The sequence below is a fragment of the Tursiops truncatus genome, chromosome 14, assembly GCF_011762595.2.
Source record: "Tursiops truncatus isolate mTurTru1 chromosome 14, mTurTru1.mat.Y, whole genome shotgun sequence".
NCBI lineage: Eukaryota > Metazoa > Chordata > Mammalia > Artiodactyla > Delphinidae > Tursiops > Tursiops truncatus.
Window position 1 is genome coordinate 61,575,226 of NC_047047.1, and position 72,089 is coordinate 61,647,314.

Sequence of the window (72,089 nt, forward strand, 5' to 3'; positions counted from 1 at the left end):
GTTTGTCTTCTTGCTCATGTCAATTTGCTGCATGGTGGGCAAAGTTCTCTGAGTTTGGTACCATATGGGAAAATAAACATTAGAGATGCCACAAGGTTCTCAGTGACTTTAAGGTAAGTTTGGTGGGATTTTAGAGCAGTTGGCTTTGAATTTGTTTTAAATCAAATTATTCTTTTAAAATATACTTCAATAATATAAAAGAGACCTTTTCTGGCATTATGATCCAGCATTGCTATAGGGAGAATTACAGGATTTGTAACAGAATATACAAACATCTGTTCTTTCTCAGAGCCTGCTCTGGAGATTCTTGAGGGTAACAGTGACTTCAATCAACATTATTATCAGAAATATACTCTCCAAGTTCTCTTAAATAAACCAGGCAGAATCAGAATACTCTACATATCATGAATGTAATTTCAAAACAGCAAGATCAGGAATAGCAGACCTTAAAATCTACCACTAACTATTATCTGGGGTAGAGGGAGATTACTGATTAGACATTCTTCACTACATGCCCACCCGTTAACTAAAACCCTGTATTTTTTTTTTTAACCAACACTAGTCCATAGCTGCAAGTTAAATATTGTAACTGAGGCAGTGAGACTGTAACTAGAGACTCTCAGCTCCTCTACCCTACTTCAGCATTAACTTAGCTTGCTGCTGATGGACCAAGTTGTTGATGCATATCAAGATTGAAGATTAGTTGTTCTATAGGATATACCCTTGTGCCTTATTCTCCAGGAATAGCTAACCAAAGATTTATGGCTCAGATAATATTCCAACCTCAAGCAAGACTTGACAGCTACTTGGAAACACGTGATTGAGACAACCATCCCTGAAAATAGAAAGATTACCTACTCCCCAGCACGTAGCTCCTTCCTCTTTTCCCTATATAATCTCTGAGCAAAACCTGGGGAGTTGGGACTTGATTCTTAGAGACATGAGGCCACCTTCTCCCCAGGATTGCCAGTTTCCTCAATAAAGCTATCTTTCCTTTACCCAACATGTGTGGTAACAATGTTAATGTATTACACCTCACTGAGTATAAAGAATATTCACATGATATTTCGAAGTCTATTTAAAAAGTGTACACTCTGAACCTCTATTAAGCAACGTTGTAGCCAAATATTAAGAAAGCAGTCTGTAGATTGGACATTTTCCTTCGGTTCAGATTCACGTTTTCAAAGGTTAACAGCTAACAGCTTAGTTAAATTTACCATCCCAAGAAAGTCCTTACTAAGTCTGATTAATTACTTGGAACTCAGAATACTTACTTACAAGAATACAAATCTCTGTAGAACAGAAATTGAATATTGAGAGTTTCTTTCCAAAATGAGACTTTCAGAAAAACTTATGACTAAAAATGGAGGATATATGTGGAAATCATTAAGCACTTTGAACTCAGTATTATGAAATTTTCAAGATTTGTTCTTGTAAACACCTAGCACAATCTATTTTTATATATGAATTTAAGAGTAAATAGTTCACTTATTTCTTATACTCTTAAAGTTAAGATTCATAATCATCAAGCTCAATTTCTCTCTTGGTTCAAAAATGTCTCTTATCTCTTCGAAAGAGGGGCACTTGACCTCTTCTTGGCCACCACTAGATCTTTCTACTTCGGGATATTTCTGATTTAAAATTCTTCCTCACATTGCTCCGAAACCCACCCTCTCTACTCCTGCCCATCGGAGTAATACAGCACTGGTGTTTCTTCTCTTCCATATGACAACAATTTAAGGGAAGTCTCCAATTGTTCATAAAGTCATTTCATATATCCTATAAATTATAGAGCCTTCCCGTCTTCATCACATACTAGTTGATCAGTGTGCTTCTTTACACATTCTGTCATATTTTAGTCTGAAGTAATTTTAGGATGAACAAAACCAACATCAGTTTTTTCTTTGAACTATTACCCAGGCAAGCCTTCATTACTTATCATTTGAGAAGTGTTTATATGAATGTGAACATTTATATCTGTTAAGTTTCATTGTCATCACCTACCTTACCCATGCTCCCTGCTGAGCTGACTCTGGATCAGGTGATCCCAAACTCTGATCACAACTGATTGGACTGAGTGTGGTTCCACACCTGCCTATTCAAGAGCAGTCATTTTATTGACTATCCAGGAACATACCTCTTTGGCGACCTATATCAGAAAGATGAGAAGAGCTGATTAGGTCATTCATCTCAAGAATTAAAACAAAAACAGTATATCTGAGTGTGATATGTATATCAGTAGTAGCATAAAAATTACTTTATGTGGCATATGCATGAATTAAACAAAGGATGTTGAACATGTTTGATTGTCTATAATGAGTAAAAAATAACACATCAAAACCACTATTTTATGGACAGTGATTGTTTAGAGCAGGTTAAGAAAAAAGATCAATTTGAAGTTGGTTAAAAGAAAAAAATACTAAGTAAATAAAAGAGCCCTAATGAAAACTAATGACCAGAACATATTTTGAGAACAATTCCTCTGATATCAGTTTTTATTACAAAATACATCTAGCCTTCCTAAGAATGTACACATTCAAGTTTTATAACCATGTATTCCATAGATCCTTTTAGTCACCGATAAATTCGGGAATGAGATTCATAGATAGAAAGAAAGGAAACTACCAATTATTGGTGCCTATTTTCTATCAAATAAAATCCCACTTCTTACAGATCAGCTAAGGCAAAACCTCCCCAATCTACCAGGATAGATTTCCTAATTCTGTGTCTGTGCTCCCATAGATGTTTTCATTTTTGCTTTCTGGAGTTTTAGAATCATGTCTATTTTGTTGACTTTCCAGTATATGAGTATATGTACATAGCATCTGAGGTATAGTGCTATTATTTTTTAATCAAACAAAACACTGTAGTTGAAACTCTTGTTACCACTACACCAAGTTATTTTTTCATACAAAAGTGACAGGTAAAAGTAAAGATAGAAATATCAAAAGACCTGGAAAGGTGGCCTTTCTATGATGAGGAAATAGGGAACAAAGTAAAGAGATAAGGCTTAGGACAAGGCAGACATGGATTTGAGGTCCAGCTCTTCTACTTAGCAGCTAAATGAATTGAAGCAAATCATTTGTCATTCCTGAGACTGAACTTCCTTGTCTATAAAATGGGAACCTACATGTAAAGTGCCAGGGACAAAGTAAGTCCATCCAATAACTACCATCAATAAGACTGCATGATTCTTAATTCAGAAAAAAATTGATGCAAATGTTACCAAACACAGGTTTGGCTGCTTGCTGCTCGAAAGCCAGTACTCAAGAGACAAGTGTTGGTTAAAAAAGGAAAGGTTGCTTTATTCAGGAGTTTGGCAACCTGGGGAAAAGGTGGACTCATGTTCAAAAACAAATTCTGAAGATTCTGCTCAACCATAAAGTTTTTAAAGGGAGAGTCATTTGGGGGGTGAGTCAGAGTCTTCGTTTTCTTCCACTATGTGCAGACTTTCTTTTGATTGGTTGGTGGTGAGGTAACAGGGCAGTGTTCCAGGAACCTTGTGCTCATCCTGAAGTTACCATCCTCCACCTGGGTGGAGGCCTTAGTTCCTACAGAAGAACTTAAAGGTATCACTTATATTCCTTGAGGAGGAACCAGGACTCTGTCCCACATCTGCACTATTGTTTCTTGACTGCTACTCCTTTGTTTCTGCATTCCCTCCCTTCCCTGATAAGCAACTATTTGAATCTGCCCTTTGGAACTCTGGGAAAGTCAGGGAGGCTGAATGAAGTGAATGAAGCCTATTTTCTACAAACAAGAAACAAGGGACATGGAAGGAATTTGTACTTCGGAGGTCCCCACAGGGTCCTGCTCCATTTCACAAGGTCTTGAGAATAAACTTTCATGTGACTCATAAAAACTTTTTACCAGCATTCCTTCTTAAGTAAACAATCAAACAGACAAAAACACTGTATCAGTAAAATTCACTTTATGCTAAAGCTTATGAATGATCCAAAAGTTATAAATAATTAAAGAGAACACACTTGAATTCTCTATTTTATAGTTTTCTTTTGGATTCTTATTAGTTTGTTGATATTGGGGTTTTTACTTCTATTTTTACATAGAAAAAATATGTATCTTTTAAATCTTAAACTCTTTTTTAAAACAGTCGATACCCTGGTAAAAATTTATTCCAATTAAAATGAGATTCATTAATTAAAAGTATTTTAATTCTAGGGCTTCCCTGGTGGCGCAGTGGTTGAGAGTCCGCCTGCCAATGCAGGGGACATGGGTTCGTGCCCCGGTCCGGGAAGATCCCACATGCCGCGGAGCGGCTGGGCCCGTGAGCCATGGCCGCTGAGCCTGGGCGTCCGGAGCCTGCGCTCCTTAACGGAAGAGGCCACAGCAGTGAGAGGCTCGTGTACCGGAAAAAAAAAAAAATTTAATTCTAATTGATAGAGATTCATAGTTACAAAGTCTTTATATGAGACTAAAAGGTACAAGATACCTAAGGTAATCTTTTCAAGTATAATATAAAATTGGACTAGTTTTACATCTCTCCAATTAAATCTGAATCTCCTCAGAGCATTTACTCGGCAATATCTGAGTAGAAGTTAGTTGGCTTTTTATTTAAAAATTTTTCACCACTAGTATTTACATATATGCAATTTCAGAAATTTAAAGTCAATGAAATGATTTATACTCAAATGCATTTGGAGAGGGAAAATACACAGTCATGGAATTTTATTCTGTGTTTCTTACAGGCTGATGCACAAGAAAGATTTGATAAAAGAATGACAGAGAGTAAAATATGATATTTTAAAAAATATATAGTCAAAACTGGAATTTTTTAGTCTTCCTTCTAATTAGATATTGTCACTATGGTAGACAAGTTTAGAGTGTGTCTTCTCCAGAGTAGAAGTGTGAAATGAATGTGCAATTTCAGAGGAGTGTAATATAATTAGAAAATCCTTGGTGAATTGTTGACATCAGGAAAGGCATTAAAAACTCAGTCATGGATCTTTTAAAAAATCAAATTCCATTAAATGGAAACCCTGAGAAGATCACTGAACTCAGTCACGAAGGTAAAATAAGAAGATTGAAGTGGCCAGTACTTTGCAGCCCCATGTGCTCAGCTCTCTATGATTTGTTTTTGAAACAGTGACCCTGGTGGCAGGAATTGAAAGCAAGTTACTCCATATATTGTTCCCTACTATGTGTCATTTAACAAGTAATGGTAGCTCCACAACCAGAAACCATGCTTGAAGATGGATGAACTCAGGCAATGCAAGTGGCTTCCACTGTTACTGAATACAAAAAAAATCCAACCACTTTTCTCCATGGCACTTATCACATCTAACATACTATATACTTTACATATTTAATTTGTTAATAAAATATCTTTCCTCACCAAAGTTAAAGTTCCTTAATGACACAAATACCTAGAAGATAACCTAGGACAAAGTGCGTGCTCAATGTTTACTGAATAAATAAATAAAGGAGAGAATGAATGAATGAAAGTAATGATTTATCTTTGAATCATACCTCTTAACACAGGAAAGGCAGAGTACTAATTTTAATTAAAGTTGCCAGGATTAATCAGACATGGACTCTTTCTTCAAAATGCTTATGATCTAGTAGAAGAAATTAATCATCTTTATAAGTAACTTTAACATATTATAGAGAATGCTGAGCACTTAAATGTCAATGAGGTCAATAAGACAGAAAAAATAGACTGCATTCAGCTCACAAAACGAGAGAAGCTTCATGGAAGAGATGACATTTGAAGTTGTTTTAAAATATAGAGAAGAGAGAGTTCCCAAAATAGCAGAGTACAAAGACCTTGAGCTCACCTCCTCCCATGGGCACACAAAAAGTACAACTATTTGCAGAAAAACTATTGATGAAAAAAACTGGAACCTACTGAAACCAGGCAGGACCCTGTGGGGCTCCTGGGCATGGAAGACTTTCCATGCCCCCCATTTTTTGTTTGTAGGGAACAGACTCCAGCCTTCATGACCTTCCCTGAGTTCCAAATGGCAGATTCGAACTGTTACTAATCAGGGAAGGGAGGGGATGCAGAGACAAGGGAGAAGCAGCCAAGATACAATAGTGCAACCTTGGGGAAGGGTCTGGTTCTGCTTCAAGGGATACACATAACAATATCTTTGAGCTCTTTACAGAACTAAAACCCCCAACAAATGGAAGGTGTTAGCATTCTTCATTCCAGAGAAGACCACCTGAAGCCAGAGTAAAGGAATCAGAGAAGCTCATCAAGAGATTACCTGAGACCAGATTAAAGGAGGGCAGGCCCTGCACACACCCTAATCTTATCAGCAACTCCACCCTTGAACCATTGCTATAAAACTCCTTACTAAATTCTCCCAGGTTAGAACATATAGTTTTTGAGGGGCATGAGCCCACTGTGTCCCCCTTTGTCTGGCAAAGCAATAAAGCTCCTCTTTTCTACTTCACCTAAAACTCTGTTTCTGAGATTTGATCTGGCACTGGTACACAGAGGGCGAGTTTTTCGGCATCGTTACCAGAAAAGATCTTCTACAACTAAAGATATAAAGAAGGAACCACAACAAGATGGGTAGGAGGGGTGGAGTTGCAGTATATTCAAGACCCATACCCCTGGGTGGGTGACCCCTGGGTGACAGAATAATTACAACTGTAGAGGTTCTCCCCAGCTTGGGGGTCCTGTGCTGGAAGATGAGCCCCAGAACACCTGGCTTTGAAGACCAGCAGGGCTTACTTTCAGGAGACCCAGAGGGCTATGGGAAGTAGAGACTCCACTCTTAAAGAGCACAAACAAAATCTCACACTCCCTGGGACCCACAGCAGAAGCAGCAATTTGAAAAGAGTCTGGGTCAGACCTACCTCCTGATCTTGGAGAGTCTCTTGGAGAGGCAGGAGGAAACTAGAACTCACCCTGGGGACGTCAATACTGGCAACAGCCATTTTTGGGAGCTCATTCTACAACATGGACACTGGTGATGGCAAACACCATTTTGGAATCCTCCCTCTAGCTTTTAGTCTCTGGACCTAGCCCTGCACTTACCCACCAGCCTATAGGCACCAATGCTGGGAATCCTCAGGCCAAGCAATTAACTGGGCTGGGACACAGCCTTACCCACCAGCAGACAGGCTGCCTTAAAGACCCACTGAGCCCACAGTAGCCCTTGGACATGGCTCAGTCCACCAGAGGGCACAGATCACAGCCTCACACACCAGTGTGCAAGCACTAGACCCAAGAACCCCAGGGGCCTGCAGTCAGAGACACTGGGAACCAGCTGCACCCACCATTGGGCAGGCACCAGACCCAGCATCCTCTAGACACCTGCCCTACACACCAGCTAGCCTCCTCTAGCCTCAGGACCAGCTTCACACACTAGTAGGTGGACACCAACTCCAAGACAACTGCAGCCCCACAGCCTGCTGTTGATGACCCATGTCAGCCATCCACAGACCAGAACCAGCCCTGGGACTGGCTGGGCAAGAGCACCACCCACCAGCAGGACAATACAAGCTTCAGAACACCCTGGACCCTGCAGCCAGCTATGTCAGAAACCAGCCCCACCCACCAACAGTATAATACCAGCTCTGAGTCTCCTGGGCCCTGTAGCCAGAGCTCAGGACACAGCTCTGCCCACCAGTGTGCTGGCATTAGCTCCAGTAAATGGCTTCACTCACTTGTGGGCTAGCACAAGACCTGATATCTCCTGGAACCTGACTCCACTCACCAGTGAGCCAGGACTAGCCCCAAGGCCCCCTGGGGTTCAGCAGCCAGCTGCCTCATGACCTGACCCCATGAATCAGTGGCTGGCAGCTTCCAAACAAGGCAGGGCCTGGCAACTGAGAAGGCCAGGGGCCAGCCACACATACCAGACCACTCACAGTAGTCAGCCTGCCACAACAGAAGGACCCACACAGTACACAGAGGAGGCACCCCTAGAGCATATAGCTCTTTTGGCCAGGAGGGAGTGTGATGCTGAGATATATACACATCTCCTACAAAAGGCCACTTCTTCAAGGCTGGAAAACATAACCAACCTACCAAATAAATACACAGAAATAAAAACAGCAAATTAGACAAAATGAGGTTACAGAGGATCATGCTCAAAACAAAGAAACGAGATAAAACTACAGAAGAAGAACTAAATGAGGCAGAGATAGGCATTCTACCCAAGAAAGTGTTCAAGGTGATAATCATAAAGATGATCAAAGAACTCAGGAGAAGAATGTGTGTCAGACCAAGAAGTTAGAAGTTTTCAACAAAAGTTTGGAAAGTATAAAAAACAACCAAACACAGATTAAGAATACAATAATGGAAATTTAAAAATACACTGGAAGGAATCAACAGTAGACTAAATGATACAAAGGAACAGATCAGCTAAGGGCAAGATAGTGGTAGGGGATTAAGAGGTACAAACAACTATGTATGTAGTAAATAAGCTATAAGGATATATTGTACAGCACAGGGAATATAACCAGCATTTTATTATAACTATAAATGGAGTGAGTATAAGCTATAAAAATTTTGAATCACTATGTTGTATACCTGAAACTAACACACTATTGTAAAACAACTATACCTCAATTAAAAACAAAAACAAAAGAGAGAGAGAGAGGATTTAGATATGTTCATATGAATGGGCGGGGAGAGTAGTCAAGAAGAAGACAGTGTAAACAAAGGCTAAAATCTTTGTGGCCTCTAAGCCCAAGTAACATTAAACTCTTCTGTTTGGCTGCAATATAAGCCAAATAAAAGAGAACACAGAGAAAGAAGATTGGAAAGAAGAGTCAAATTACGAGCATTCCCATCAAAGATGAAGTATTTTAATATGATTTATTGTTATTTGAATGTAGTTGCTGTGATCCTTGCTAAACCTTGGACTTCGTCCCCCATGCTTTGTCCTAATAACCTTTGAAGTTTCACTTTCTTCTGGGAAAGTCTTTGGCAATCAGTAAAAAGTAGAATGTTTCCTTGGGGTCTTTGGGGCAGTTAGGGATTCTTCCTCTTCCCACCTCTTCTCTATTTTCTTAGATCACTTATCTGCCTGATGAATCAAGGTGCCAAACTGTGTCCTTCACAGCTAGAGGCTTAAAATCTTACCTGCTATTGGGGCATTTTGAGACAGGTGAAAAGTAGTTATATCAGGGAAATAGCTTCAGTAGGGATCTGTTAACCAGGAGAAATTAGATCCAAACTAAGAAATTTATGACTAACTCTGTCTACTTTGAATCATTCTTTTGAAAATTTTAATCTGAATTTTTTTAGTCTCCTTTACTTTTCTCTTAAAGCTAAACTTTTTATTTGTATATTGAAAATATATTATTTGTTTCAATTACTTATTAAAAATAATTTATTTACTTCAAATGTTTCTGCTTTTAAAATAATGTTTATATTTTTGCTCCTGACCTTTTTTATTTCTTAATTAGAGCTATATTTGGATCCAACTTGAAATGTTTTCACTCTCCCTCGTGGGTCCTCATTTCTTGTATTTTTGTATCTCATTTGATTATTTTTAAATCTTGTTAGCACTAAGCCTTTTTTCTTGCTTTGAATCCTTCCATAAACCCTTAATGTATTTAAATGTCTTACTATGGAACTTTACATTTTAGTTTCTCCCTCTCCCCACTTATTTTTACATGCATAACTTTACACCTTTCAACCCTATATGTTTTCCACTTCTATGATAATCTTTTTTCGCTATTTTCTTCTTCTCCTTTTACCTTCTAACAATCTACTGAAAAAAGTTTTTTGAGAATTCCCTGGCGATCCAGTGGTTAGGACTTCACACTTTCACTGTTGAGGGCCTGGATTCAATACCTGGTCAGGGAACTAAGATCCCACAAGCCATGCAGGGTGGCCAAAAAAAAAAAAAAAAATTCATACAGGTCAACAAGAAGTTCATATGTGGAATCTATAAAGTAATGCAAATGAACTTATTTACAAAACAGAAACAGACTCACAGACATAAAATACAAACTTATGGTTACCAAAGGGCAAAGGAGTGGGGAAGGATAAATTAGGAGTATGGGATTAACAGATATACACCACTGCATATAAAATAGATAAAAAACAAGGATTTACTGTATAGTATAGGGAACTATATTCAATATCTTGTAATAACATATAATAGAAAAGAATCTAAAAAAGAATATATATATATATATACACAAATGAATCATTTTGCTGTACACCTGAAACTAACACAATATTGTAAATACTATAGTGCAATAAAAAAAGTTTAAATGTAAGATCGAAACATGAATAAAAGCCAAACTATGCATAAATATGGTAAGAAGCTTTCTCAGTTTTCCAGCACCACATCCCCACCTCTATCCTTCACCCTTCTGCCCATATTGTAACAACACATTTAGCTGAGAGGGACAGTACTCCAAAAAATCAACCTGGAAAAACATCAGGGCACTCATGAGTTAATTCTCCCAAATGTTATAAGCAACCACCCCCACCTGCCACACACACACACACACACACACACACTCATACAGCACCATTAATTTTCTTGGGTTACATTACATGATTATACCATCCTACCCTATCCTTACATGAGAAAACCATGTCCCTGATACAGGCTCTCTGATACAGATAGGCACTGCATACTTAGAAAATCATGGACAAATAATGCCATAAACTGGGAGAGAATGTAATGAGAATGGTCATATCAGAGAAAAGACCTTTGATTGCTTTGCTCAGATGATGAATCCAAGAGTGTTGCAGCTCCTAACAGATATCCAAGGAAGGAGGAAAAGGAGGGATTTCTCATCCAGATATCTTGCACTAATTTTAAACTAGCCTGGTTTTAGTATATTCTCTCTGTTCTTACCATTAGGATCAAGGAAAATCCCCTGTAAAATAAAATAAATAGATTAAATTTGATCAGATATGTCCCTTTTTATGAGATTCCTTTATCATCTCTGGTGCTACTGTATAATTCAGACCAGCCCAGAGGTTAAAACATGAGCAGAGATGACCAACTCAGTGAGCCTATTAAGACTTAACTTCTAAGGCCATTTTTGAGTACCTGAGACAGTACAGAAAGTTATTCTGGTAAGTCATTCCTTAAAGGTGATATATAATAAATTTAGATGGATGTCATTTTGATGTTTTTGATTTTATGTCATTTTGACTTACTGGATCTCCTATTTAGTCTCTTTTCCCTGGTTGGGAGACTTTAGTGGAGTTTCTCTAGATGATTACACTTTTGCCTCAACTTCAAAATGTGATATCTCCCTTTCAATTTTCTGGCTAAGAATTTGATCAACTTGCCACCATCACTCACTATTCTATTCTTACTCCTCTTTGGGCTTCTTTACCAGTAAGTCTCACTCTGGCAGCGGAGAAAAACTGGCCCCCAAAGAATCTACATAACACAGAAAACCTGGATAGAAATGTCCTAACTTAGCTCAGAAATGCCACTATGTGGGGACAAGCCCTTGTTACAGTTGGAAAGCCGTTTAGTGGGACCTAAATGGCAGCTCTAGAGATCTGGTAGACCTAAAAGGTTTTGACCCACAATGGCAAAGACTTCTCTCCTGGAATATAGCACAATGCATACTTAAAAGTAAGGCTACTTATATTCTGAGATACTGGAGGAGATTTATTACTTTTTTTTTAACCATTGCCAAGTCTCGAAGGAAACTCATTTTGAATAGCTTTAGGACAATTGAGAGGGATTTCACATAGCTCCCTAGGCCTCAAAACTTAAGACCAAATGACTGGAAGTGGTATCAGGAAATTACATAGACCAGACCTTAAGTTTTATAAAAGATAAAATAAGGCATCTTTTTCCCAAAATGTCTATGATATGAGTTCAAAGATTAATTTAAAAGGTAGCTTTTAGGAAAGAGAAATAGAGGAAGGAAGGAAGGAAGGAAAGAAGGAAGGAAGGGAGGGAGGAAGGAAAGAGAAAGGAAGGAAGGAAAGGAAGGGCAGACTAAAACTTTTCTGAGTGTATTTTAATATAGAAGGTTTTTAATTTCTTCTTTACATTTTTTCCTCACTTTAATTTTCTTCATTATGGTTTCCATAAGAAGCATATGAAATTATCAGGTACTAATATGGTACTCAATACATACTTTTACTTTGCTTTTATTTTGTTATTTTTATATCTGTTTTATCCCATTTTAATTCCACTTATTTTCACACTTCTTTGCCCTAATTTCCTTCCAATCCCCATTCCCCTCTTTCAGAAAGTACACATTTTCATCCTTGCTTGTACAGAAATAAGATGAGCACCTCTCGCTAAATGATGTTATCAAAAAAACCAAATGGGGCTTCCCTGGTGGCGCAGTGGTTGAGAGTCCGCCTGCCGATGCAGGGGACATGGGTTCGGGCCCCGGTCTGGGAAGATTCCACATGCTGCGGAGCGGCTGGGCCCGTGAGCCATGGCCGCTGAGCCTGCACATCCGGAGCCTGTGCTCCGCAATGGGAGAGGCCACAACAGTGAGAGGCCTGCGTACCGCAAAAAAAAAAAAAAAAAAAAAAAAAATGGTTTGTAACATCCATTTCATATGTAATGCACCCTGAAATTCTCTCCTTAGCACATGGAGAAGGGGAAGTGGTTTGACCTCACTGTCACTGACGAATGGGATACCAGTGTCGGGCTTTACCAAGATTTACCAACTTCTGATTATTTTTTCTGCCCTGAATACGCCCCAGTGTGTCTCACAGGCACTGCTGCCCTGCTGCCCTGCTGTGAAGACTCATTTAGTTCCATTCCCCAGGTCTCTCTGAAGATCACTCTGAAGCCCAATATGGGCTTGTGCCAGGCAGGAGATTATTTCATGAAAATCAGCCAAGATTTCTTTCATTTCCTTTCATCACTTGACTCCCTGTTAAGCCTCTAGTGGGGAATTTTTGACGTTACCATCCGGGAGCTATAGTTCAAGGAGGACAGTTGCACTCTAATTGGAGGCTTCATCTCAGCTTTAGATTGGAAATTTAGCACAAAGAGTGTCTAAAAGTCAGAAGCAGAAAACTGGGAAACGAGGAACCTCTGTCATTTACATACTCTCTCTCAATATATGACAGTGTCTGGAGATGTCATCTACAGGCACTCTTAATTAAAAAATTAGATGGTAGATATACAGAAGTATGAAGGCTTTCCTCCAAGCTTGTTTACATTATTCAACCTTTTCATATGTCCACCAAAGACAAACATTTTTTAAAAATTAAACAAAAGAGAAGGGCAGCAAAAGCCCAGAGATTGGAGAGTTCTGTTTTGCTTAATTTAATATCATATTAAAACTATATGAACAGTTTCATATAAAGTCTGAAACCTGATGGGACAATGATGATTTCATCTCACTATATTAAAGACAGTATATATAAATTTAGAACACATTAATTTTCAATTTGTGATAATTTATATATTGCTACGATTATTTTCCTTTCATTGTTGAAAACAAATTGGACTCCAAGGAAAATATATCATATAAGAAGAATGTATAACCAATTTATAAAACAAACCACTTTCAATAATTTTTTAGATATACTTTCAAACAAGTATGTTAATTCCAAATCCTTTAAGATGTATTGATTAAAGTGGAACCCCTAACCAGCAAACTTTTTCCTAGTATGGTTTACATCAATTGTACTAGGGAATTAACAGAGTATTTCTAATAAAATACCCTCCAATTGAATTGAATAAAATTCACTGATTTATACTATTTTTTCCATCCAACTAGGCTTCTCAGGTTTACTTGAAATTCACGGGGCTTTGTAACACTGTTACTTGATGTCTTCCAAAAATTTTGGAAAATTACTATTTCTGCAAGTATTTCTTCTGCCTTTTGGCTACTTTCCTCTATTCTTCAATTCCAAGTAAATATATATTAAAGCTTCTCACTGTATACTCCGGGTCTCTTTATTTTTCACTTTTTATATTTTGCTTCTTCCACTTCCTTCTGGATGGATTCTTTTGACCTATTTTCTGATTCATGGATTCTTTCTTTATCTGTATCTAATCTGTCCTTAAATCCATCTCCTGAGTAATTAACTTTGGTTACTGTATTTTTCAGTTTTAGAGTTTCTAGTCACTTCTTCTTTTTTTTTTTTTTTGTGGTACGCGGGCCTCTCACTGTTGTGGCCTCTCCCGTTGCAGAGCACAGGCTCCGGATGTGCAGGCTCAGCGGCCATGGCTCACGGGCCTAGCCGCTCCACGGCATGTGGGATCTTCCCAGAGCGGGGGATGAACCCGTGTCCCCTGCATCGGCAGGCAGACTCTCAACCACTGCGCCACCAGGAAAGCCCTCTAGTCAGTTCTTTTCTTTAAAATCATAATATGTTAGTTTCCAAATCCTTGATAATATTTTTAAGTTCAACTTTAATTTCTATGGGTATAGTGAACATAATATTTTTCCCCAATCTTAGCATAATATTTCCACTCTGACATACCTATGGGCTGTTTGTAGTGTTTCCCTTTCATGTTGACTTCTCTCCCTGTGCCTCCTATCTTTGTTGCCAGACATAGCATTTGAAAACTTCAGCTGAAATAATTTGAGGCTCAAGATGATATTATTATTTTCCAGGGAGAATTTTCATTTACTTTACAGGTGCCTGGAAGTCCTAGTTTTACAGGTTCACCTTCATCCAATTTTTCTGTGGCACCTAAGTGACTTGACATGGGCTGCAATCTGTTCTAAGACTGTTTTACTTCTGACTCAATCTTCTTCCTAGATTTGGTTCTCAAATTTAAGACAGGGAAGTTCATCCAGGGACCTTGCTTTTGGCAAACCCTTGACTCCAACTTTTATCCCTGAAGTCCTGAAACTCTGTCAAAGACCTTCTCAGCAGCTCCTCTGGATTAGCAAATGCTCCTGGACCAAAGGTGTGCCAAACTCCAGGCTCATCTCTCTGAATTCTTTCTTCTCTTACATGTTACTCTAGTTATTCCTCAGTATCTTGTTAATTAATTGATGTTTAGAAAGTTTTTTAAAATCCATCTGTATTTTTAAATTATAATCAGCAAGAGGGTTGGTTTATATTACTCAGTGTGACATCACCATGAACTGAAGTGCTTTTCTAATTACTCTTAACCAGGGAGTTTTTAGAACACACCAAATGACTGTACTGATATACATATGTACCCATGTTGTTGTTTTCATTGGAAATGAAGGCAACATAGATCTAATTGGAAATTTTTCCATCAATCCCAAACCTGTCCCATCTATCCTCACAGGTAAATGACCAAACAGCTCTGTGAAAAGATTTCCCTATATTCCAAGAAAAAGGATTTATAGAATATTCTATCTTCAAGAGAGAGAAGGAATAAAAATAAAGTAAAATTACCAGTTTGTACATTAGAAACCACATGGAGAATTTTAAGAAGGAAACCTTGTGAAAATTGAGAACGAGAGCAATGTCCTAACAAGACCTATATATCAAGACCTATATAACAAGACCTATATATCAAGATATATTGAAGAGTTTGTGGATATGAAAAAATTGCTATGATCAAGACCAGATGATTCTCATGATTATTAGCAATATAAATTTATGTCTTTAGTATATGTGTATATACAGGATAAAGTGAGAGATGGGTGAGTGGAATAATAAGGAATTGACACATGGTGGTCTAGCCCCCAATTTGGCACAACTAGGAAAGGCAACCAATTGTTCAGGGCAAGCAAAGAGAAAACAGGAGAGAGATTAATCTCCAAGCTACTGACTTCACCCAGAAGAACTGAAATGCTTAAATTCTATATATTAGGAAAATGGACAGAGTTTCCTCCATAAGGAAGGGACAAATATGAAAGTAAGTGCCAGTATAAGTCCTAGGAAAATTAGATCAGGGAGATCTGAGAGCACCTACAAAGTTTAGAAAATAAATAAATCCACCTATTTTTCAAATAACAGCTCTGTGCAGGTCACTGTATTCAGCAGTGAAACGCTGGTTACAGATATTTTAAAAAAGCCAGTCATTGATAAAATATTTACTGATAGTCTACTATGTAGCTAGAAGTTGACATATAATAGTGAACCAAATAGGTTAACATCCCTCCCTCCTAGAACTTACCTTCTTGCAGGGGGAGATAGGGAAAGTGAAATTATTGTTAACAAATGGATATATTGTGAGCATGTTTGAAGCAAAGTAAAGTAAGAGGGAGCTGGAAGTAGACCTGTCTTGTGGAAGAAGTGACGTTTAGACATTGGAGCAAGGGCCCCCAAGAGGAAGGTAGTCAGGCAAGTATCTGGGAGTCTTCTGAGCAGAGGCAACTGTCCCCTAGCTCAAAGGTTCTAATATGGGAACCTGCCTGACATGTCAGAAAAATGGGACAGGAATGAACGAGGCTGGAATGGAGTATACAAAGAGGAAGGTGGCAGGACTTAAGATGATAAAGGTTATAGACACCTAAACATATAAAGCCTTGTAGTCTCTGAAGCTGAATGAAATGGAGCACCACTGTGAGATTTTAAGCAGAAGAGTGACATCATCTCATGTTTTAACATGATTACTCTAACTGGTAGATGAAGATAGATTGGTAGGGGCAAAGGTAGAAGCAGGGACACCTGTTAGGAATCCAGGTGAGAGATGGTAGTAAAATGGAAGTAGCTGGGGTAGTTACTGGAAGTGTAATTCTATAATCCACATTTATTTTCTGTCTCTAGGTAGGAATACAGGTATCCCCAGACAGACATATTGCTCCCTACCTAAACATAAGTATCCATCGAAGCTCCCCAAATTAAGGTAGTTTGATATAATCTATGTCATGTCCAGATTCTGAAATTGAGATTTTTAACAAAAAAAAATTGCTTGACAATAATGGCCACCACACATTATGAATAAATTTTCATTTACTGAATAGTTAAATTTCTTGGCAATTACAGACCTGCATTATAGATACAAGTTTTAGTTTTCATCAATAGCTTTTCATACAGATTAGGTGGTAGATGCCTTGGAACTGGGGGTGCAGAGAATAGTGCTTAAAATGTGACGAACTAACCCACTGTGCTCCTTTTCACTCATTTACTGTCACTTTTTGTCTTCCCATGTGTTGCATGATCCTTATAAGCTCCATCTGCTGCCATGTGTACTCCAATTTTATTTCCATTCATGTTATTCTCTTTGACAATACTATGAAAGTTTTATCCTTATGTAGTTCAATACATTATTCCTCAAAAATTAGGCTCCCTGTGATTTTCTGGGCCTGTCATAAAGAGAGAAGAGCCAGGCTGAGGAGAGAGGCAGAATCTCTTTTGTCACGTGCTGTGTTATCTTGTGTGGTTTTCGTAAGCTCCCAGTCTTTTCATCCATGACACGAGGGTTCACAATATTACCTCATAAGGCTTTTGTGAAAATTATACAATCTGGGACATTATTTTAAGTATTAAATAGTGTGATGAATAGAAATAGTTAATCAAAGTACTTGGAACATATAAGTCCTCAACTGGTAATCATTGGTATTCATTGTTGATATTTTATTACTATTATTAATATCTCTGTTTTCTTCATCCCACTGAAAGGAAAGCTCATCAAGGATAGAGATTTTTGTCTGTTTTATTCTATGATACAATCCTGGTGCCTAGAATAATGACTGGCAAGTAGCAGGTACTCAATAAATAGTTATTGAATAAATGAAGACTTAATGGATGAAACATTTTTGTTTATTTCAGTTGCATTTACACAATGTATGTTACAAATTTTACCATCACTTTGCCATAACTGAGCATTACAACATTTTTTGCTAATACATAAAAGCTATAAATTCATAACTTATTATTTAACTTTTCGATTACTAGTAAGACTAAACATTTATTTTTTAAAAAACTTTCTTCTAAATGTCCATTGACAGACAAATGGATAAAGAGATTTATACATATATACAATGGAATATTAGCCATAAAAAGGAATGAAATTCGGTCATTTGTAGAGACATGAATGGACCTAGAGACTGTCATACAGAGTGAAGTAAGTCAGAAAGAGAAAAACAAATATCGTATATTAATGTATACATGTGGAATCTAGAAAAATGATACAGATGAACTGGTCTGCAAGGCAGAAATAGAGACACAGATGTAGAGAACAAATGTATGGACACCAAGGGGGGAAAGCAAGGGGGTGTGGGGTGTGGGGGTGGGATGAACTGGGAGATTGGGATTGACATGTATGCACTAATATGTATGAAACAGATAACTAATAAGAACCTGCTGTATAGCACAGGGAATTTCACTTCGTTGTACAGTAGAAACTAACACAACATTGTAAAACAACTATACCCCAAATAAAAAATTAAAAAAAGACTTTTTGAGGGGTTAACATAAGTATAAAGGTGAGGTCATGAATAATTTGAAATATGATTACATTCCAAATGGGAGAAATATATTCACATAAAATAAAATAATTATAAAACATTTCTCATCTTCTCTTCAGATAAGTGAAATTCTTTGGCACTCTTTCTTCTCAATTTCAGGTGATGATCTAGTCTCATATCTTATGGAGAATATGGATGAAATCCATGTTTTTTCTGTCACATCTCCTACCCTCCTGTATTTACACCCACACTTCCTACCTTGTTATCTGCTGTTAAAGTGGGTGAAGCGTCTCTAGTCTTATCAAAGGTCAACACATTCATTTGTGGTTTAGAGTCCCATTTCTTCTCCTCAACAAGGTCTTCTCCCCTAAAATTATCCCTATTGGTTTATTTCTCTCCATTAGATCATTATCACCAACACATTAAAATATGCACGGGGTAATATGTTAAATATAATTAATGAAACTTTAGAATTTGCCTTTCTTAGTGCATGACTTTCCTCCTAGTTGGTCTTAGGAATCCTTCAGCCTGAAGGATAAAATGAAGAGTTAAACTCCTTTACCTCCCCCATTTTTGTACACTCAGAGAGAACATAGAGAATTAAAATTTAAGTAAAGAACATCAAGGCAGAAAGAGATGGGGTGTGTACTAAAGCTTGCCCCTTTTTGCCTCCAGAGAGGGGGAGGACATCACATGTTATTGTCTGAATAATCCTCTCCCTGGTTTTGGTTGCAGTGTAGAATTCAGTTGCATTGGATTAATGAAAGTATCACCAATGACGTTGGGTGCTCTACATTTATGACTCAGGAAAAAGAGTAAATCTCTGACTGACTGGATCTGTGAACCAAACCAAAGCATAATTTTATGGATTTGGGGGTACAGTGTGGTCAGGCAGAGGATGGCCTTGATGTTTAAATATCTGGATGTGCCCTCATCATGTGGGTGCATGGATGCTACGCTGATTCCCTGGGACTTGCCTTGTCTGATGAAATAACTTTGGAGCACTGACTAGTCCCTAGCACTGGACCAGAAGGTAGAACACAAGAAATGGCAAGGACTCAGGATGACAGTGGATGCTGAGAGAGCCAGGGAGAATCCTTGAGCTTTGACTAAGACAGAGAACCCATGAGAGTGAGCAGATCATCAAGTAGAGCAGCCATGGACTTCAACAATAAATACCTGGAATAAAAGACATCAACTAGGAGAGAATACGGTACCACACAGGATCTGAGTCTTTCCCTTCACCACAGGGATGCAACACCCTCCTCTCAAATACAAGAGAGAGAAGCTATATTAGAGAGAAGCTGGGGGAGGCAACTTGAAAACTTGATCACTTCTTCCTTAGAAATAGTTTATTTTATTTATTTTTTTATACAGAAGGTTCTTATTAGTTATTTATTGTATACATATTAGTGTATACATGTCAATCCCAATCTCCCAATTCATCCAACCACCACCCCCAACCCCCTGCTTTCCCCTCTTGGTGTCCATACATTTGTTTTCTACACCTGTGTCTCTATTTCTGCCTTGCACACTGGTTCATCTGAACAATTTTTCTAGATTCCACAAATATGCATTAATATATGATATTTGTTTTTCTCTTTCTGACCTACTTCACTCTGTAAGACAGTCTGTAGGTCCATCCATGTGTCTACAAATGACCCAATTTCGTTCCTTTCTATGGCAGAGTAATATCCCATTGTATATATGTACCATATCTTCAATATCCATTCGTCTGTCGATGGGCATTTAGGATGCTTTCATGACCTGGCTATTGTAAATAGTGCTGCAATGAATATTGGAGTGCATGTGTCTTTTTGAATTATGGTTTTCTCTGGGTATATGCCCAGTAATGGGATTGCTGGGTCATATGGTAATTCTATTTTTAGTTTTTTAAGGAACCTCCATACTGTTCTCCATAGTGGCTGTATCAATTTGCATTCCCACCAACAGTGCAAGAGGGTTCCCTTTTCTCCACACCCTCTCCAGAATTTGTTGTTTGCAGATTTTCTGATGATGCCCATTCTAACCAGTGTGAAGTGATACCTCATTGTAGTTATCATTTTCATTTCTCTAATAATTAGTGATGTTGGGTATCTTTTCATGTGCCTCTTGGCCATCTGTATATCTTCTTCGGAGAAATGTCTATTTAGGTCTTCTGCCCATTTTTGGATTGGGTTGTTTGTTATTTTGATATTGAGCTGCATGAGCTGTTTATATATTTTGAAGATTAATCCTTTGTCCATTGATTGGTTTGCAGATATTTTCTCCCATTTTCAGTGTTGTCTTTTCGTCTTCTTTACAGTTTCCTTGGCTATGCAAAAGCTTTTAAGTTTCATTACGTCCTATTTGTTTATTTTTGTTTTTATTTCCATTACTTTAGGAGGTGGGTCAAAAAAGATCTTGCGGTGATTTATGTTGAAGAGTGTTCTTCTTATGTTTTCCTCTAAGAGTTTTATAGTGTCCGGTCTTACATTTAGGTCTTTAATTTATTTTGAGTTTATCTTTGTGTATGGTGTTAGGGAGTGTTTTAACTTCATTCTTTTACATGTAGCTGTCCAGTTTTCCCAGAACCACTTACTGAAGAGGCTGTCTTTGCTCCATTGTATACTCTTGCCTCCTTTATCAAAGATAAGGTGATCATATGTGCGTGGGTTTAACTCTGGGTTTTCTATCCTGTTCCATTGATCTATATTTCTGTCTTTGTTCCAGTACCATATTGTCCTGATTACTGTAGCTCTGTAGTATAGTCTGAAGTCAGGGAGTCTGATTCCTCCAGCTCCATTTTTTCCCTCAAGACTGCTTTGGCTATTTGGGGTATTTTGTGTTTCCATACAAATTTTAAGATTTTTTTGTTCTAGTTCTGTAAAAAATGCCACTGGTAATTTGATAGGGATTACATTGAACCTTAGATTGCTTTGGGTAGTATAGTCATTTTCACAATATTGATTCTTTCAGTCCAAGAACATGGTATATTTCTCTATCTGTTTGTGTCATCTTTGATGTCTTCCAACAGTGTCTTATTGTATTCGGAGTACAGGTCCTTTACCTCCTTAGGTAGGTTTATTCCTAGGTATTTTATTTTTTTTTGTTGCAATGGTGAATGGCATTGTTCCTTAATTTCTTTTTCTGATCATTCATTGTTAGTGTATAGGAATGCAAGAGATTGCTGTGCATTAATTTTGTACCCTGCAACTTTACCAAATTCACTGATGAGCTCTAGTAGTTTTCTGGTGGCATCTTTAGGATTATCTATGTATAATATCATGTCCTCTGCAAACACTGGCATTTTAATTCTTCTTTTCCAATTGTTTTCATTTTATTTCTTTTTTTTTCTGATTGCCATGGCTAGGACTTCCAAAACTATGTTGAATAATAGTGGCGAGAGTGGAAATCATTGTCTTGTTCCTGATCTTAGAGGAAATGCTTTCACTTTTTCACCATTGAGATGATGTGTGCTGTGGGTCTGCCATATATGGCCTTTATTATGTTGAGGTAGGTTCCCTCTATGCCCACTTTCTGGAGAGTTTTTATCATAAATCGGTGTTGAATTTTGTCAAAAGTTTTTCCTGCCTCTATTGAGACGATCATATGGATTTTATTCTTCAATTTGTTAATATGGTATATCACATTTTTTGATTTGCATATATTGAAGAATCCTTGCATTCCTGAGATAAATCCCCATTGATTATGGTGTATGATCCTTTTAATGTGTTGTTGGATTCTGTTAGCTAGTATTTTGTTGAGGATCTTTGCATCTATATTCATCAGTGATATTGGTTTGTAATTTTCTTTTTTTGTAATATTTTTGTCTGGTTTTGGTATCAGGGTTATGGTGGCCACGTAGGAGTTTGGGACTGTTCCACCCTCTGCAATATTTTGGAAGAGTTTGAGAAAGATGGGTGTTAGCTCTTCTCTAAATGTTTGATAGAATTCACCTGTGAAGCCATCTGGTCCTGGACTTTTGTTTGTTGAAAGATTTTTACTCACAGTTTCAATTTGTTTACTTGTGATTGGTCTGTTCATATTTTCTATTTCTTCCTGGTTCAGTCCTGGAAGGTTATACCTTTCTAAGAATTTGTCCATTTCTTCCAGGTTGTCCATTTTATTGGCATAGAGTTTTCTGTAGTAGTCTCTTATGATGCTTTGTATTTCTGCGGTGTCCGTTGTAACTTCTCCTTTTTCATTTCTAATTTTATTGATCTGAGTCCTCTCCCTCTTTTTCTTGATGAGTCTGGCTACAGGTTTATCAATTTTCTTTATCTTCTTAAAGAACCAGCTTTTAGTTTTATTTTTCTTTGCTACTGTTTTCTTTGTTTCTATTTCATTTATTTCTTCTCTGATATTTATGATTTCCTTCCTTCTACTAACCTTCGGTTTTGTTTGTTTTTCTTTCTCTAGTTCCTTTAGGTGTAGGGTCAGTTTGTTTATTTCAGATTTTTCTTGTTTCTTGAGGTAGGATTGTATTGCTATAAAGTTCCCTCTTAGAACTGCTTTTGCTACGTCCCATAGGTTTTGGATCTTCGTGTGTTCATTGTCATTTGTCTCAAGGTATTTTTTGATTTCCTCTTTGATTTCTTCAGTGATCTCTTGCTTATTTAGTAACATATTGTTTAGCCTTCATGTGTTTGTGTTTTTTACATTTTTTCCCCTGTAATTGGTTTCTAATCTCATAGCGTTGTGGTCGGAAAAGATGCTTGATATGATTTCAATTTTCTTAAATTTATCAAGGCTTGATTTGTGACCCAGGAGGTGATCTATCCTGAAGAATGTTCCATGTGCACTTGAGAAGAAAGTGTAATCTGCTGTTTTCGGATAGAATGTCCTATAAATATCAATTAAATCTATCTGGTCTATTGTGTCATTTAAAGCTTGTGTTTCCTTATAAACTTTCTGTCTCGATGATCTGTCCATTGGTGTAAATGAGGTGTTAAAGTCCCCTACTATTATTGTGTTACTGTCTATTTCTCCTTTCATGGTTGTTAGCATTTGCCTTATGTATTGAGGTGCTCCTATGTTGGGTGCATATATATTTATAACTTTTATATATTCTTCTTGGATTAATCCCTTGATCATTATGTAGTGTCTTTCCTCGTCTCTTGTAACATTCTTTATTTTAAAGTCCATTTTATCTCATATGAGTATTGCTACTCCAGCTTTCTTTTGATTTCCATTTGCATGAAATATCCTTTTCCATCCCCTCACTTTCAGTATGTATGTGTCCCTAGGTCTGAAGTGTGTCTCTTGTAGATAGCATATATATGAGTCTTGTTTGTATCATTCAGCAACCTTGTGTTTTTTGGTTGGAGCATTTAATCCATTCACATTTAAGCTAATTATCAATATGTATGTTCCTATTACCATTTTCTTAATTGTTATGGGTTTGTTTTTGTAGGTCCTTTTCTTCTCTTGTGTTTCCCACTTAGAGAAGTTCCTTTAGCATTTGTTATAGAGCTGGTTTGGGGGTGTTGAATTCCCTTAGCTTTTGCTTGTCTGTAAAGCTTTTGATTTTTCCATTGAATCTGAATGAGATCCTTGCTGTGTAGCATAATCTTGGTTGTACCCTTTCATCACTTTAAATATATCGTACCACTTGCTTCTGGCTTGTGGAGTTTCTGCTGAGAAATCAGCTGTTAACCTTATGGGAGTTCCCTTGTATGTTGTCATTTTTCCCTTGTTGCTTTTATTAATTTTTCTTTGTCTTTAATTTTTGTCAATTTGATTACTAATGTGTCTCAGCGTGTTTCTCCTTGGGTTTTTCCTGCCTGGGACTCTCTGTGCTTCCTGGACTTGGGTGGCTATTTCTTTTTCCATGGTAGGGAATTTTTCAACTATAATCTCTTCAAATATTTTCTTAGGTCCTTTCTCTTTCTCTTCTCCTTCTGGGACTCCTATAATGTGAATGTGCATTTAATGCAGTCCCAGAAGTCCCTTAGGCTATCTTCATTTCTTTTCTTTCTTTCTTCTTTATTCTGTTCCACTGTAGTGATTTCCACCATGCTGTCTTCTGGTCACTTTTCCATTCTTCTGCCTCAGTTATTCTGCTATTGATTCCTTCTAGTTTATTTTTCATTTCAGTTATTGTATTGTTCATCTATGTTTTTTTGTTCTTTAATTCTTCTAGGTCTTTGTTAAACATTTCTTGCATCTTCTTGATCTTTGCTTCTACTCTTTTTCCAAGGTCCTGGATCATCTTCACTATCATTATTCTGAATTCTTTTTCTGGAAGGTTGCCTATCTCCACTTCATTTAGCTGTTGTTCTGGGGTTTTATCTTGTTCCTTCATGTGTTACATAGTCCTCTGCCTTTTCATTTTGTCTATCTTTCTGTGAATGTGGTTTTCATTCCACAGGTTGCAGGATTGTAGCTCTTCTTACTTATGCTATCTGCCCTCTGGTGTATGAGGCTATCTAAGAGGCTTGTGCAAGCTTCTTGATGGGAGGGACTGGAGGTGGGTAGAGCTAGATGTTGCTCTGGTGGGCAGAGCTCAGTAAAACATTAATCCACTTGTCTGCTGATGGGTGGGGCTAAGTTCCCTCCCTGTTGGTTGTTTGTCCTGAGGAGACCCAGCACTAGAGCCTACCCGGCTCTTTGGTGGGGCTAATAGTGGACTCCGGGAGGGGTCACACCAAGGATTACTTCCCAGAACTTCTGCTGCCAGTGTCCTTGTCCCTGTGGTGAGCCACAGCCACCCCCTGGCTCTGCAGGAGACCCTCCAATACTAACAGTAGTTTTGATTGAGTCTCCTATGGGGTCACTGCTCCTTCCCTCTGGGTCCTGATGAGCAGACTACTTTGTTTGTGCCCTCCAAGATTGGAGTCTCTGTTTTCCCCAGTCCTAACAAAGTCCTGCAGTCAAATCCTGCTAGCCTTTGAAGTCTGATTCTCTGGGAATTCCTCCTCCTGCTGCCAGACCCCCAGCTTGGGAAGCCTGATGTGGACCTCAGAACCTTCAGTCCAGTGGGTGGTCTTCTGTGGTATAATTGTTCTCCAATTTGTGAGTCACCCACCCAGCAGTTATGGGATTTGATTTTATTGTGATTGTACCCCTCCTACTGTCTCATTGCAGCTTCTCCTTTGTTTTTGGATGTAAGGTATCTTTTTTGGTGAGTTCCACTGCCTTCCTGTCGATGATTGTTCAGCAGTTAGCTGTGATTCTGGTGCTCTCACAAGAGGAAGTGAACGCACGTCCACCTATTCTGCCATCTTGAACCAATCTCTAGAAATCTTTTTAAGAATAATTTAAGTAGTCAGTTTGAATTAAACTTTTACCTGGAAAAAACACTTTTTAACTTTCTTCTCCTCTAGCCAGCAGGTGGCAGCTAACAAGAAGGCAAGCATAGCAGTAGAGAAAATTACACATTTTCTCCACACCAAAATTAGTTACATTGCATGATTCTATTTTGTGTTTGTTTACCTATATTAAAAAAAGAGGGCTTCCCTGGTGGCACAATGGTTGAGAGTCCGCCTGCCGATGCAGGGGACATGGGTTTGTGCCCCGGTCCGGGAGGATCCCACATGCCGCGGAGCAGCTGGGCCCGTGAGCCATGGCCGCTGAGCCTGCGCGTCCAGAGCCTGTGCTCCGCAACTGGAGAGGCTGCAACAGTGAGAGGCCCACGTTCCGCAAAAAAAAAACAAAAACGAAAAAAAGAATTCCCTTAACCCTAATTGTCTTATCAACTTCAATCCCTATTTCCTTCATCTCCAAATCTGTTGAATTAATTTTCTTCCTGCTAACACCAATTTCCTCTGCTTCCATTCTCTCTTCACCTCTACTCTGATTGCTCATCCCTCCTCATCACATTACTACAATCCTTCTTTTCAAGATCACCAATGAGCTGCAAGTTGCCAAGGTCAATGTGCATTCCTCTGCCCTCACTTTACCAATCTCTCAGCACCATCTGGCACAGATGACCTTCTCCTCTCTCTAAAATAGCTTATTCTGGATTTTAGTATTAGCTTATCTCTTCTGCCTCACTGGATGCAACTTTTCTATTCCTTTTGCTCAGTATTTAACCCAATTATCTTTTCCACACTCTTCCTGTGTGACCGTCTCTATGTCCATGGCATTTTTAACATACTATCTATCCAGCAATGACTCCCATCTCTTTTCAAGAGTTCCAGACATTATGCTCGACTGTGCCTGTTTTCCTCACACCCATATCCAAGCTCATCAGCAAATTCTTTGGCTCTACTTTTCCAAACCCATACACTTATTACCATCTCCAATACCACTATCATCTTCCAATCATCATTAGTTCTCAGCAAGAATAACCCATTAAGCACTGAACTGGTCTTTCTTTCTATCCCTTTTGTACCATATTCATAATAGTCAGAGTAACTTTGTGACATTTTCTCCTTTAAATTATTTATTTATAAGAAAATAATACAGTTACAGGAATGTTTGTTTGGTATTGAAAAATAAAATGTCTATTGTAGAAGGCAGTTTGACTATCTTGCTCTCATGGTGGAGGCCTACTATGGAGTAGCCATATGTATTAGTTTAACCAGTGTGTGAGGTTTGCATTTTCCCAAAAGCAAATGCATATGTATAAAAGCAGGCTCACACATAGATTATTTCTTTGAGTACAAGAAAGCTGAGAACAATTTTAAGCAAAAGTTGTTCTTTATAAGAGATATACAGATTGACAGAGATACCTATAGCAGAATGAGAGAAAAGAAAATGACAAAGTATCCCATAAGCACAGGGAATGTTCAACAACTATTTGTTGTTGTTTATGATGAAAAGGCTTTCTAATGGGATCACTGCAATGCCTGGTAGTGAAATTTTTTTCTCATTTTTCCAAAGTTGACAGAAATAAAGGAGTTATTTAGTTGCATGGATTCCATAAAGTTGCATGGATTCCATAAAGTTGCATGGATTCTGTTGAGCTGAAGAGGGTAGATGGACATCTCTTTAGAAAAATGACAACACCTCTGGTCATCCATCTAACAAATGTGTATCATTAATCCAGTGGAGACAGTGAGAAAGAGCATGAATCAAACCAAATCTGAAGTAAAGCATAAACGGTGTTGAGCTGGGAGTTACAGAATCTGAGTTCTAGAGACGAATCTCTTATTAATGGGCAGTGTCACCTTGTGCAAGTCTTTAAGCCTCTGGCTGCTTATAAGGTAACTGGACTAGATAAACTTCAAGGTCCTTCTACATTATACTCTTCTAGAATTTATAATTCTAATCCTGCTATTGGAAATCCAACAGACGCTGTACCGATTACGGAAGATCAGTAGAATTATCTTTGCATACAAAGAAGGCACAATGCCTTTAGACGTGTGGGGGAGCTATCCAGTGGAGCTGTCCCCTCACAGAGTATTCTGAATCACTTACTGACCGCAACTCTAAAGTTCCCATTACTTACACGAATTTATGCTTCTGGAACTTACCACGTGTCCTTTGCTTGAGGACAAGGAGAGGTCAATTCTTTATTGTAGAGCTGTCTGAAATAAAATGTTGGAAAAGTTACTATGAGGCATAAAATGTCTTAGGTATATACATTATATACAAAACCCAGAGCATAAAATTGTCTAATTGTGCTTTCAAAAAGTGTGTATCAGAATATATAAAGCTGGCAATTTAAAAAGTACATGAGGTTATACAATAGATTAGATTTGCTATGGTTTAAAATAAGATTTCTTAAAATACAAGATTCACTATATTCAAGAAAAGGAAAAAAATAAGAGTTTAAGCAATGCATTTGGCCCACAATTTGGATAACAGTTTAAACTAAGGCTTACAGCTCTGCAGGAAGGTGGAACTCCCTGAACAAATGAAATGTAGGCTCTGAGAAAGCTTATCTTTTATGGAACATTTTGGAGGAAAGTGCCATGAGCTAAAGAAGTACCCTAGTTAAAGAAACAGTGTAGTGATAGACATATGATAGCAAAAAATAGAGTCATCTATAAGGAGAAAGTACCCTCGTTAAAGTGAGGCCCTTGGATAACATGGTAAATAACAAAAATTAAGATAGTTATCACTGACTTAGTACCTCCTACATTCCAGGCCAGTACTAAGTACTTTATATTTCCCATTCCATTTCACCCTCACAGCAAACCTAGGAGTTATATAATATTATTCCCATTTTGCAGCTGAAGAAACTGATGCTTAAAAAGATGAGGTAATTTTCAATAGTGACAAAGGTAGTATGAAACAGAGTAAACAGTAAAACTCAGGCCCATCCAATTTCTAAGCTAATGCGGTTTCAGTTATTTTAAGCTACCTAAACGGCTATAACACCATTATTCTGAGAAGAAGTTGTATAGGAGAATCAAGTAAAGGATAAGTACATCACAAAAAAAAAAAAAAAAAAAAAAACTTGAAGCCAAAGTGATCTATGATAACTTAAGAAAAGAAACTCATTGCTTCTGTAGTATTGGAACAGCAAATTTCAAACTTTTTACCTGAATGAAAAAAAAGCATTCATATATAAACTCCACATTACTAAATAGTCAAAGGAAATGGTTTCGGTTGCAGTTTTGTATTTAATAAAAGCTTGGATATATTTGATTTGAAATTTCAAACATTACCCGCCTTATCAAAATACAGCTTTATACATTCCATAAGAAAGCCAAGTACTACTTTAAACAGATTTTATTTTTTTAACCAGAAATTTACTGAACTCAAAACTAACCTGGAAGACAATTTGTTTGGTGTGCATAAACTCTAATTTGTTAATGAAAAAAGGAGACTTTGGTTATTCAATAAGAATTGATAAAATGTTACCAAAATTTTCAGTTGATAAGGGAAAATTGAGTCTATTGCTTACTGCAGTAAGAGTGCTAACTATCTCAACAGAATTTGGGTAGCATTTCAGAGGAGGAACAGCAAAACTGAGATTTCTATGAGGTTTGGCAGCCTGGCTTAAAGCAACATATTTCATCAGGATTGGGTAAGGTTCACAATATAATAGTTTAGGATTGATGGACATAGCAAGCTAAGGTTTTAAGGAAAGAGTTTCAAAGAGAGTCTTCAGAAGCAGTCTTTTCATTCTACCTACTGTAAATTGAACAGTCTTATGTTCACTTTAAATGGGCTTCTGGGAAGTTCTTAGAATGAACAATAAAGTTATTTGCAATTTTTCTCTTCCTGAGCAAGAGTTAACTGGATAGTAATGTCATGCTAATGCAGAAAGCAAGTTGGTGGTTGTAGATAGTTTTGGTTCCAGAATCATGAAAATGAAAAATGACTTTAGCTGGTTATTTAATTTGTCCTAAGAAAATTAATTCTTTATTACATTTGATTTATTATCAATCTTTGCATAGTTCGAGGAAAACTATGAAGAACAATTTTTCATGAAGTGTGATTGAGAAACTTTATGTTAAGAGAAGTTTTGATTAAATTCTGTTCATTGTTATTTATAATTGCTATTATTGATGGACATTTTATGATATTTAAATAAATATGATTCTCATTTTACTGTTTTCATCCTGTCTTATGACACAGAAAAAGACATTTCTATGAGCAAATACTTAATTCACCATTTTTTATCCTATCAATAAGACTAATAAACTAATTTCTTCTACTACTGAACTGCTAAAAGTAGAAAAAGCATAATTTAAAAAATAAAATCAGATGGACTAGATAGATTAGCCTTCAGTTAATTTTTAAACTTAGTTGAAAATAAAGTTAAATAGTTAATGTGGTAAGAACTATAAAAGACACCAAACTCAATAACAAAACAGGGATTAAAAAAAATAAAGAACTATTAGTTCTTACTACTGTTGGTCTCCAAATTGGTACCAGTACCAGAGGGCAAGGAGAGACTGAAGATAGAGGCAGGCCACTCCAGATTGGTAGGTGGTGAGTTTCATAAGCAAGGGAATTTACATACGAGGCTTGCCTTAGGCAGCTGAATTGCTGGATTGCTGCATCTGCCACCAGAGTCTTAAAAGTGTATACAGAGGCCTTAATTAGGTTCAGTCATCTATTTATTTAGTCCAGATGGTCTCAACAACACCTTACTCTCTCAAGTCTGTGTCCTTGAAAACGGTTCCCACTGTGGGAACAGTGGGCCGAATGTGCATTCCAAAGACAGGGGAGATAGTGAGGAGCCTCCCATGGCCTTGGTCTAGCTCATGGGTCAATCCAGTGGTCACATCCTCTCAATGACCCCCTCCAACAACTACTGATCCCAGTAAGTGTCAGTAAGGAAGTGGTGCTTGAGCTAACCTTGAAGGAGATGAAAGGCATTCCTAAATGAGAGGATAGAAAGGCCCAGTAGGCTAAGAACACAGGCTAATGGGCCAAATGCATTGCCTAAACTATTATATTTTCCTTTTTTTGAATACAGTGAATCCTGTATTTAAAAAACCTTATTGTTTTTTATTTTTATAAATTTATTTATTTTATTTATTTATATTTGGCTGCACTGGGTCTTTGTTACTGCGTGTGGGCTTTCTCTAGTTACAGTGAGCGGGGCCTACTCTTCGTTGCAGCTCACGGTCTTCTCATTTTGGTGGGTTCTCTTGCTGTGGAGCACGGGCTCTAGGGGCATGGGTTTCAGTAGTTGTGGCACGCGGTCTCAGTAGTTGTGGCTCGCAAGCTCTAGAGCACAGGCTCAGTAGTTGTGGCGCACGGGTTTAAGTTGTTCAGCAGCATGTGGGATCTTCCCAGACCAGGGCTTGAACCCGTGTCCCCTGCATTGGCAGGTGGATTCTTAACCACTGCGCCACCAGGGAAGCCCCAAAACCTTATTTTAAACCATAGCAAATCTAATCTATCATATAACTTCATGCACCTTTAAAATTGCCAATCTTTATGTATTCTGATATATACTTTTAAAAAACATTCCCAGTCCCTCAGCTATAAAAAAGAACAAAATAATGTCATTTGCAGCAACATGGATGGATCTAGAGATTATCATACTGAATGAAGTAAGTCAGACACAGAAAGACAAATATCATATGATACCGCTTAAATGTGGAATCTAAAAAAATGGTTACAAATGAACTTATTTACAAAACAAAGTAGAGCCACGGATGTAGGAAACAAACTTATGGTTACCAGGGGGTAAGGAAGGGTAGGGATAAATTGGGAGATTGGGATTGACAGACACGCACTACTACATATAAAATAGATAACTAATAAGGACCCCTACGGTATAGCACAGGGAACTCTACTCAATACCCTGTAATGGCCTATATGGGAAAAGAATCTACAAAAAAAAGTGGATATATATATATGTCCAACTGATTCACTTTGCTGTACACCTGAAACTAACATGACATTGTAAATCAACTATACTCCAATACAATTTTTTTAAAAAATTACCGTGCTAATGGATTGGGAAGCTCAGCCTGACAGGAAGTTGCTCTTATTGCTTTCTCTTCTTTTTTTATAAATTTATTTATTTATTTTGGGCTGCACTGATTCTTTGTTGCTGCACCCAGGATTTCTCTAGTTGCCATGAGCCGGGGCTACTTTTTCTTGCATGCATGGGCTTCTCATTGTGGTGGCTTTTCTTGTTGTACAGGCTCTAGGCACGTGGGCTTTGGTAGTTGTGGCATGTGAGCTTCAGAGCACAGGCTCAGTAGTTATGGTGCATGGGTTTAGTTGCTCTGCGGCATGTGGGATCTTCCCAGACCAGGGATCAAACTCATGTCCCCTGCATTGGCAGGTGGTTTCTTAACCACTGCGCCACCAGGGAAGTCCCTCTTTCTGTTCTTAAACTTAGTTTCTTTTCTTGGCCAAAAGAAGAAAATCTTTTAAAAAGCAATTCATTTCATTCCATTAAGCTGTTAAATTGGTTATAATGTCAATGGAATATTCAAATGAAACTGTAAATATGTTTTCTCAATAGCATTTAACACAATTATAAATTAAGTAATTATATATGAGTGACATCTATCTTTTCTGACATGCATCATCTTTGCATCTCTAGTGCCAGGTCCATGGTGTGACTGAATTATTAAATGACTATATCAAATGTATGAGTTAATTTGGTTTGTCTTACAATGGAAGTTTGTTTTTGTCCTCAGAAAATATCCACCTTGAAAGCTAACCACTTTTACACACACACACACACACACACACACACACACACACACACATGTATATATACACACACACTTATATATATGAGGTAGTTATTGTTTGGGAATCCCAAGTCATTTTTCAAACGCTAAAAACCACTCCTGGTTATAACAGTCAATAAGGCATCCCTGGGCCTTGTAAAATTATGCATTTTTTATATGTTTGTGTTAGCATAGCATACCCTTTAAGTTGCTTTTCTAATTTTACTTGTTAGACTTTACGTTTGTTGTTACTCTTGTGAAATTTTTTTTTCTATGTTTGTCTTATGTTTTGCTATTTTTTCTCTGAAGCTAGGTGGTTCATACAAGGATGGAAACCTTGGCCTTTGCTTCAAAAGCACCTGCTCTCCACAGGGAATATACTTATTCCAGAGAGAATAAGAATATACTTATTACAAAGGAGTAATTTAGGAGGGATAGAAGATTTCAATAGTAAATGCTAAATGTCCACACTTCTTTAATCTAGATGTTCTCTTGTTGACCTGACTTGTCAGTTATCCATCTGTGACCTTTCCACTGGTTAGAGGAGTTATCTAGAAATTTGATATATCCTGAAGTCCTACATTATCAATTGTCTTTGGTGTGCTGCTTCACTTCTAACTCATTATTACTCTAACCTGGCAGGCATCAGCTCTATTATGCTAGATACAGGGGACACAGGCTTTCCTTCCTTGCGTGTCCTTGGTAGCTCTCACCAATGTATTCTGATACTCTTCACCTCTAGGTGAGGAGAGACACAGTTTCAGAAACGGCAACACAAAACTGCAGCATCCAGGGGCATTAGTTTTTGAAATTAAATCTCTTTGCCACCCTTAAATTTTCCTTAGTATTTTCCCCCTTTCTCACATGGATATTTTTTGGAAGTTTGTACGAGTATACCTTTTATAATAACATTAGTGGAGAGTGGCATTTTTGCATTTGAGAAAATGTCTTTTTCTTTGCTTTTGTGTATCTCATTCATTAAGAGAAAGGATAGGCATTAATGGCCTGTAACTATACTCACTGAATATGTGTTTCTTTCTTTTACTTTAAGAGGTTAATAAGCACCAGAAATCTAGCCAGACAATTGGACTAACTGTCAGAATCACACCACTGGTCACAATTTAAAATCAGCCAGATGCAACCATGTTGCTTCAGAAATAGCTTTTGTTTAGAGGCAGAATATGGCAATTTGTTCCAGTACAAATTCAACTGGAAGGGACAATAAAAATTACTTTTGCTGCTTTTGGAAAGTTATCTCTTTCAAATATTCTACTGATGAATGTGTATTTTTACACAGATTTCCCATAAACAAGGAGAACAGAGTAGATGGGTCAGTTTACAGAGAGGGGTTCTCAGTGCTTCATGTCAATGAAGCTCAGTGTAGGGCATGACAAGAGTTCATTTACAAGGTTCATGTGCCTCCCTCAACAAGAGGCAGGTTTAAGCCTTTATATTCCTAATTGGGGCATTTCTTCAATGTCAGTGACACGTTTTTAGAATAGCATAAAAGAAAAGAATAATTGGAAATGTGTCAATTAGGTCTCTTACTATGAGAGTTTTAACATTTAAAGGAAAAACTGAAAGCCACAGCACTGAATATGCCCTAGTTGTATAAGATATCAAAGGAAGGTATGATTTCATTCTACATGGAATTCTTCAGCCAATACCAACTATATTATTTACATCTATGCTTCATAAGATTGATTATATTGAGTCTTAACTATCTTTATATAAATAATATAGTCAAAGCTTGTTGACATAAATTCAATTATATTAATTTTTTTAACAGTGTAATTGGTATCAAATTTAATTCTAATGATCTGCTAAAGTTATGGTTTCTTTTGTCTTCCTAATTGTAATGGAGTTATTTAAAAGAGCAAGGCCATTGTCATCTTCACTGTTACCTTTAAACAAAAAAAAGTATTTAGTTTAAATTTATTCATACCAGAGAATAGAATACCAACTAATTATTATTCACCATGTTAAAAAAATCCTATTAGGTGGTTCACATTAAAGATGAAAAAAAAAAAAACCTTCTAACCATTTATTTTCTAGAGGTTCACCCCTTGCTAATAACTGACCTCAACCAAAGGAATGCTTCTTTATAAAACAGTTGTAACTCGCTGAATCATCTTCATGACTTGCTTATAGATGTCTCTTTCTGTCATAGCACCTAAAATTCCTTCTCGTATGAGCCTTTATATACTGAATGTGAGCACTGTTTTGCTATTGATTATAAGCAAACAGAGTAAAATTCGAGGTGGGAGCTTTTAAGTTCTCTTGCTCCACAGAAAGTTCAAAGCAAAACTGTTTTCTTGAGGTCAGTTCCATTCCTGAACATTCTCCCTCAATTGCTTTCCTTTTTCAGAGCTATTCTTATTTCCAGGAAATAGACCTGCAAAATTGAGCTGCCTTTCAAAATTGGTGTGGGAATCATGAAGGATATAGTGTTCATGTTAATGATGGACCATTGGAAGAGCATGTTTTCGCAGATTTACTCCCACAGCAGTGAGGAAGGTGTATTTTCTGTTATTTTTCACTCTTACCACCGCTTTCTCTCTGGCAAGCTACTCTTTTATGTTCTCTCCATCTTACCCTGGCTGCTAGTATCCCCACCCAGGGCTGCACAAAGACCATGTGCTCTATTGTAGAATATATTTCTTCAAGTGAGCTCTAAGAGCTCACTTTGAGTGGTAAATTCCCTTCAGATTTCTCTTAACTTAACACTCCATCCCATGTAGCAACTCTACAACAGCATACCCCAGGAATTTGCTTTATTCCATCACTGACTAAAAAGGAATGATACACCTCAAGTATATTAATGGCAAGATTATACATATATAGTTAGTTAAAATATGTTTTAAGTTTTAGCTGCTACTCTTAGTTCTGCTCTGTGCTAATAAAGAACATATCTAAATAATCTTTTACATAGCAATCCATTAAATATTTTCATTTGTTTATCATGCATCTACATTAAGTCCTCCATTTTTCTAGCTTCTATTCTTGCTATTACCTATATTATCTCATGGTATGGAGGTCTCAACACATCCTTACAACAAGGTGATAATTATGAAAATAATGCACAACACATTCTCTTTCATCTTGGACTCTCTCAAAGTTTGCCACCCAGAAAACAGAAACTAAATACTACAAAATGGTTGTTAACCAGCCAGGTCATGCTGTTATCTAATATTAACATTTTTGCCAACAAAATTTTGCTACATATTTCTTCCAAGAACTCCTGCCAAGCCAATTTTTTTTTTTCGCATCTTGTACTTAATGAGATATGCAGGATTTAACTTTTGTCTGTTATGGATTTCAGCTTGACATATCAGCCTATCAGATAATTTTGAGTTGACATTAGACACATTAATTTCATTTAAATTTATTGTCACTTGAAGCATTATATTTCTAATATATGAAGAGATTCTGAAAACAAAGAAGGGACTACCCAAGAAACCTTACTGAAAATTCAATCAATACATGCAGAAAAAGCATTTCACAAAATCCAACACCCACATTCTCATCAAACTGGGAATAGAAGGCAACTTCCTCAACATGATTAAAAATATCTACCAAAAACCTACAGCTAACATTTTACTTAATGCTGAGAAAATAGATGGTTTTTCCCTTAAGGTTAGGAACAAAGCAAGAATGTGCTCTCTCATCACTCCTATTCAATATCATACTGGAAGGCCTAGCTAATGCAATAAGAGAAGAAAATAAAATACAAGGTAAATAGACTGGGAAGGAAGAAAGAAAATTGTCTTTGTTCACATATGACATGATTGTCTTTGTAAAAAACCTCCAAAGAAACAATAACAACAATAAAACTCCTGGAGCTAATAAACAATTATAGCAAGTTAGCAGGATACAAGGTTAGCCTCCAAAAGCCAACTGCTTTCTTATTAACCAGCAATGAGAAACTGGAATTTGAAAATAAAAACACAGTACCATTTATATTAGCATTCCTCAAAAGGAAATATTTAGGTATAAATCTAAGAAAATATGTATAAGATCTATATGAAGAACACTGTCAAAAACTGATTAAAGATATTAAAGAAGATCTAAATAAACAAATATTTCATGTTTTTGGAGAGAAAGACAATATTGTTAATGTGTTAGTTTTTCTCAACTTGATATATAGATTCAACACAACCCCAATCCCAGTCTATATCCCAGCAGATTATTTTACAGATATCAACAAACTGATTTTAAAGTTTATCTGGGAAAAACCCAGAATAGACAACACAATAATGAAGAGGAAGTTTAGAGCACTGGTACTACCTGATTTTAATACTTACTGTAAAGCTTCAGTGATCAAGAAATGTGGTATTGGGGTAAGAATACAGAAATAAGTCAGTGGAACACAACAGAGGTTCCAGAAATAAATCCACACAAATATAGTCAATGGATCTGACAAAGAAGCAGAATAAATTCAGTAGAAAAAGAATAGTGTTTTCAACACTGTTCTGAAACAACTAGATATCTACACACAGAAAAGTAAACCTAGATACTGACCTTATATCTTTCATAAATAACAATTTAAAATGGATCACAGACCTAATTGTAAAATGTAAAACTACAAACCTTTTAGAAGATAACACAGGAGAAAATCTAGGTGACCTTGGATTTGGCAATGCCTTTTTAGATAAAATTGATAAGTTAAACTTCATTAAAATTAAAAACATCTGCTTTGTGAAAGACATTCCTAAAAGAACTAAAAGATAATCCACAGACTGAGAGAAAATATTTGCTATCCACTTATCTGATAAAGTTATACATTTGTCAAGACCATTAGAAATGAACATCTTAAACAGTGAACTCTAATGTAATCTACCAATATTGCTTCATTAATTGTAACAAATGTACCACATTAATGCAAGATGTGAATAATAGGAGAAGCTCTGTGTGGGGAGTAGGAATATTTGAGAGGGAAATCTCTGTACTTTCTGCTCAATTTTTCTGTAAATTTAAAATTGCTCTAACCAATAATCTTTCAATAAAAAAATAATTTAAAAAATTGAACTGGAACCATGAAAATAGAGTACATTACAGATAAAAATCAGTGAAATATGCCTGGAAATTACCACATTACCAAACTGAAACTAGTAATATAGGAGGGAAATTAATTATTTATTCTGCTTTTTTATATGAGCTATACTATAACTGAAGAGGAGAAATTTCTCTTTTTGGAAATATTTCAACTGATACACAGTGAAAAATGATAGAAGTAGAAAATCACCATTCTGCTGTGCCCTAATGGATTAATGGACCTAAACAATGATCATCAGTTTCTGATAACATCAGAAAGAGGAAAAAACATACTTATGAATCTCCTTACAGAAGTACACTACACTGCCTATTAAGTAGTTTATCCAATACTAACGGAATACATTAAAAAAAATTGAACCTGAATTTGATCAAACATTTACATCTAATATCAACTTATGATAAATTCAAGGTACAGATAAACATGTTTAAAATAGTACAAACATACAACTCCAGTTTACACTGGAGAACTTTTGCAAGAAAAATCTTCTGATTTCTCATAGAAAAACATTGTAAAAAAGAAAAAAGATGCAGAAGGAAACTAGAGTTTAAAAGAGTCTAAAACCTAAACATAATGTGACCTCCTGGAATGGATCCTGGATTAGTGGTAAAACTGGTAAAACTTGAATAAAGTCAGTAGTTTAGTTTATAATACTGTATCAATGTTAATTTCTTCATTTTGATGTATCATGGTTTTATAAGATGCTGAAATTAGCAAAAACTGAGTAAAGGACATTGAGGAACCCACTCTACTATCTGTGCAGCTTTTCTGTTAATCTAAAATTATTCTAAAATAAAAAGCTTATTTTTCAGGGCTTGCGGGAAGATGGCGGAAGAGTAAGACACAGAGATCACCTTTCTCCCCACAGATACACCAGAAATACATCTACACGTGGAACAACTCCTACAGAACAACTACTGAACGCTGGCAGAAGACCTCAGACCTCCCAAAAGGCAAGAAACCCCCCACGTACCTGGGTAGGGCAAAAGAAAAAAGAGTAAACAGAGACAAAAGAATAGGGACAGGACCTGCACCAGTGGGAGGGCCCTGTGAAGGAGGAAAGGTTTATACACACTAGGAAGCCCCTTCGCGGGCCGAGACTGTGGGTGGCGGAGGAGGAAAGCTTCGGAGCTGCAGGGGAGACCACAGCCACAGGGGTGCGGAGGGCAAAGCAGCGAGATTCCCGCACAGAGGATCAGGGCCGACCGGCACTCAACAGCCTGAGAGGCTTGTCTGCTCAGCCGCCGGGGTGGGCGGGGCTGGGAGCTGAGGCTCGGGCTTCTCCTGGAGCGCAGGGAGAGGACTGGGGTTGGCGGCATGAACACAGCCTGCAGGGGGTTAGTGCGCCACGGCTAGCCGGGAGGGAGTCCGGGGAAAAGTCTGGACCTGCCGAAGAGGCAAGAGACTTTTTCTTACCTCTTTGTTTCCTGGTGCGCGAGGAGACGGGATTAAGAGCGCTGCTTAAAGGAGCTCTAGAGACGGGCGCGAGCCGCGGCTAAAAGCGCGGATCCAAGAGACGGGCATGAGACGCTAAGGCTGCTGCTGCCGCCACCAAGAAGCCTGTGTGCGAGCACCGGTCACTATCCACACCCCCCTTCCGGGGAGCCTGTGCAGCCCGCCACTGCCAGGGTCCCGAGATCCAGGGACAACTTCCCCGGGAGAACGCACGGCACGCCTAAGGCTCGTGCAACGTCACGCCGGCCTCTGACGCAGCAGGCTCGCCCCGCACTCCGTGCCCCTCCCTCCCCCCAGCCTGAGTGAGCCGGAGCCCCCGAGTCAGCGGCTCCTTTAACCCCCTCCTGTCTGAGTGAAGAACAGACGCCCTCCGGCCTCCGGCGACCTACACGCAGAGGCGGGGCCAAATCGAAACCTGAGCCCCTGGGAGCTGTGAGAACGAAGAAGAGAAAGGGATAACTCTCCCAGCAGCCTCAGAAGCAGCGGATTAAAGCTACACAATCAACTTGACGTACCCTGCATCTGTGGAATACATGAATAGACAACGAATGAACCCAAATTAAGGAGGTGGACTGAGAGCAATATTTACTATTTTTTCACCTTTTCCTCTTTTTGTGTGTATGTGTATGCTTCTGTGTGGGATTTTGTCTGTATAGCTTTGCTTCCACCATTTGTCCTACGGTTCAATCTGTCCTTTTTTTTTTTAAATAATTATTTTTTATTTTAATAACTTTATTTTACTTTATCTTCTTTCTTTCTTTCTTTCCTTCCTTCCCTCCTTTAGACAATGAATCATTCCAAATTGAGGAGGTGGACATTGAGAGCAATATTTATGACTTTTTTCCCTTTTCCTCTTTTTGTGAGTGTGTATGTGTATGCTTCTGTGTGAGATTTTGTCTGTATAGCTTTGCTTCCAACATTTGTCCTAGGGTTCTATCCGTCCGTTATTTTTTTTGTTTTTTGTTTTGTTTTTTTTCTATTAATAATTATTTTCTTATTTTAATAACTTTATTATATTTTACCTTATTTTATTTTACTTTATCTCCTTTCTTTTTTTCCTTCCGTCCCTCCTTCCTTCCTTCCTCCCTCCTTTCTTTCTTTCTTTCTTTCTTTCTCTCTTTCTACTTCTACTAATTCTTTCCTTCTACTTTTTCTCCCTTTTATTCTGAGCCGTGTGGATGAAAGGCTCTTGGTGCAGAAGCCAGGAGTCAGTGCTGTGCCTCTGAGGAGGGAGAGCCAACTTCAGGACACTGGTCAACAAGAGACCTCCCAGCTCCACATAATATCAAACAGCGAAAATCTCCCAGAGATCTCCATCTCAACACCAGCACCCAGCTTCACTCAACGACCAGCAAGCTACAGTGCTGGACATCCTATGCCAAACAACTAGCAAGACAGGAAGTTCACAGACACTCCAAAACACACCATCAGACATGGACCTGCCCACCAGAAAGACAAGATCCAGCTTCATCCACCAGAACACAGGCACTAGTCCCCTCCACCAGGAAGCCTACACAACCCACTGAACCAACCTTAGCCACTGGGGACAGACACCAAAAACAACAGGAACTACGAACCTGCAGCCTGCAAAAAGGAAACCCCAAACACAGTAAGATAAGAAAAATGAGAAGACAGAAAAACACACAGCAGATGAAGAAGCAAGATAAAAACCCACCAGACCTAACGAATGTAGAGGAAATAGGCAGTCTACCTGGAAAAGAATTCAGAATAATGATAGTAAAAATGATCCACAATCTTGGAAATAGAATAGACAAAATGCAAGAAACATTTAACAAGGACCTAGAAGAACTAAAGATGAAACAAACAACAATGAACACCACAATAAACGTAATTAAAAATACTCTAGATGGGATCAATAGCAGAATAACTGAGGCAGAAGAACGGATAAGTGACCTGGAAGATAAAATAGTGGAAATAACTACTGCAGAGCAGAATAAAGAAAAAAGAATGAAAAGAACTGAGGACAGTCTCAGAGACCTCTGGGACAACATCAAATGCACCAACATTCGAATTATAGGGGTTCCAGAAGAAGAAGAGAAAAAGAAAGGGACTGAGAAAATATTTGAAGAGATTATAGTTGAAAACTTCCCTAATATGGGAAAGGAAATAGTTAATCAAGTCCAGGAAGCACAGAGAGTCCCATACAGGATAAATCCAAGGAGAAAAACACCAAGACGCATATTAGTCAAACTGTCAAAAATTAAATACAAAGAAAACATATTAAAAGCAGCAAGGGAAAAACAACAAATAACACACAAGGGAATCCCCGTAAGGTTAACAGCTGATCTTTCAGCAGAAACTCTGCAAGCCAGAAGGGACTGGCAGGACATATTTAAAGTGATGAAGGAGAAAAACCTGCAACCAAGATTACTCTACCCAGCAAGGATCTCATGCAGATTTGATGGAGAAATTAAAACCTTTACAGACAAGCAAAAGCTGAGAGAGTTCAGCACCACCAAACCAGCTCTACAACAACTGCTAAAGGAACTTCTCTAGGCAAGAAACAGAAGAGAAGAAAAAGACCTACAATAACGAACCCAAAACAACTAAGAAAATGGGAATAGGAACATACATATCGATAATTACCTTAAATGTAAATGGACTAAATGCACCCACCAAAAGACACAGATTGGCTGAATGGATTCAAAAACAAGACCCATATATTTGCTGTCTGCAAGAAACCCACTTCAGACCTAGAGACACATACAGACTGAAAGTGAGGAGATGGAAAAAGATTATTTCATGCAACTGGAAACCAAAAGAAAGCTGGAGTAGCAATTCTCATATCAGACAAAATAGACTTTAAAAAAAAGACTATTAGAAGAGACAAAGAAGGACACTACATTATGATCAAGGGATCGATCCAAGAAGAAGATACAACAGTTGTAAATATTTATGCACCCAACATAGGAGCACATCAATACATAAGGCAAATACTAACAGCCATAAAAGGGGAAATCAACAGTAACACATTCATAGTAGGGGACTTTAACACCCCACTTTCACCAATGGACAGGTCATCCAAAAGGAAAATAAATAAGGAGACACAAGCTTTAAATGATACATTAAACAAGATGGACTTAATTGATATTTATAGGACATTCCCTCCAAAAACAACAGAATACACATTTTTCTCAGGGGCTCATGGAACATTCTCCAGGATAGATCATACCTTGGGTCACAAATCAAGCCTTGGTAAATTTAAGAAAATTGAAATTGTATCAAGTATCTTTTCCGACCACAATGCTATGAGACTAGATATCAATTACAGGAAAAGATCTGTAAAAAATACAAACACATGGAGGCTAAACAATACACTACTTAATAACAAAGTGATCACTGAAGAAATCAAAGAGGAAATCAAAAAATACCTAGAAACAAATGACAATGGAGACACGACGACCCAATATCTATGGCATGCAGCAAAAGCAGTTCTAAGAGGGAAGTTTATAGCAATACAATCCTACCTTAGGAAACAGGAAACATCTCAAATAAACAATCTAACCTTGCACCTACAGCCATTAGAGAAAGAAGAAAAAAAAAACCCCAAAGTTAGCAGAAGGAAAGAAATCATAAAAATCAGATCAGAAATAAATGAAAAAGAAATGAAGGAAATGATAGCAAAGATCAATAAAACTAAAAGCTGGTTCTTTGAGAAGATAAACAAAATTGATAAACCATTAGCCAGACTCATCAAGAAAAAAAGGGAGAAGAATCAAATCAATAGAATTAGAAATGAAAAGGAGAAATAACAACTGACACTGCAGAAATACAAAAGATCGTGAGAGATTACTACAAGCAACGCTATGCCAATAAAATGGACAACCTGGAAGAAATGTACAAATTCTTAGAAATGCACAACCTTCAGAGACTGAACCAGGAAGAAATAGAAAATATGAACAGAGCAATCACAAGCACTGAAATTGAAACTGTGATTAAAAATCTTCCAACAAACAAAAGCCCAGGACCAGATGGCTTCACAGGCAAATTCTATCAAACATTTAGAGAAGAGCTAACACCTATCCTTCTCAAACTCTTCCAAAATACAGCAGAGGAAGGAACACTCCCAAACTCATTCTACGAGGCCACCATCACCCTGATACCAAAACCAGACAAGGATGTCACAAAGAAAGAAAACTACTGGCCAATATCACTGATGAACATAGATGCAAAAATCCTCAACAAAATACTAGGAAACAGAATCCAACAACACATTAAAAGGATCATGCACCATGATCAAGTGGGGTTTATTCCAGGAATGCAAGGATTCTTCAATATATGCAAATCAATCAACATGATACACCATATTAACAAATTGAAGGAGAAAAACCATATGATCATCTCAATAGATGCAGAGAAAGCTTTTGACAAAATTCAACACCCATTTATGATAAAAACCCTGCAGAAAGTAGGCATAGAGGGAACTTTCCTCAACATAATAAAGGGCATATATGACAAACCCAGAGCCAACATCGTCCTCAATGGTGAAAAACTGAAAGCGTTTCCACTAAGATCAGGAACAAGACAAGGTTGCCCACTCTCACCACTCTTATTCAACATAGTTTTGGAAGTTTTAGTCACAGCAATCAGACTAGAAAAGGAAATAAATGGAATCCAAATTGGAAAAGAAGAAGTAAAGCTGTCACTGTTTGCAGATGACATGATACTATACACAGAGAATCCTAAAGATGCTACCAGAAAACTACTAGAGCTAAACAATGAATTTGGTAAAGTAGCAGGATACAAAATTAATGCACACAAATCTCTGGCATTCCTATACACTAAGGATGAAAAATCTGAAAGTGAAATCAAGAAAACACTCCCATTTACCATTGCAACAAAAAGAATAAAATATCTAGGAATAAACCTACCTAAGGAGACAAAAGACCTGTATGCAGAAAATTATAAGACACTGATGAAAGAAATTAAAGATGATACAAATTGATGGAGAGATATACCATGTTCTTGGATTGGAAGAATCAACATTGTGAAAATGACTCTACTACCCAAAGCAATCTACAGATTCAATGCAATCCCTATCAAACTACCATTGGCATTTTTCACAGAACTAGAACAAAATCTTTCACAATTTGTATGGAAGCACAAAAGATCCCGAATAGCCAAAGCAATTTTGAGAACGAAAAACGGAGCTGGAGGAATCAGGCTCCCTAACTTCAGACTATACTACAAAGCTACAGTAATCAAGACAGTATGGTACGGGCACAAAAACAGAAATATAGATCAATGGTACAGGATAGAAAGCCCAGAGATAAACCCACGCACATATGGTCACCTTATCTTTGATAAGGGAGGCAGGAATGTACAGTGGAGAAAGGACAGCCTCTTCAAAAAGTGGTGCTGGGAAAACTGGACAGGTACATGTAAAAGTATAAGATTAGATCACTCCGTAACACCATACACAAAAATAAGCTCAAAGTGGATTAAAGACCTAAATGTAAGGCCAGGAACTATCAAACTCTTAGAGGAAAACATAGGCAGAACACTCTATGACATAAATCACAGCAGGATCCTTTTTGACCCACCTCCTAGAGAAATGGAAATAAAAACAAAAACAAATGGGACCTAATGAAATTTCAAAGCTTTTGCACAGCAACGGAAACCATAATCAAGACCAAAAGACAACCCTCAGAATTGGAAAAAATTTTTGCAAATGAAGCAACTGACGAAGGATTAATCTCCAAAATTTATAAGCAGCTCATGCTGCTCAATGCCAAAAAACAAACAACACAATCCAAAAATGGGCAGAAGACCTAAACAGACATTTCTCCAAAGAAGATATACAGACTGCCAACAAACACATGAAAGAATGCTCAACATCATTAATCATTAGAGAAATGCAAATCAAAACTACAATGAGATATCTCACACCAGTCAGAATGGCCATCATCAAAAAATCTAGAAACAATAAATGCTGGAGAGGGTGTGTAGTAAAGGCAACCCTCTTGCACTGCTGGTGGGAATGTAAATTGATACAGCCACTGTGAAGAACAGTATGGAGGTTCCTTAAAAAACTACAAATAGAACTACCATATGACCCAGCAATCCCACTACAGGGCATATACGCTGAGAAAACCGTAATTCAAAAAGAGTCATGTACCAAAATGTTCACTGCAGTTCTATTTACAATAGCCAGGAGAGGGAAACAACCTAAGTGTCCATCATCGGTTGAATGGATAAAGAAGATGTGGCACATATATACAATGGAATATTACTCAGCCATAAAAAGAAACGAAATTGAGCTATTTGTAATGAGGTGGATAGACTTAGAGTCTGTCATACAGAGCGAAGTAAGTCAGAAAGAGAAAGGCAAATACCGTATGTTAACACATATATATGGAATTTAAGGGAAAAAAATGTCATGAAAAACCTAGGGGTAGGACAGGAATAAAGACACAAACCTACTAGAGAATGGACTTGAGAATATGGGGAGGGGGAAGGGTAAGCTGTGACAAAGCGAGAGAGAGGCATGGATATATATACACTACCAAACGTAAGGTAGATAGCTAGTGGGAAGCAGCCGCATAGCACAGGGAGATCAGCTCGGTGCTTTGTGACCACCTGGAGGGGTGGGATAGGGAGGGTGGGAGGGAGGGAGATGCAAGAGAGAAGAGATATGGGAACATATGTATATGTATAACTGATTCACTTTTTTATAAAGCAGAAACTAACACACCATTGTAAAGCAAATATACTCCAATAAAGATGTTTAAAAAAAAAGCTTATTTTTAAAAAGACACTTAAAAGACGTATCAACTAATATGGGACATTATTTTGATCCCAATGCAAACAAAGACTGTAAAATATAACAATAATTGCAAAGGCAATTGGAGAAATATGAACATTGGCTGAATATTTGATGTTATGAATTAATGATAATAATATTAATTATTGTTAATAATTTAGGTATCATAATTTCACAGAAGTTATGTTATTAAGGAATTTCTTTAATGTTAAAGATATACATTGATATACTTCAAGATGCAACATATCTGGTAATTGCTTCAAAATAACGTAGGTGGGAGTGTCCATATGGTAACAAGTTTTTAAAAAAAGATGCGTTGTTATGATAATTTTATAATATAAACATTATACAACTGAATAACTCAAGTATCAGAGTGGTTAATTATGTTTCCCTAAGACAAAAAGCCATTAAGTAATACAGCCAAGATTAGAATCCATATCTGTGTGTCTCTGAAGCTGGTGCCCTTTTCTTGAGAAAATACTTTCTAGTAAGTGAATTGTTTTAGGATCACAAGCTCCAGGCCACAGGTAAGAGAGCAAACCTTCTTGCATACCAAGAACTCGTTCATAGGTGATGCCACTGTGCCACATGGGGTGCTGCGAAGACTGGCTGTATTGGTTTGTTTCCTAGCAATGGGGATAGTTTACACTCCCCCAACCATGTAATTATATTTAGTCCCCTCTAATACCAACAGGTCACTCTCAAAATGATAGATGACTGAGGTCAGGGATGCAGGCTGAAGTCACTTTTTTTTTCATTATCTGAAACCAACATGTGATTAGAATATGTGAAATGATGATGATGATGACGATGATAATCATATTGACAGGACCATGTCCTAATGAGCTGCCATCCAGATGCAAGTAAGGAAAGGGACAGACTTACTGCATCACATCTTGCAGGCAAAAGCTTGAGTTTATTGCAATTTGGTACAGATATATCTCATGGTTTTAGGATGAAGCCTCAGTAGATTTCCATATGAAAAGATATCAGAGGGAAGGTACTGACAAGCTGTAGTGTTCATCCTATGGGAAGTTTCGAAATGATCTTAAAATGCTCCTTATGGTAATTACTATTTGAATGTACTTGTAGCTGGCACTGATTCAAGGATTCTGTACAACCCTTTTATACAACTCAATATATTTTGATATTAATAAGTTAGATATAATGAATGCTAAAGTATGTCAACCCTGTAAGTGGTTATACCACTACATTTTCATATTGTTCCTTAATAATAATAATGTTAATAATAATAGACAAAAAACCCATATCCCGTTCTTTTCCAGGTAATGTGACTCTATATGAGTGTCCTCATTTTAGTCTCACAACAACCCCTTGGTAACAAAATTATTGGCTCTATTTTATAAATGAAAGCACATAGAAAATATAACTATTTGTGTAAGGTCAAGCAGCTAGATCAGTCCAGATCATCTCTTCTGTGAGGTTATTATTTTTCTGGTATTAAGGAACTGCCACCATAGCTCCTGCCTGGCCTGCTGCTGCTTTGAAAGATGACATTTCCTTGGCAGAGATACCTTATATTCTTCCTCTGCCATCTTAATGGCAAGTGGGGAATTGTCCAAACAGAGCCACACCCTCCGGGGAATGAAGTGACAATCTCAGCGCTGTATTATAGGTAGGTTGGTGGCTCTTAAGAAAATTCATTCAGTGAAGTTTTGTTCTCCCCTGCTCTGGGATCAGAAGTGATATCAGTCATAGCTATGGGGAGAACTTCTACTAAAAATACATCATTAGAAAACAGTAATGAAAAAGGGGTAGGGGATCTCTGGTTCTCCTATATATGGCTGGTGTTTATGGGTTTTGTCATCCATTTTGCAGATGTACTGCTTTAGGTTCTGAAATTGGCCAAATTTTTTTTTTTTTTTTTTTTTTTTTTTTTTGCAGTACGCGGGCCTCTCACTGCTGTGGCCTCCCCTCTTGCGGAGCACAGGCTCCGGACGCGCAGGCTCAGCAGCCATGGCTCACAGGCCCAGCCGCTTCGCGCCATGTGGGATCCTCCCGGACCGGGGCACGAACCCGTGTCCCCTGCATCGGCAGGCGGACTCCCAACCACTCCGCCACCAGGGAAGCCCTCAAATCTTTTTATAGGTAGTATGTATATATGTTTATTGTGTGTGTGTTTGTGTGTATATATGTGTGTGTGTGAGAGAGAGAGAGAGGGAAAGAGAGAGACTGATTAGCAGATTAGAGATAGCTGCAAATTTTCTGTCATTCCTCCCATTGAGAGGTGGTCTCTATGTCACCTCCTGTTGAGTATGGGCAGGCTCTGTGACTGCTCTGATCAATGGAATGTAACACAAGTGATGCTATCCTAGTTTCCAGGCTGAGGTCAGCTCCTACTTCCTGTCCTGGGAAACATTTCCTGTCTTATTCGTGGAACATTTGCTCTTGAGGAAGCCAACTGCTATGTAGGAAGTCTGACTAGCCTGAGACTGCCATGCTGTGAGAGCCCAAGGTACATGAGGAGGACACAGAAGATCAGACGCGAGGTGGTGAGAGAGAGGCCAGAAAATACTACGGTGCCAGATATGTGAGGGAAGACATCCTTTTGGAACCAGATCCCTTACGTCTGGGGTACTCTGATGATGTCATATGAATCAGAGACAAACCACTCAGTCAAGCCCTTCCAGAATTCCTAGACTCACAAAGTTATCAGCAACATAAATTATTGTTTTCAGCCACTAGGTTTTCGGGTACTTTGCTTTACAACAATAGATAAGTTTAAAAATATACTAAAAATAATCAGATAGTCAGTTTTCTTTTAAAAAGTCTTTCTGAAATAATTAGGAACACAAATCCAATAAAGTAAACTTCGGTTGAAAGGAAAGGGGTGAGCAACCTTTTTCAAAGTGGAAACACCCATTTGTTACAGTTAAAACTTAATCTTAGGCATTTGTGATTAATACCTAAGATTAATGGTTCAGAATTTAATGGTATGGGAAAAAAATGGCAAGGGATTCATTTTATAGTTTTCATATAAGGTAGTAATTTTTCAGAAAATTAAAGGTCTATGATGGGCACTTTCCTATGTACTAGATTATTAACATAGTAAGGGATAATATCTCTCCTGTAGGAAAACAGATAATGTGCTTGCAGAGGGACTTGGAACATAAGAGAACTCCCAGTTCTTGTGACAATTATGATATAGAAGTGAGAATAATAAATGTTTCAAAGATATAGAATCTTTGTCCTCAAGGAGGCCCAAAATATTGTAGGACCCATAAATATATACAGATTTTTCATATGCTTGAGTATTTATCAAAGCACATTAACATTTGGTTAATGACAGTAAACTGAATGCATAAATTTACTTTTAATTCCCTTCAACAACTTCATTAAAACAATGGTAAAAGATGTTTCAAACATCATAACCCCCCCAAAAAAGGCAACAAAATAGGAAAGAAGATAAGAGCAATAAAATTTTGGAACCTGGAAAACAGAACCTTAAACTGACTTAGCAGTCAGAAAAAAGCAGAGATATAATCTGATGTATGTTGTTGATTCTCCACAAAGAACTGGTGGCAAAAGTTATATTTGCAAAAGGGAATGAAGATTGGTCTGAAAATAGACTCTTCAAGATGTAGTTAGTTCTCCTCCTCTACAAAATATCCTCTCCCCTATCTTGTTATAAGACTAGAGGTTTATGTTTTACAGAGGTTAATATAGAGGATCCTGGGGTTTGGGAACAGATTGAAGGTAGGGACACCATACCAGCAACAGGAAGATAAGAGAACACACACATACTGAATACTGAGGCCCAAATTCAACTCCATTTCTTGAGTCTGCTTTCAGATAAGGCAATTAATTCTATTCCCTCCACACAAGAAATTGAAAGGTCCTTCTCCAGGAAATCTGACCAGTTCTAGTGGGGGTAACCTAAAATTACTGACATCAGAGGCTCCTCAAAGAACAGACCTGGCAAATCACCCTACAGCAAAGCCCTCAGTGGATAAACTCACAAATAAAGGTTGTTTATCTGAGTAAACAACCTAAGTTTGCCAGGTTCAAACTATCTGAAGAAAGATTCCCATGTAACAAGTAGAGAACAAATCAAACAAAAGCAATAAGCAAGTTGAGGAAAAGGAGAATATGTAGAGAAAAGAAGACGACGATAGAGGAAAAAGTTATATTAACACCCTCAGAGAGGTAAGAGAAGAAGCTGAATTTATGAAACAAGAACAGGAATTCCACTAAGAAAGAATAACAGGAAAGGAATTGTCTTCAGATGAAATTAAGGGAAAAGGGCAATGGAGCAAAGAGAAACATCGATGATGTTAACAAACTGGGTGATGAGGAATCCCAGAAGCTCTAAATTGCAGATGGGTGTACCCAAACCCTCCCCCCTCTCCTTTTACCCCCTCCCCGCAAGAGCAGGGTCTAGAAGAAACAGCAATTGTGTGGCAGGAGCAGCAGGAAGTGAAATGGAATCAAAGATGGAACCCCAAATAGGCAACATATCCTTCCAAAGAGAGAGGATGCTACTATAAATGGAAACTGAGTCTGAGAACAACTAGCTGAAAGGGAAGATGGCCCCACAGCCTCCAAGTTGTGGGTGAGTGCAACAAATACCTAATGAGTCACTAAGAAATTAAAAGGGCTGTGTTAGTGAAAGTACTTGAGAATCTCTGGAATTAATAGCAGATATCTGACATAAACTCCCAGAAGGACAGAGCTTCAGAAGAAAAAGAATTGCTAGGAAGGAAAAACAAATTGATGAGGGTAGGGCAGAAATATCCAGGATATAAGAAGGTTTAGGTTGTAGGAAGGATTCAGAGAGAGAAGGTACCAGAGTACTGTAACGACAAAAGATCAGCACAGCCTCTCAAGGTGAGAGCACCTTCTCCAAAGGTAAAGCTTGATGCACTCTAGGAAACCTGGATGAGGGACAGGAAACCTTTCAGAGCCAGGCCTAGCTCTGATTCAGAAGCAGTTCACAGAGGGCCAGAGGGCCATATCCTAACCACTGAGAATGGAGCCCTGCAACTTTATCAATAAACACATGAAGGATTCCTTGTTCACCCAAGACTGAATTAATCTCTTCAGACAGTTCAACAGAAATATTCCTCAAGAGATCACAGTCCATAGAAACACTATTCATGCATGACACATTACTAACATTAAAAAGGACCCTGACTGGTTGGGTTATTAGGTTCAAGGTTATATCACTACATATGAAAGTCAAAATACATTCTTCACATCAGTTGTGCCATTAACAAGTTAAACTTTTTCAATCTTGGCCCTTCCCTTGTCTTCCTCATCTGTAAAACAGGGACAATAAGAACATTCTCATGGGTATTTTGTGAAGATTCAGTAATATAAAACATTTAAATTAAGTCTGGCACATAGTAAGCATTAAATAAATATTTGCCTATGTCATTATGATTAATATCAATATTATCCAGTTGCACAGTTATGGAACACACTTTGGGCCCTGGTCAGCCTCAGTGCATAAAAAGATCAGGATCATGTAATGAAAAGATAGGGATACACCCTTAAACACCAAAGAGACTCAGGTGCAAATCCATAAACCCAGAAGAAACTCTGGATTTCCCCTCTGGAATCTCATTGCCTGAGATAGCATCTGATATTCAATGAATTCATAGTAAATAAGAAGCAAAGAACTTTCACCACTCCTAGAGAAATAATTCAAAGCCCACATTCAATATTTAAATATTGCCAGCTTCTTGCAATTATTATGTCTGAGAAGGTATAATTTTTGACTTTATTGTTTTTAAATGATAAATATATTTTCATCATACAAATTTAGTATGTTTTTTTCTTGTTTCAGAAAATTTTAAAATGAAAGAATATACATAACTGCAATTTAAAAAATTAAAATAGTGTTCTTAATATTAGTATACAAGACAGTATAGTTATTCTAAGGTTAAGCATAATATGTATTGTCTAGGTAATTTAAAATATTAAGCAATAAAAATATCATAATTATATTCATATTCTCATTCAGCATTCAGAAATAAATGTTTTACTCTTTTTTTCTTTAAGAAAAGGACATAGAACTCTTAGCAAATACCTTTTATTTTTCTATCTGAAGTGGACAATAAACCTTGTGAAACAGAATATGCTGCTCTTCTGATTTGGGGCCAAAACATGTTGCAATAATTCATATTGTATCAAATGGAAAAGGTGTAAGTCCACTAGATGCCCAACTTCAAGGTAATAGTCTAAGTATTTAACTGATTCTTTCTGGATACTGACCAGTGATAAAGGATATAAGTTTTATAACCTATTCAGCTTACAGCTGAGTATCAGCCAGGTCTGATCCCCTCTTCTTTTAAAAATACATGTTTAGGGTTTCCCTGGTGGCACAGTGGTTAAGAATCTGCCTGCCAATGCAGGGCACACGGGTTCAAGCCCTGGTCTGGGAAGATCCCACATGCCGCGCAGCAACTAAGCCCGTGCGCCACAACTACTGAGCCTGCGCTCTAGAACCCACGAGCCACAGCTACTGAGCCCGTGCGCTGCAACTACTGAAGCCCACGCGACTAGAGCCCGTGCTCTGCAACAAGAGAAGCCACCGCAATGAGAAGCCTGCGTACTGCAATGAAGAGTAGCCCCCATTCGCCACAACTAGAGAAAGCCCGCACGCAGCAACGAAGACCCAATGTAGCCAAAAGAAAAAAAAGAAACAGCTGTTGCAAAAAAAATAAATAAAATACACATTTAAGCCAACTTAAAGAAAAAGTATATTTATAAAACCTGCCAGGTGCATTTGTGGTTCTTTTCTTGTAGCAAACAAGTTCAAGGGAGCATAATTTGTCACGCTAAAATATGTCTCTTTGGCATAAGGATTATCTTAGGCTGATTAGTTTTAAGAAACAGCAGACACACGAGAAGCTCTGAAAACTGAGTAGAAGTTATCCTTTTGTAAGAAACATTTGCATTTATAAGTGAAATATCCATTTGTGTCTTCCTCTCTGTACCAGGAAGAGAAAGATGACCAAATCTCTGGAAACTCTTATCAATGGAGAAGGAAATGACTTAAATCTGTATAACAGCCATACTCTTGTTTACTGTGCTTTTCTTGATAAACTCCCGTAACTGAATCCCCTACCCTCCAACATCTTCTTCTGTCTTTAGCTAGAGATGGTATTTAAGGTTGTGGCTTGGGCCATTTTGGGGAGTTAGTTCTCCTGGGTATCTACCACATATACAGGTGGTATACATGTTATTAAACTTCTTCTTTTTTTTTTTCTCCTGTTAATCTGTCTTCTTATTACAGGGATGTCTCAGTCAAAAACCTAGAAGGGTAGAAGGAAAACCTCCCCTACCCAAGTATATTCTCCAAGCCTTTCAAAAGTTTTGTGGAGAGCAGCAGAATATTGAGTTGTCATTCTATATAACCATTCCACAAAAACCTAATGGATTACAGTGGATCCTTAATCATTTGGAATAACAAAAATACTGTGTTAGGACTAGAATAGCATAAAACATATGTTGTGTATAAATGCAATATGTTCATTTTTTCATTAATTTTATTTTCCCCACGGAACACATAAACACCTTCCATAGGTCTTTGTCATCTAGATTATTAGTTTTTGTTTTAAATTCCAGTGTAGTTTCTTCTAGTCTTAAAAATGCTTGCCTTTACCTCTGCACATTCCTCTAGGAGGAGGTATTACAACATTTTTTTCCAATAGAGCTTCCTTGACATTATACTTAGGGGAGGTAATTTTTCCTATTGATTTCTTTGATGCTCATTCCTCATGTGTTTTCTTCAGATACTCTTTTTGTGTGTGCATTTTTCCTTTTCAATTGCATGGAGCCCTGTGGTATCACACAGCCACAGGAATCTTTCCATTGTTACCTTGTTTTGGGGGGAAGAAATTTTCCTCTACGCTTCTTGGTTCTCCCAGTTGGTCTAAGAATTAAATTGACATGAGACAGATTAACAGGAGAAATATCAAACAAAGTTTAATAGTATGTATACATGGGAGAAACCCAGGAAAACTGAGTAACTCTCCAAAATGGCTGAAGCCCTCACCTTAAATACCATCTTCAGACAAAAGAGGAAGTTGGGGGTATGGTTTGGGACTTCAAAGGGGAGGAAGCAACTCACATGGAGATGGAAAGCAAATGTTTGGTAAATAAATGTTTGCTGGGCCATGCAGAGACAATGGGACAGAGAGAAATTTTAGACTCTGATAGGTTCTTCCCTGTCTACCACACCTAGTTCATATTATAGTTATCTATCTGATAGCTTCTTTCCTGGAATAGGGCTCTATCTAAATTATTTTAGGCAGTTAGGGGGAGGTAACAAGAAAAATTCCCTGGGTCTTCTGTTTCTTAAAAATGATCAGTCTAAAAAAATCTTTATGCCAAAGAGACACATTTTGGGGTGGCATATTTTGCTCCCCTACATGTGTTTTCAATTATTTTGACTTAATCTCAGTTAGAATGTAGTTTTCTCATTGAAGCAATTTCTCCTTATTTCATCATCAGTGTGTGAGAACTGTTCAAGACTAGTGAACACATTTAAATATAGTTAATGCTGAGGATGATCCCATCGCATTTTCTATTTTTCTTCCAGTGGTAATACCTCTCAGGATTACCTTAGGTAAGAGAATGCAATAACAGGGGACCCTGCAGGCCCAGCCTCGCATTACACTAGAGTGAATAGGAAATGCATGCTGCTTCTCTCTCTCTCCCTCTCATACAGGGGCTGTCACCCATTTCCTACAATGACTCTGCCTTCTGGTGTGGAAAATGCCAAGTAGTTTGACCTTGACTTTCTCCCAGGGCTCGACATGGCAGAGCTAAGTGTGCCTGGGCCATCAGGGTGCAAAGACTATGGAAAAAAGCAGCATGAGGCTCCAAATGGCTTCAAAGGGTCCTGGGTGCTAAAAGTGAGGTAAGTCTGTGACAAACTTACAAGTCCAATATGTAACTTCATTTAGTTTTAAAAGGAGGCCATTATCCATATTATCTATAAGGAAAGATCAGTGTAATTTAAGAAACCAGGATTTTTCCCCATATTTTTTTTCTGCCCTTTCAATGACATGAAATTATTTAATGAATAATTAACCATGACTGAACTTATGCAAAAAGAGAAAGACATTATAGATGCTTCCACTGACACCAGATTCCAAGTCCTAATATATAATAATCAGGGCTATTAACATTCTTTTATCCTGTTTGATGTGAGGGGTAGTGGTTTATATATTTTAAGAAATCTTAAAAGTAGTAACTGAAAAATTAGATGAAATTAGAGATGTAACCTGAGAACCATTCCAAGAATACCTAACTGGGAAATATAAACTACTCTGGATTAGAAAATGATAAAGAAAATGATTATAAGTAGAGACGTATCTTCTATAAAGTTTAGAAAAGTATTTCAGGCTGCAATAGGTGTGATGGTCAGATAAAAAACAAGAACAGATCACACCTAGTCATTTTTCCAAAAGCCAACATGGGTGACATAGTGCCGGCATTTGAGATACCTAGAACTAAGTGCACCATTAGATTTAGAAACAAAAACTGGATTCAGCTACTACCTCTACCATTTAGCACCTCTGGAATCTCAGTTTTTCTTTCCAAAAATTGGAAATAATGCCCATACCCTACCTGCTATTAATGAATTTTTGTGAAGATTATTTTAAAACATTTTTAAAGTACTCTGTAAACTATACAAACATGGAGAGCTGGGAGTATAGTTGTGTTTATTGATGGGATGAATAAGAAAAGAAGCACAAACCTTAATCTCTGTAACTATAATAATGACTTGTAGAAGAGCACTAAATTATGTCCTATCTCGTATCTGTTTCTGGTTTAATTTCATCTGTGTGACGATGAGCCTTTAGAAAAAAATGTGTACGTTTCTAGCTCACTGCCATTGTTGCTTTGTACTTTCTACCCACATAATGTGACAAAGTAATACAGGTTAATGGAAAGGGCATGAGTGCAAAGGCAGAAGCTCTTGAAGTTAAACCCCAGCTCTGTCACCCTGTATTTGTGGGGCATTGAACAAGCCAAATAACTTCCTAGAAGCTGAAATTTTTCATCTCTGAAATGAGCATAGTAAAATCTACCTCATAAAGTTGCTGTAAAGTTCTATCTTATATAGGCACCTGGAAGACTGGTATAGCAATAGGATCTTTATTATCTATCTCTGTTTTCAACATGATTTCCAGACCCTCTCACCTGAGCTCTACAGATCCAGGTGTGACTAGTTTAAGATTGGAAGGAGTTCTACCTTCAAAGTATCCGCAGGCAAGCCATCACAGCCAACTCGTTCCTTCCAAATGTGGCTTTCAAAATCTTACCTTCTTGAACACCTCTTTCTTACTTAACTCGTAATCAAAGAAATTATCACTCTGTCTCTCATGGTCAAGAGGAGCCAGAAAGAGAAATTCTTTCAAAAGTTACTGCTTGGGCTTCCCTGGTGGCACAGTGGTAGAGAATCCGCCTGCCAACGCAGGGGACACGGGTTTGAGCCCTGGTCCAGGAAGATCCCACATGCCGCGGAGCAACAGGGCCCGTGAGCCACAACTACTGAGCCTGCGCGTCTGGAGCCTGTGCTCCGCAGCAAGAGAGGCCACAACAGTGAGAGGCCCGTGCACCGCGATGAAGAGTGGTCCCTGCTCGCCGCCACTAGAGAAAGCCCTCGCACAGAAACGAAGACCCAACACAGCCAAAAATAAATGAATGAATTAATATTTTTTTAAAAAGTTATTGCTTAACCACTATTCATTCCCCAAAGCAAATGTTGACTTCCTCAGCTACTGAGTTGCCACAGCTGGATTCCATTCCTTCCATCAAGCGTTCGTGATCTCTTTACACCTGAGAACGGACTCTTCCAACTTCTTCTTAGTCCCACCTTCAGTGCTTCTTGCTACCATTTTCCCCCTCTACACCTATCAAAAAAAGTCCACTTATTGTTCAAGATTAAGGTCAAGTTCTATCTATTCCCATAAAGCCTTCCTGTCCACTTGTCCCGTATTGACTTTTCTGACTCTGAATTCTTATAGTACTTACTTTCTGTACCAATAACTCCATACTTCCCTTGCACAATAATTTAGCCATTTATTATTCAGGGCAGAGTTCTGTTTTATACATTGCATCTTCCAAGATGGTCTAAAACTGTGCTGTGAATAGGATCGTCTTTCTATTTTCTGAGTTATATAAATGAATCAGACAGAAAAATTTTATTGAAAACAACCCAAAGCATGCTAAGTCAGATACTGATAATTTGGATGTCTCTGCTCCAATGCTCTGATTCCATTACCCCAGAAAGAAGGATTAACTACACACTCCTTTTTCTATTATGCATTTTTCCCACTTAGTCACAAGGTCTTCAGTTGGTTCCTTGGCCACTCATGCTGTTATTAAAAATGTCAGCAAGCACTGGCGGGAATTTGCATGCTGAGGAGCCCAAAAGAGCAGACACAGCTCTTTGCCTGCATTTGCACAAATGCTCTCACTCTCTATATAATATTTATTCTGCTTTTCAAAAGAGACACCTTTCATTCCCAAGGCTGTAAATCTAACCTCTTTTTCCTAAAACAAAATGCCACTAAACAAGAAGAAAAAAAAAAAAAAAAGAACTGCAGTAGTGATGAGGTGGAGTGATAAATGCATGAAATTTTCAGCATCAGCTAGGTTAAGATGTGGACACATTTTAGAAGGGACACAAAGCAGAATCTGTGTGTAATGGGTAAAACAATGTAGGCTCACACTGGGAAATTACTGTCTTTTGAACATTTTTTGAAAATAGTGGGCTTTTCCTAAACATATACAACTATAAGAAAGGTGGTTGAAGAAGATTGTTTTCCCTTAAGAGGCAAAAACCCCAGTCACCTTTGCACCATCAGATTTCCTGGACTTCATTACCTGTCTACAAAAGGCACTTTCTATTTCAGAACCTTGCTAAGAGCCCCACACCTTAGTTAGCATCATTGGAACTACAAGAAGCCACATCAAGTTCTGTATGTAGGGATGGCTCTGTGAAGAACCTCAGAGTCTTGGAGTCAGCATCCAGCATGCACTACACCAGTATGGAAAACTGTTTCTCTAATGTATCTGTTTTAATATTTCTGTTCTTTCCTACAACTTTTGTCTAGTCTCTAGTCACAAGAAGAATTACTCAGGCAACACAAAAATACTGTTATTGCTAAATACTAAGAAAAAATAGCTGCATATTAGAGAAGCTTAAAACAGCAGGAAGATCCTAAGACATTTGGCCAGCATTATATGTCAAGGTGGGCTGGATGGTCCCCAAGAACCTTCTACCTGATGGGACACAGATGGTCATCAGCTCCATATTTACACCTTATTAGGGAGGTCTCCTGGCACTTGCCCAGCACCTGAAGAGCTGTCACCCCCTGTGCAATCTTCTAGTTAAACATTCTTAGGAGAGAGCCTTGCCACAAAAACAATGTCCTCAACCTCAAGCTGTGGATGACCTTTTAGCTTCAGTTGCTTTATTAATATATTTTAAACTAAAGATAAAACTTGCAGTTACAAGATTATTCCAGGGCTTCTGACTTTACTTTCTGTCAATTCTTACAGCCAATATTGCACTGTCCCTTCCCACAGTCCTAATCAGGAGTGATAAGTTATTATGAAAGGCAACTTAGTGCTATAGGAGATGACAACCAGCTATCCTAAATGCATAAAACAACATGTAACTTCAAAGCTTTTGATTTGAAATTTAAAATTATTAAATCTCTGGAATACAGGGTCAATTCATGTTCATAAGCTTTATTTCCAATAAGTCTAAAATTCTGAAAAGAAGATGAATACATACATACAATAATATAGTTGGACATTCATTATTTTCCTTAAAATATATGAAATGTGATATTTTAATTTGCTGTTGATTACTGAAATCAGAAGTTCCTTTTTCTATATCCCCCCAATAAGACTGTGAATCAGTGTTCTAAAAGCTATTTTCTTTGCCTGGGAAAAACTGGAGATGTCATTCAGCCAAAGATATCAAAGGTTTGCTAGCTATTCAGCCACAGGACTCCCTTTCTCTTAACACATACACAGAAACTGCATTTCTGAAAATTGGGCCAGACAAGAAGATATTCCCATCTGGATATATATGATAATGATGACAAAGAAACTCTGGGAAAGGCTTTGATAATATGTGAGACAAGAATCAAAGAAGATATAAGATGAAGGAGAAGAAGTGGGGGGAGTAGCTCAGCAACAATTTAGAATGAAGAGGCAACAGACAGTCACAGTTTAAAGTCTCAGTGGGACCTGCAGAGAGAATCTGTGACAATCATCTGTCCCTACCCCTGCAGCTTAAAACAATTAATATATGGCTGTGATTACTATTCAATTGTCATCACCCTGTTACTATTACTTTTGAGGTAGGAATTTATGGCTTACTTTCCTCTGGAAATAAGAAAGTAGTAATTTTATCTGAAATGAAGCTCAGGTGATAACTTTGGCACCTGTGTGTATAGTTAACTGGCTTTCATGCAGTACCTAAATGTCAGGGCAGTACAGTAGAAAAGAGAGATGTCCTGAGTCTTAATAGAATTCATATTAACTAGACAAATGGAGCCCTTTCAGATTCTGTGTTTTTTACTAACATTGAAATTTTAACATCAAGAATTGGAAGGAAGTGAATATTAAACAGAAAAAAAATGGTATAGTAAAAAAATTCATCTGATGATGGTTCTATCAGCTTTTCTGATTGATATTTAGGGTATAAATTAATCACATGATCAAATAAGCCTATTTTTAACACCAATAGGTTTTCCTGTAGTTGAATATGTAAATTCTTAAATGTAACAAATCTAGGCTAATCCTAGGATTAAATTCAGCTGAAAAATTCTGGTTTCACTCACCATGATCCAATGTTTAGCTCCATAGTTGATGGGGCTCAGAAAGACATGTATTTAGAGATGCACAAATTAGCCTAGATGAATTGATACTCCAGAATTTTTCAATTCCATTTGCTCAAAGTCAGACAGACACACCGTAAGTTAGAATTTGTAAGAAGGTAAACGGCATTGATGAAAATAGAAAGAAAAAACATATACAGACACTCACTTGAAAAAGTAAACAGTAGAAAAAATAAGACAGGTCTCCAACAAAGTAATCATCAAGAGCAAACTGCCACACCATTGAGATTTGACAAAGGACAGCATGGAATGTGTTGCAAGATAATAATAGAAAGTAAGCTATAATAAGCAGGATTTTTTCAGCATAAAGGGAAAATAATATGCTCTGAAAGTCTTTAGAAATGTTTCAAATAAAGCTCTGTAATTTGAGAAAAGAACAAACAGAAAGAAAATGAGTTGTCACATGTGGACAACACAGCAGTTTGTATCTATCCCTGTAAAAATATGGGTGCCTGCAATTTAAAAAAAAATTACAGCATTCTCATCTCTTTTCACTTGCTCAGTGCTTTAAAATCATATCAATTATGGTCAACTTTATTAATTTCACTTTATCATATATTAAAGAAATTTGATATCAAATATATTTGTACTTTAATGATGACAATTCCCACTTATAATATGTATACTTTAGGCAAATACAATTTTAACTCCCAGACTCAGATTTTATTTCTGTAAAATGAGAACTTTACAGAGCTGTTAGAAAGTCAGAGATAACATATGTTTCCAGACATGTTATGTGGGTATGGTAATGGTTAGTCCACCAAACTGCTAATGCATGGGCAAATAATTTTAATGAGAATTTTAAAGGTACTGTCTCTAGTATCTACCAGATTCTTTCACAGGTCTGAGGCAAATAATTTTCAAAATGCTAAGTTGCCTACACTGCTGTTCTAAGTCCTGCTTAAAAATGTTTAATAGCTAATTTTTGAGCACTATTATGTGCAGATTTATGTTTTAGAAAGCTCACAATATCGCTTACTCCAATCATATCATTTAAGACTGAAAGCGTTGAAGTAGACAAATTAAGGCTTTTCAGATAAATATACAAACCATGTGCAATTTTCCAGGAAAATGCAACGTTTATAACAGGAGTAAGCACAAAGTAAAGTTATTTTGTAGAGAAAAAAAAAATAAGTCAATTCATTTCAAGAAATATTTACCAAATGTCTACTGTGCAAAGGCAGTTAAAATTAGAAGTGCAAGAATAGTGCTGTGACATGTATAGTCCAGAGAATTGACCCTTCCTTATCTATTCTCGGGGTCACTGCTAATCAACATTTAGTCAGCAGATAAGCATGTAGCGGAATCATGTTTGCAGATGTCACAAAATGGAACACCTCTAGAAGAGTCTGTGGAACTACCATAGTAGAATAAGCGAAATGCAAAATGCATTAGGAAGCTGAAGATGTGCCCCAAACCTAGAAGTGATGGAGTGATACCGTATAGCCAGGCAAAAGCCAGGCTAAAGATTTAAGTCAAGCACAACTGTGGTCAGATATGTTCTATCTTAATTTCTGTGAATGAATGTGTGGTTTCCTTCCCTGAAGACCTGGTAAAACAGCATTGTCCTCATACTCATATATATAAAAATAAAAATAATAATTAAACGGAACACTGGGAATACCAAGCAACTGGAACTCTCTTATACTGTTGGTGGGCATATAAATTAATAATAACCATTTTGGAAAAATATTTCACAGTATATATACCCTATGACCTAGCAATTCTACACCTAGGTATATACCTAGCGAAATGAATGCTTATGGCCACCAAAAGACATGTATGAGAATATGTATAGCAACTTTATTTATAATAGCCCAAAACTGAAAATAGCTCAAACATCCATCAATAGTAGGATGGGCAAATAATGAAATACTACACAGCAATAGAAAATAACTAGTGATACATTCAAAGCATAGATAAATCTAACAGACAAATGCTGAGTGAAAGAAGCTAAACAATAAAAAATACATGCTGCCATGATTCCATTTATATGGGGTTCAAGGACAGACAAAAGTGATCTGCGACGATAAAAATCAGGACAGTATACGCATCCTTGGAACACTCTTGGAAGAGGCCTATCGACTGGGAAGGCGAATGAAGGTTTTTTCTAGTGATGGAAATGCTCTGTATCATGATCTGGGTGGTGTTTACAAGGATATACACATACGTTTATATATATATATATAGAGAGAGAGAGAGACAGAGAGACAGACAGAGAGACGGAGAGACAGAGAGAGGGAAAGAAGGAAGTGCAATCTCCTACCTGTCCTCAGGCTCTGGGGATCATACTTTGTGTAAGCTACAAAGAACCACCTCATTGCAGGCAAGGTTGTTTCTGTGTGTGTGACTGGGGTAAGAAGGAAAGTTAACTAGGAAAACTGGCTAATAAATATGTAAATTTCTATTTTGCCAATCAGCAAAGACCAATATTTTAGCCCTTATCTATTGTCTTCTATTTGTTGTGCTTTTGTGTTCCTCCCCCAGACTCCCAGAGATCCATCGCCCTAAGACATTTGTCTGAAATGTCATGCTACACCTCACAGAGCCTAGCAAAACTGGACAGGTACATGTAGATGCTCCAATCTTGTTCATAATAATCATAATAAAAACATTTGTTGATGACCATTCTATATCTCACGAAATAATTAATCCTCCTACCAATGCTATAATGTAGGTATTTTTATTCCAAGTCTACAGATGAAGAAACTGAGACTCAGAGACTTCCTGTGAATTATAAGTGGAAGAGCAGGGCCTCAGATGCTATATACAAATCTCACATTCTCTGCCACAGTCACTTCCAACTGTTACAGTGGACTGATTATAAAACATATGCTTAGACTGCCTTTCTAGCTGGATTTTCTTCACCACGCCTCTGCCCTGAGTGATCTATTTCGTGCCCCTGCCAATATCAAAGGCCACACTTATCAAACAAAATTCCCACAGTTCTGTGGTAAACATGGCTCAAGTCCTCATGAAGAGCCAATGTCCATGTAGTGCACATGGTGGTTTGCAGTTTCACAGCCTTCTAAATGGTCTCTATCACTTCTCAGTGTATCCTCAGATTAAGTCAGGTCAAATGAATCTGCTCAGGACTCTTCAGTCATTCTCTTGGTGTAATATGTCATCTCCTATCCAATTATTTATTTTTAAATTTATAATATAATTAGGAATAGTTTTTTATATATATACATAATGGTCCCTTTATTCTGAACATCTCTTAAGCTATTTATAAAATCACAAATTTGAATTTTGTTCTTTCTTGATGATGTCTAGAAAGACAATTCAAGCTCTCTTAGGATAGCCAATTATTTTCTGTACTATGACCAAAGTAGATTGGTGCTTTGGTGATAGTATGCCACTGATTCATGTCCACAGAGAGACACTTCTCTGGAAAGAATCCATCATCTTATTTTACAATCTGCATTGAATAACACTGTCAGCCTACAAGTTTTTGACAGTTCCACATCCTTTCCTCACCTAATTCTACTTGACAGCTAAAAGTAGACCACACTTACAGAACATCACCATGTTTTTAAGTGGCATGGGCATTTCTTTCACATGATGATCTGTCAGAATTAACTCACATATAAGTAGAATATCCTTTCATGTTGGCAAATTCATATTCATCATTCACTTATTGTAGACAGCTAAACAATGCAGTATCTCATAGCAGCCTTATTATTGCATAATTATACCCTTGATTAAACCTTTCCTAGAGGACTGAGTCTAGTTGTGAGTGCTTTAAAAACTTGAGAAAAAGGTATTTTAAAGAGATAAGCTACCAACAGAGGTAGACTGGGGAAAGCACTGATTAATGGAATGAAGGGTTTTGGAGGAAGGTGCATGTCACTGCAGGTGTACAAGAAACCCTCCTGGGTTTAAATTTGATTCCATAATTTATTGTGTCATCTTAAAACCATAGCCTCAGTTTACTCATCTGTAAAATTTTTGGTAAAAATTAGGTGAGTCAGTGTTTAAACTGTGGCACAAAAAACTCAGCAGGTAGTTAGTTACAAGATAAATAGATCTCTTCACTTGCAAGAATATTCCTTGACCAAATTAGATCCAATATGTCTTTAATCCTCACATTCCTGTGCTCTCTTCTGAGGACAGAAAGACACAGGGGGTAATAGATGCTGCTGTTGAAGGTAACAATTTATGAGCTGCACTAAGCAAACCTTCTTAGAAGAAGCTTATTTATTTATTTATTTTTTAATTATCTTTACTGGAGTATAATTCCTTCACAGTACTGTTAGTTTCTGTTGTACACCAAAGTGATTAGCTATATGCATACATATATCCCCATATCCCCTCCCTCTTGAGCCTCCCTCCCATCTTCCCTATCCCACCTCTCTAGGTCATCGTAAAGCACTGAGCTGATCTCCTTGTGCTATGCTGCTGCTTCCCACCAGCCAACTATTTTACATTCGGCAGTGTATGTATAGTCGATGCTACTCTCACTTCGCCCCAGCTTCCCCCTCCCACCATGTGTCCTCAAGTCCATTCTCTATGTCTACATTTTTGTTCCTGCCCTGCAACTAGGTTCATCAGTACCATTTTTTTTTTTTAGATTCCATATATATGTGTTAGCATATGGTATTTGTTTTTCTCTGACTTACTTCACTCTGTATGAAAGACTCTAGGTCCACCCACCTCACTACAAATAACTCAATTTCATTTCTTTTAATGGCTGAGTCATATTCCATTGTATATATGTGCCACATCTTCTTTATCTATTCATCTATCGATGGACAGTTAGGATGGTGCCATGTCCTAGCTATTGTAAATAGTGCTGCAGTGAACATTGTGGTACATGTCTCTTTCTGAATTATGGTTTTCTCAGGGTATATGCCCAGTAGTGGGATTGCTGGGTCATATGGTAGTTCTGTTTTTAGTTTTTTAAGGAACTTCCACACTGTTCTCCATAGTGGTTGTATCAATTTACATTCCCACCAACAGTGCAGGAGGGTTCCATTTTCACCACAACCTTTCCAGCATTTATTGTTTCTAGATTTTTTGATAATGGCCATTCTGACTGGCGTGAGGTGATACCTCATTGTAGTTTTGATTTGCATTTCTCTAATAATTAGTGATGTTGAGCATATTTTCATGTGCCTCTTGGCTATCTGTGTCTTTCTTGGTGAAATATCTATTTAGGTCTTCTGCCCATTTTTAATGAGATTGTTTGCTTTTTTGATATTGAGCTCCATGAGCTGTCTGTATAGTTTGGAAATTAATCCTTTGTCTGTTGTTTCATTTGCAAATATTTTCTCCCATTTGGGGGTAGCTTTTTGTCTTATTTATGGTTTCCTTTGCTGTGCAAAAGCTTTTAAGTTTAATTAAGTCCATTTGTTTATTTTAGTTTTTATTTCCATTACTCTAGGAAGTGGGTCAAAAAAGATCTTGCTGTGGTTTATGTCAAAGTGTGTTTTACCTATGTTTTCCTCTAAGAGTTTTATAGTGTCTGGTCTTACATTTAGGTCTTTAATGCATTTGGAGTTTATTTTTGTGTATGGTGTTAGGTAGTGTTCTAATTTCATTCTTTTACATGTAGCTGTCCAGTTTTCCCAGCACCACTTATTGAAGAGGCTGTCTTTTCTCCATTGTATGTTCTTGCCTCCTTTGTCATAGATTAGGTGACCATATGTGTGTGGGTTTATCTCTGGACATTCTATCCTGTACCATTGATCTATATTTCTGTTTTTGTGCCTGTACCATACTGTCTTCATTACTGTAGCTTTGTGGTATACTTTGAAGTTGGAGAGCCTGATTCCTCCAGCTCCATTTTTCTTTCTCAAGATTGCTTTGGCTATTCGGGGTCTTTTGTGTTTCCATATAAATTGTAACATTTTTTGTTCTAATTCTGTGAAGAATGCCATTGGTAGTTTGATAGGGATTGCACTGAATCTGTAGATCGCTTTGGGTAGTATAGTCATTTTCACAATATTGATTCTTCCAGTCCAAGAACGTGGTATATTTTTCCATCTGTTTATGTCACCTTTGATTTCTTTCACTGGTGTTTTACAGTTTTCTGAGTACAAGTCTTTCACCTCCTTAGGCAGGTTTATTCCTAGGTATTTTATTCTTTTTGTTGTAATGGTACATGGGAGTGTTTCCTTAATTTCTCTTTCTGATTTTTCGTTGTTGATGTATAAGAATGCCAGAGATTTCTGTGCATTAATTTTGTACCCTGCGACCTTACCAAATTCATTGATTAGTTCAAGTAGTTTTCTGGTGGCATCTTTGGGATTTTCTATGTATAGTATCATGTCATCTGAAAATAGTGACAGTTTTACTTCTTTCCCAACTTGTATTCCTTTTATTTGTTTTTCTTCTCTGATTGCCATGGCTAGAACTTCCAAAACTATGTTGAATAAGAGGGGTGAGAGTGGGCTCTTGTCTTATTCCTGATCTTAGTGGAAATGCTTTCAGTTTTTCACTATTGAGTAGGAGGCTTGCTGTGGGTTTGTCATATATGGCCTTTATTATGTTGAGGTAGGTTCCCTCTGTGCCCATTTTCTGGAGAGTGTTTGTCATAAATGGGTGTTGAATTTTGTCAAAAGATTTTTCTGCATCTATTGAGATGATCATATGGTTTTTATTCCGTAATTTGTTAATGTGGTGTATCACACTGTTGACTAGCATACATTGAAGAATCCTTGCATCCCTGGGATAAATCACACTTGATCATGGTGTATTATCCTTTTAATGTGTTCGTGGATTCTGTTTGCTAGTATTTTGTTCAGTACTTTTGCATATATGTTCATTAGTGATATTGGTCTGTAATTTTCTTTTTTGTGATATCTTTTTCTGGTATCGGTATCAGGGTGATGGTGGCCTCGTAGAATGAGTTTGGGAGTGTTTCTCTCTCCTCAATTTTTTGGAAGAGTTTGAGAAGGATCAGTGTTAGCTTTTCTCTAAAAGTTTGATAGAATTCACCTATGAAGCCATCTGGTTCTAGACTTTTGTTTGTTGGAAGATTTTAAATTATGGTTTCAATTTCATTATTTGTGATAGGTCTGTTTATATTGTCTAATTCTTCCTGGTTCAGTCTTGGAAAATTGTACCTTTCCAAGAATTTGTCCATTTCTTCATGGTTGTCCATTTTATTGGTATAGAGTTGTCTGTAGTAGTCTGTTATAATCCTTTGCATTTCTGCAGTGTCAGTTGTGATTTCTCCTTTTTCATTTCTAATTTTATTGATTTACATCCTCTCCCTTTTTTTCCTGATGAGTCTGGCTACGGGTTTATCAATTTTGTTTATCTTCTCAAAGAAACAGCTTTTAGTTTTATTGATCTTTGCTACTGTTTTCTTCATTTCTATTTCATTTATTTCTGCTCTGATCTTTATGATTTTTTTTCTTCTACTGACCTCTTGGGTTTTCTTTGTTCTTCCTTCTCTAGTGGTTTTAAGTGTAGAGTTAGATTGTTTACTTGAGATTTTTCTTGTTACTTGAGGTGAGATTGAATTGCTATAAACTTCCCTCTTAGAATTGCTTTTGCTGCTTCCCATAGGTTTTGGGTTGTCGTGTTTTCATTGTCATTTGTTTCTATGTATTTTTGATTTCTCTTTCGATTTCTTCAGTGATGTCTTGGTTATTTAGTAGTGCACTGTTTAGCCTCCATGCATTTGTATTTTTACAGTTTTTCCTGTAATTGATTTCCAATCTCATAGCATTGTTGTTAGAAAAGATGCTTGATATGATTTCAATTTTCTTAAATTTTCCAGGGCTTGATTTGTGACCCAAGATGTAATCTATCCTCGAGAATATTCTGTGTGCATTTGAGAAGAAAGTGTATTCTGCCACTTTTGGGTACAAGGTTCTATAAATATCAATTAAAACTATCTGGTCTATTGTGTCATTTAAAGCTTGTGTGTCCTTATTTATTTTCTGTTTGGATGATCTCTCCATTGGTGTAAGTGGTGTGTTAAAGTCCCCTACTATTATTGTGTTACTGTTTATTTCTCCCTTCACGGTTGTTAGCATATGCCTTATGTATTGAGGTGCTCCTATGCTGGGTGCATAAACATTTATAATTGTTATATCTTCTTGGATTGATACTTTGATCATTATGTAGTGTCCCTCCTTATCTCTTGTAACAGTCTTTATTTTAAAGTTTATTTTATCTGATACAAGTATTGCTACTCCAGCTTTCTTTTGATTTCCACTGGCATGGAATATCTTTTTCCATCCCTTCACTTATGGTCTGTATGTGTCCCTAGGTCTGAAGTGGATCTCTTGTATACAGCATTTATATGGGTCTTGTTTTTGTATCCATTCAGCCAGTCTGTGAAGAAACTTTTATAAGTAAAATGCCATCTAGGGACCCTGCTTTGTGTCATTTATTTTTCTAATATTGGGGCTGGACTTGAACAAGTCTCTCTGTCACAAATCAATTTACCATTTTCTCCTAATTATGGAATTTTGCTTCTCAAAGAGACTTTACTGGATCATTTGCCTCTTTAAATGTTTTTTTCAGGTCTTCACTAAAATCTCAAAAGAAGCCTTTATTATCTTCATCAGCAAACCTGAGTTTCCTTCTAAATAAAAGGTTTGGCTTTTCTCATTTGTCTGTGGAGATGGTTTTCTTACCTTCTATCGCTACTGTCTGTGTCTTAATAAAAAAAGAATGAAAGGCTCTCCTGCAGATATTTTTAAGTATACAATTAAAGTAATAATTTGGGAGTTTGTTTTCATTAACACTTCCTATACAGCCATGGAGTCCAGGCACTGCCACTGAGATGCTGTATAACCTTGAAAATGTCATGAGGCTCCCTGTGCCTCACTTCTCTCGTCTGTAAAATGGATAAAACATTAGTAATAAAAGTATCTACTCTATAAGGATTATTCTGAGGAATAAACAAGTATCTATAAAACATTTAGTATAGTGACTGCCATATGGTAAGCGTTTAATAAATGCCAGCAATAGATGCATTTAATAACAGAAAATACTTTTAAAACACTTAGCAACTAGTTTTATTCATTTTAAATGCTTAATATAAAGAATATTATGTAGTTTCGTTTTTCTTTGTTTTGTTTCCAACACTAGATGCTCTTAGCTTCTAAGGAAGCTCTATCTGGTGCATAGTAGACACCAAATACATGTTAAGTTTGTAAGTTAATGATGCAAAAAAAAGTAAAAGAAATATTTCAGCTGTTCAAATGTAAAGTCTTTATGATGTCACCAATGATTCAAATGTGTTCTGCACTTAATAGTGATGCATTCAATAGGAAGAAATCTGCCATATAACAAAAGGGACACTTATCTGCAGATACTTATTTGGGAAGAGATAACTAAACAGAAAATTCATAGTTCTGAGCATTTTGTGAGATAGTGTTTAGAATGTCTCCCTTCTAGTAACTTCAGTAGTACAAAGACTAGGTATTTTTAAACAAAATGGGATAACATTGATAACGCAGCTGATTTAAAGAATGCATTTAAAGACATGCTATTCTGAAACACATTTATTAACCCTACTGCCAACAAAGTGCTATAGGTAGAGTTTTAATTAAGACTAACCAAAGGTATAAAAATCATGTGAAATTACCTGATCACTTATTTATGTTAACATTATTGGTAAAGATGTACCCTTTTCCTCTCTTTAAATGACAGATTACTACAGCAAATCTCCTTATTTGTAGCAAACCTGTACTTTATTGCAAACTATTTCATTTATATATATATATATATATATATATATATATATATATATAAAGGTATTTTTTAGCACTGAACTTCATATGAGACTGCAATTAAAATTATTCTACTTAATTGCCATTCTAACTACTGGAGTTGAGCAACAATGGAAAGGATCGTTGTGTGAAATATTTAGTTTCCTGACTTGGATGGGTTTAGTAAGAATGAACTATTTCTAAAGAATACTATAGAAACAATAGCAAAATCTGTATTAGATGGGAGTTTGCACTCAATATGTTCTGAAGTATCTTTCATCTAAATAATTCTAACTTTGAATCTATAACTTTACTGGATATTAAGCTCTAGTTCTTTTATATAATTAAATCTGTACTGAAGAATTAGAAGCAAATCATATATAACATGTAATCCAATAGTCATATTAGATTTTATTCATGTACTTACAAAATGATTCCATGAGAATATTCATAAATGATAATGATAAAGCCTAAATGATTATTTTTTCTTTGATCCTCTTTTATTTTTTCCCTCTGAAGGGTTTTGTTTATTTTTTTTTTCCTCTGACAATTCTAGTCCAGCTTTTCCATCTTGAGCTATCAGGATTTCTACTAGAAACAGCATTTCCCTTTCAAAAGAATATAGGTCAACCTCATTTAGCAATGTTCAAAGTGTACACATTTATTTCAATGACTTGCATTTATTGTGTGTGTGACTCCACTGACATTTGGTCAGTTAACGTGCATTATTGAAGTAGGGCCTGCTAGTTGCTCTATTATTGTGTAACCTTCTGTCTCCCTCACTACATACCTAAAGTAAATATTCATTTCTGAAAAGAACTGCTATAATAGTATTTAATGGTATTTTCTGAGCATTTACTAGTATTGCCTTTCTTTGTTGCTAAACTACCTTGCATTTATCTTCTTACCTTTCCTCCCACTGAGTATAAACAAACCTCAAGGCAAACTACTGCCGCGCACGTCCATTTACCAGCAAAGGGAAGAAAAACAAAATAGTTTTAATCTTAATCAACTAAATTCAACAAGCATTTATTGAGCACTCATTTCATGCCAGGTGCTGAGCCAGGAATTGCAATTAGTTTCTATCCTTAAAGAGTTTAGCAGGGGAAGTGGGTATATAAAAATAAAAACACTGTAATGTAATAAGCGCTAAAATATATTTTTAATGCAATGTATGATGGTCTACAAGAGTCATTTTAGCATAGTGGCATAGTGGTTAAAAACATGGACTCCAGAGGACTGCATTGCCTGGGTTTCAATCCCAGCTGTGACACTTACTACCTGTATGACTTTGGGCAAGTAACTTAACCTTGCTGTGCCTCAGGGTTTTAACCTATAATGGGTATAATATTAATACCTACAGACTCCCTTGGTACCTGCAGGGGATTGGTTCCAGGACCTCCTCAGATACCAAAATCCGCAGATGCTCAAGTCCCTTATATGAAATAACATAGTACAGTCAGCCCTCTGTATTCACAAGTTCTGCATCCAAGAATACAAAGAACTGTGTTTCATAGTGTCATTATAAGTTAATATTTATATTAAATATAAATGAGTTAATATTTATAAAGTTCTTAATATAGTATTTGGCCCATATTAGGTTCCATATAAGTGTTTGTTGAATAAAATATTGGAGGGTTAATTAATTGCTTAGGAGGTAAGAGCAATATTCATCCCAGTGGGATAGTTATGAAAAATACTTCAGAGAACAGGTATTACTTAATAAAAGTCTTTAAGGATGAATCAAATTTTACAAAAAGGACAAGAAGGAGAAAGCATAAAGAAGGATACATGGGTGTGTCAAGTCCTTAGAACACCTAGTAAAGGGCTAGCAAAGGGCTTTCTACAAACAGAAGAAAACTTTCATTAAAAAGAGCAAATGAAAATAAGTCTGATCAGGAGGATGGGAACAAGTTGTGAAGGAACAAGCTAAAGACTTAAAATTTCAATGATCAGGCAATGGAGAGCTTTTAAACTTAGTGAGCGGAATGATTAGGTTTGTATTTTAGAAAGACAGTTTCATTTATAGTATGGAAGATGAATTGGCTCAAGAGAGACAGGAGATATGATGATTAGTTAAGAGACCACAGTCTGGGAAGAGACATTCTGGGCCAGAAAAGCAGGATGTTGTTAATGGAGAAAGAGGTAAGGCAACATGGCTCCATCCTAGTAGAAGATAAAACCTTTCTCATGATGAAATGACCAATCTCCTCTGGAAGAGAAATTAACATACCCTGTAAAATGCTTAAGCAATTTTCTGATAAATGCTAATGGCTTAAGATTCCTTCTGGGAAACTTTTAACCCACCAATCTAGCTAATTGTTGGTCAAGAGGAATTCCATTTAACCAGATATTCTCTTTTTCTTGTATTTAGTCTAATCGAGATTATTTGATCATTCTTTTTTTCTTTAATAAAATGTCCCAACTAAGAGGGGATTTTAATCTTCTTAGGTTTCCTTCCTTAAAGAAAGCTTGATATAAAATTTGACACATGCCTGTCACCAAATTAGCAGGAAAAAAAAAAAGACAAAGAAAGCAGAAATTTGGAGGAAAACAATGCCCTTGGTTGGAAATTTTTGAGCTAAAAAGAACTTGCAGGATATCCAGGTAGAGTAAGAGGATGATGAAAGTGGCTACTATTTATTGAGTGGGCTATGTGGAAGACACTATGCCAAATATTTACTTATCATTAAACTTAACAACAATCATGCAATTAATACCATCATTCCCACTTTATGGATGCAAACACTGAAATAAAGAGCTGTTATGAAATGTGTCCTAGGCTACTTAACAAGTAGGTTGCTGAGATGAGATGCATATTCTAATGCCCTGATATTAAGGTCTGTGAAAACTCCATTATGCCAAGCTCACTCTGGTTTCTAGTGGTTAGGAGTGATTATTTATTGCCTGAAATGCAGTTGTTAATGATTTGTAAAAATTATTCATGTCTCTATTAAACATAATATT